The sequence below is a fragment of the Phalangium opilio genome, unplaced genomic scaffold, assembly GCF_054372755.1.
Source record: "Phalangium opilio isolate 3A_F unplaced genomic scaffold, DU_Popi_V2 ptg000225l_1, whole genome shotgun sequence".
NCBI lineage: Eukaryota > Metazoa > Arthropoda > Arachnida > Opiliones > Phalangiidae > Phalangium > Phalangium opilio.
The window spans coordinates 1,577,086-1,649,174 of record NW_028324219.1 but is presented as its reverse complement, the minus strand read 5'-3'; the positions used below and the strand labels follow the sequence as shown (position 1 = coordinate 1,649,174).

At 37.8% G+C, this 72,089-nt stretch overlaps 3 protein-coding genes and 1 long non-coding RNA gene across 5 annotated transcripts; 3 read left to right on the top strand and 1 right to left on the bottom strand.

The window, feature by feature from the left end:
- Positions 1-8,298: 8,298 nt before the first annotated feature.
- On the top strand, positions 8,299-11,292 carry LOC149615299 (uncharacterized). The gene is made up of 5 exons (XM_089857857.1): positions 8,299-8,440; positions 9,605-9,745; positions 9,845-10,351; positions 10,445-10,726; positions 10,814-11,292. Exons 1-5 carry the CDS (start codon positions 8,299-8,301, stop codon positions 11,290-11,292), a joined length of 1,551 nt encoding a protein of 516 aa, XP_089713983.1.
- Positions 11,293-12,842: 1,550 nt separating this feature from the next.
- On the bottom strand, positions 12,843-13,757 carry LOC149615298 (uncharacterized protein F54H12.2-like). The gene has a single exon (XM_089857856.1). The coding sequence runs from the start codon at positions 13,755-13,757 to the stop codon at positions 12,843-12,845; it is 915 nt and encodes a 304-aa protein (XP_089713982.1).
- Positions 13,758-52,206: 38,449 nt separating this feature from the next.
- LOC149615297 (uncharacterized) lies at positions 52,207-54,153 on the top strand. The gene is made up of 2 exons (XM_089857853.1): positions 52,207-52,608; positions 52,731-54,153. The coding sequence occupies exons 1-2, from the start codon at positions 52,207-52,209 to the stop codon at positions 53,643-53,645; spliced, it is 1,317 nt and encodes a 438-aa protein (XP_089713979.1). The 3' UTR covers positions 53,646-54,153.
- Positions 54,154-69,385: 15,232 nt separating this feature from the next.
- LOC149615296 (uncharacterized) lies at positions 69,386-70,114 on the top strand. Of its 2 annotated transcripts, none has more exons than XR_016376204.1 (3): positions 69,386-69,514; positions 69,745-69,806; positions 69,876-70,114. It is a non-coding gene; the product is annotated as an uncharacterized LOC149615296 (long non-coding RNA). The 2 variants fall into 2 exon arrangements; XR_016376203.1 differs by having other exon boundaries at positions 69,872-70,114.
- Positions 70,115-72,089: the final 1,975 nt, after the last annotated feature.

The window sequence follows — 72,089 nt, the reverse complement described above, 5'->3', positions numbered from 1 at the left end:
AGCCATCTCTTCATTTAGTCACTATGCCTTATGCCGTTCGGTCACAAAGAAATTTGCTCTCCGTTATTGCCAAATCCCCTCGAAAACAACGTAGAATCATTTTACGTAACGCCAAGAAGCCCTTAATTGACGCAATCGCAGAGTGTGTTGAAAATACTTTACACGGTAACGTTAAATTAAATAAAAGTCAAAAAGCTAGATTAGCTAGGCATTCCGCAAAACTTAGAAAAATTGCTAATAAGAGAATATCTTGGAAAACAAAACGTGATATACTAGTTCAGGAGGGCGGTAGTTTCTTTTCTTTCCTTTTCCCTCTCGTTTCCTCTATCATCGGCGCCATAACAGGAGGTAGTCAGTAACAGTACGCTCAGAAAATGGTCCTTGTCCCTAGCTCTACCTTTAAAAGCGACCCCTTTCCCCACCCCCAACAACAAGTAGTTTCGGAATTGGACAATGAAATGAATGTTATTTTAGCTCGTAAAGATTTAGACGAAGCTTCAAAATGGCGCTTATACGAACAGACTGTACAGAGATATAATAATTTACATAATATCGCTAGGCAACCTATACCCACGGTCCCCCAACCGACCTCCAACTATTATAACTTTTCTTGGTTAGACGATATCCCCCTTAAATATATAGGGCATGTACAAAGTATCGTTGATCAGTTGTCCACTACCCCTGAAAAGCTTAGGTGGACAGATAGTGGGGAAGTTATAGTTAATGATGCAATAATACCCGGCTCGAATATTAGAGATATAGCTTTAGAATTTGTCAAGCCTTCTTCTAACAAAGACCCAAAACCTAGAGGTTTTTACGCATTTACGAACCTACTTTCTAGTTTTTCCCCTCTAACCTCGTATACAATACCCCAACAAATTAAAATCAAAAGAACTAGAGCTCCTAAAGTTAGTGTCAAGTCAGCAGCTAAAAAACTTAAAACTGAGTCTCCGAAATGGGTAGCGTACGTAAAATCTCCAAAATTTTAGAAGGTATCTACTTTAACCCTTCCCACCCTGCCAGTTTCGGGGGTGCTGAAAAATTATATTTAGCAGTAAAATTAAAGGGTATTAGTAAGAAACAAGTACTAGATTGGTTAAAGGGAAAAGACGCGTACACTCTACATAAGAGAGTTTTTAGAAAGTTTAAAAGAAACAAGGTGGTTGTAACTAACATAGGAGATCAATATCAGGCGGATTTGAACGATATGCGTTCTTTGAGTCAGCACAACGACGGGTACAAATACATATTAACCGTAATAGATTGCTTTAGCAGAAGAGCTTGGGCCGTACCTTTAAAATCAAAAAGCGGTGTTGAAACGGTTGAGGCTTTTAAGTCTGTCTTTGGAGAGAGGGTTCCTAGGAAGCTACAGACGGATAAAGGTACCGAATTTAGAAATTCCCAATTACAAGGATACTTGAAGGAGAAAGGGGTTATATTTTTTACAACTGAGAATGACGATATAAAAGCGTGTATGGTAGAAAGATTAAATCAAACTTTAAAGTCACGCATGTACAGGTATTTTACAGAAAAGAATACCAATAGATATATAGATGTCTTAGATGATCTGGTAAATGCTTACAATAACTCGGTGCATTCCGCGATAAAAATGACTCCTTTGGAAGTTACTGGTACCAATGTCCTTCAGGTTTTTAAAAATGTATACGGAAAGTACTTTAGCGAAAGGAAAGTTTACGGGAAAAAATTAAAGGTGGGCGAATACGTCCGAGTAAGTAGAAATAAGAAGATTTTTGAAAAAGGGTACGAGCGAACTTTCACAATAGAAGTTTTTAAAATAGTGGGAAAAATTGACAGACGAACTCCGGTATTCAAACTAGAAGATTTAAACGGGGAACCAATAAAGGGGGTGTTTTACGGGATGGAACTTCAGTCGGTAGCTAGACCCGAGACGTACAAGATCGAGAAAGTAATTCGTAAGCGGACTAGGAGAGGACAAAAGGAGCTCTTTGTAAAGTGGCTAGGCTATCCCCCTTCTATGAATTCTTGGATTCCGGCTAAAGATGCAGTCTCCCTTTTACCTAACGCTACCGAGCAACGCTAGCATGAAAATTTATGACAACAACAAGACGTCTTCGTACACTTCCAAGTTGCCCCAGGCTATAGAGCTGATCGGGGATGACTGGGAGGTTGCTCTTGTAGAAGTTTTGTACCCAATGTCCTTTTTCAACATACCCAGTGAGGAAGGTCACGTGCAGGTGGTCTCGCATGAAAATAAAAAAGGTCGGGACGGAAAATCACAGCCTATTGTTAAAGCCGAGGCCTTTATAGTTCCTGGGGGTTATTACAAATCATTAGAAGCCCTCCTTAAACAAATGGCTTCCGGATTAAACGGCTTTCAATACGGTTCAAAGTTTAAATTTGATTCGGATCCCCTCTCTGATTACATTTCTTTAACTATTCAACCTAACGGTATCTTGGCTCTTTCTCCCACTTTGAAAAGGATATTAGGATTTAAAACCCCAAAAGGTCAAAGTAGGTCTTTCTCTTGCCCTTCGGATAAAACCAGCCAATCGTATAGAAGCTCTGTTCCCGCTAATTTAAATTATTATATTCCCGACCAATTGTTTATTTATTCCGATATAGTAGCTAATGAATTTATAGGCGATACGGTAGCCCCGCTACTTCGTATAGTAGGCGTAGACAGCGAAAAACCTCACGGTTCGACTATAACTAAATCATTTAACTCTCCCCATTACGTTAAAGTTGCTAAACGTTACTTTGATACTATAGACATTGATATAAGGAATAGTTTAGGCCAAGCCGCGTCATTCGAGTTTGGAACGTCGACCTGTAAACTACACTTTAGACCATGCCAAAACCCCAAACATTAGAGTCTCGTTGCGAGAATAGGAGGTATTATTTAGATCAGGTAGGGGGTGGAGGGGTGTCAAAAGTATTTGTCGGGACCCCCCACCAAAAAGGTCACGGAATTGGGAGCGCCCTGAAAGGGTTATTTAGATGGGCACGCCCCTTATTAATTAGAGGTGCAAAGTATCTGGCACCTAGAGCCATTATTACGGGACAAAAGATTCTTGGTGACGTAATGCAAGGTCAGAATGTGAAAAGTGCCGCGAAAAAGAGATTGCAGGAAACTTATGAGAACATGACTGCTGCACAGCAAGGTTCAGGATTAAAGATAAAGAGACGCAAAGTTAAACGCCTGTCAGTTTATCACCGTCATTCAAAGCAGACGCCACGCGATATATTTAGCTCCTGAAAAAATAATGTTTTCTCTCCAAGCTCTTAAGAGTGAATTGGACATTTTTGCCCCTGTGCCGATTCAAACTAGTGTCGAACATGCTCAAGGTGTATGGGCCAAACCCTTGGCGGCCATTGGTGATAGCTCTACCCTCGAATACCTCATCTCGGGCAATGGAGATAGCTACATCGATGTAGCCCACACCATGCATTACAACAAAGTCAAAATCACCAACGAAGATGGAAGTGATCTTCCTGATGCCGCCGTGGTAGCTTTCGTGAACAACGCTGGCCACGCATTGTGGAGAACTTGCGATGTTTTCTTGAACAATACCCGAGTTTCTTCAGCCGCTCAAAACTACGCCTTCACTTCTTTTATCGAAACTGTCTCAAATTACGGACCCGCGGCTAAAAAATCTCACCTCGTGATGGCCGGATGGGAAAAGGACGAAGCCGGAAAGTTCGACGACTTTTCAAATAAAGGTTTCGTCGCCCGAATGGCTAAAACTGCTAAATCGGCCGTGATTGAATTTTTTACACCCGTGTTTAGTGACGTGTTTAATATTCCCGAATATCTCTTAAACGGGGTGGACCTTAAAGTCGTGTTTACTCGCAACAAGGACGAGTTTGCCTTAATGTGCCAAGAAACAGCCACTCTCAAAAACTGTAAAGTCAAGATACTAGACGCTGCACTCGCGGTACGTAAAGTTAAACTCAGTCCTAAAATATTGTTAGCGCATGAAGCAGCGCTTAATAACGGTACTGCCAAATATAATTTTACGCGCACCGAACTTAAAACTAAAACTATCTCTACCGGAAGTAACACCGAGAGTTTTAACAATATATATCTAGGCCCTCAGCCTAATCGCGTCATTATTGGAATAGTTTCCAACGCGGCGTTCAAGGGCAGTTACGCTCTGAATCCCTTGAACTTTAAAACTTGGGATTTAAATTTTTTGTCTCTGTACCTCGATAACGAACAAATACCCTCGAAACCGTTGACTCCTGATTTCGGTAAAAACTTGTATATACAAGCTTATCAAACATTGTTCGCGGGCACGGGTATTCATTATAAAGACGACGGTAACGATATTACTCCCGACGAGTTTGCCAACGGGTTAACCCTCTACTCTTTTGATCTGACACCTGACCTATCTGCTAGTGAAACAAACCACTGGAACCCCGTTAAGCAAGGACAATTAATATTGGACATGGGATTCGCTAAACCTTTGTCGGAAGCCGCAGTCTGCATTGTATACGCCGAATTTCAAAGCATGATTCAAATCGATAAAAATAGAAACGTAATTGTAGATTATTAAAATGTCAGCAACCACCACCGTAGACTTGATTCTCGCTTTATCAGATACGCCCAACTTTTTGGGTGTTTTCGCATCAAATAGGTTACCAAAGGTTACCAGATATCCCGCATCGTTAATTATAAATTTAGATCAGCACTATGAAAAGGGGTCTCACTGGGTATCGGTCTTTATAGACGGAGCTCGTGTAGGGTATTATTTCGATAGCTACGGTTTGCCACCATTTCTGCCTAGTATAAGAAGATTTTTATCTTTAAACTGCAGAAAATGGACTTTTGGTAAACGACAACTTCAGAGGTTAGAAAGTAGCGTATGCGGGCAGTATAGCGCCCTCTATCTTATTCATAGAAGTAAGAAGAAAAGTACGAAAGCCTTCCTAAAAGCTTTTACCGCAAATCGAAAAATTAACGATATGAAAATTGCTAAACAATTTCAAAATCATATACGGCGACTAAAAAAAGTGTAAAAGGAGCTTATTAACAAACCGTGTGGTTGCCTGGTGGTAATGCGTCCAGCTCTGTGTTGTTTCAACAACATTTGAGTTTCCATTCCAGGGTTCGACTTCCTACCAACGGCGCTTTATTAGTCCGGTATAGGAAAAAAACATCTTCAGATATGGCTCGAATCAAGTTTAAGGAGGTTTTTTTAAATATTTAACCAATTTATTATTAATTCAACTTAATTATGTATGTTATTATCACGCTAATTAAATGTTTTTGATTTAAAATCCGATTGTAATAATAATAAGCCTAGCATAAGCATATCTTTCAGGATCAACCATAGGATAGCCTACCAGGATCTACAATAGCATAAGCCTACAATAGCATAAGCCTATCTGTACAGGTACCAGCCACTTGACGTCATCAAAAATTAGCTGTGACGTCATCAAGAAAACCACCACCAGGTGGCTCAACAATTCAAATTTCACGCTAAGAACATCACGTGACGTCATCAATTCCCCCCCAATTCCTCCTCCCTGCCAACACCATCACGTGACGTCATCAATTCCCCCCCAACCCCCCGGATGACGGTATAGAACAGGTTTTACCCCTCCCCCCTGAAGGGGGGAAGGAAGGGGGGTAAAACCTGTTCTATACCGTCATCCTTACTCTCTATAGTCTTTTCTTCAAGTTTGGATTTGTTTACCTTATCACTGATATCGATGGTAGAGTATGTCGTCATTTTCCAAGCTGGCGATTGGTTGTTCATATTGAGGATACTGTATGTCGTCATTTTCCATGATGTTGATTGGCTGTTCATATTGACGATATTGTATGTCGTCATTTTCCATGATGTTGATTGGTTGCTCATAATGCTGCTATTTTTATCTGTATGACCAGACTATAAATTGTGATCGCAATTCCTATTCTATCTTCATTCTTGATCTTTATGTTCCAAGAGCTTTACTCTAACTGCGGCAGTTAATCTATAGGTAAATGTTTTTATATTTTGAATATACTTAGTCAAAATGTTTCCTTGTGAAAAGTGTGATTGTATTTTCACCGCGAAAAACAATCTTTTAAGGCACGTGCGTTCGGTACATGAAAAAGTAACTTTTCCATGCTTCAAGTTTTACGCGAAAATGTAATCTTGTTAAGCACATGAAAAAGCATCACGTTGTTACCCCTAAAGTTCGTGTTGGTGTTAATCAGACGCGGGGTCTGAATAGTAACTCTTCAGATGAGTCTAGTCAGGAAATTTTATCTGCAAGTGCCGCGTCGAAGGTAGCTAACGGTTCAGAGAAACGTAAATTTACGGATTCGGATAGTGAATTTGTGTCAAAACCGGATTCCTTGAGCGTTAACCAGGAATGTGTAGTGAAAGATACTCAAAGTATACCTTCCACGTGTATTCCTGAGACACCGGAGGAATTAATGCCTAAAGCTAATGAAACGGGACCAGCTGATGCATCCATGGAAGTTTCTAGTGAAATTGATCGCGAAATCGAGGAGTACATGGATGAAATGGACTTTTATAACCAACCGGAGGATGGGATCAACACTTTTATGGAAGAATTTGAATCAATACAAGAAAACAACAACGACCAGCCTTTGGATCAGTGGGTGGAAATCACTGCTTTAAATGGAATCGTATCTGCTATCCGCTGTACGCCAGCCCGAGTGGAAACGGATCCCAAGGCATTCATCAACAAACATAGGCAAGTGTTGCATGACCATATTTCGAATAAACATCAATCAAAGAGAGGCATCAAATGGTATCTGACAATGCGTGTTCGATATATACGTCCAAATGCCATTGATGGTGATTCGGTAGCTGAATCTGAACCCCATTTTCGCGGTTTCACTCACACTACGCTCACCCCCGATGTAATACCTGAGCAAATTGAGTCTACTGTTGGTAAAATTGTTCAATCAGTTTCGGAATACGAAAGTACCGGAAGTGGTTGGGTAATAGACCGCATTCTCTACTTGCAACTAAATATTATCGCGTACGTTCCACTTCAAGGTGGATCGTATATAGAACTTCCAAAGTATTTAGCAGACAAAAAGGCTATTATTAACGTTAAAAACGATGATAATAAATGTTTTCTATACTCTATATTAGCTAAGTTACACCCTGTTGAAAATAACCCGCAACGAGTTAATAACTATATCGCGTATGTGAATGAACTAAAACTTTGCGGGATAACATTCCCTTATGAGCATAACTCTACCAAACTTTCTAAGTTTGAAACCGCTAACAAGATATCGGTGAATATTTATGGATACGATGGTGTCATTTTCCCTTTGTACGTGAGTGAAAACAAAGTGGAAGAAGGGCGTCAAATAGACCTTCTTTTAATAACTCAGGGTGATAAGAAACACTATTGCCTCATCAAAAATCTTAGTCGATTTCTCAGCGATTTTAGTAAAAACAAACATGAAATGTCGTATTGTCGCTACTGTTTACACCGATTTTCCGGTGATAATGCCAAAGAAAATCTCGAGAAACATGTGTCTAACTGTAGTGTGCATGGACCTCAACTCATCTCTATGCCAACCAAAGACCCTATATACAATTTAAAAAGTATGAATGGTGCCAGAGAGTACCGTACGTGATTTATGCAGACTTTGAGTCCATCATGCCCAAAGTCGCAACATGCCTTCCAGACTCCTCTCTGTCATCATCTACAACTTTGGCACTGCATAAATCTTGCGGATATAGTTTTGTCGTCGTGGGTCCAGATGGGACGCATGGCACGCGTGTCACGTACAGGGGAGAGGATGCGACAAAGCATTTCCTAAATAGCTTATTAGCTGAAGAAAGTGTTATCACGGAAAAAATCATAGAAAATAAATTTATCGAGAGAGGAGACGGAATCATTCCAACAGGCTAGCACGTGCTATCTTTGTGGAAAATCATTTTCAAGCAGTGATTATATAGTGCGCGACCATGATCACTACTCGGGATGTTATCGCGGTGCGGCGCATAACTCGTGCAATCTCATGTTAAAACCACCGAAACATATCCCAGTTTTTTACATAATTTATCACGGTATGACGCGCATCTCATTATGCAAAGTATAGGGGAAACCAAGGATAAAGATATAAAGTGTATTCCGTGTAATTCGGAAACGTACATATCCTTTTCTTTAGGACAGTTACGTTTTGTAGACTCTATACGGTTTTTACCCGCATCACTCGAAACCTTAGTGAGCAATTTAGCTAAAGAGGGACCAAACAAGTTTAAAATTTTGTCTTCGATATACACACCTGAGGAAGTAGAGTTATTATTGCGTAAAGGTGTTTACCCATATGACTATATGGATGATGACAAAAAGTTCCTAGAAGAGAAATTACCACCAAAGGACGCGTTCTTTAATATCCTCACCAATACGCATATCAGCGAATCCGACTACGAGCAAGCTGGAAAAGTTTGGGAAACTTTCTACATTAAAAATTTTGGTAAGTGATAAAAATTCTTATTTAAAAAAAACTCGGTATTTATAACTTTTATATTAGGCGAGTACCATGATCTGTATGTAACAGCCGACACACTCCAACTCGCAGATGTATTTGAATCATTTCGAGATATTAGTATGAGTTACTATAAATTAGATAGCGCACACGCGTACACCGGGCCGGGCTTTGCGTGGGAAAGCGCATTGTACATGACGAAAGTGGAGTTAGACCTATTATTAGGGACCGTCCATAAACTACGTCACACTCTTATGGGGGGAGGGGGTTTCTAAATTTGTGACGGTCCGTGACAAGGGGGAGGGAGGGGTTCTTCGATGCGTGACGTCACATTTAGCATTGATTTTGTTGTTAACTTGAATTGGAGCCTCCCCCGTCGAAGACCCATATCTACTAATAGGACAAGTTCTTACTGTATTATATTTTTCTTATTTTATTACTAACCCCTTACTTACTCTAATGCAAGACAACTTAATCAAAAAAATTTAATCGTTATGTAATACAAGAAGAAAGACAACATTCCATAGTCCACCGTTACAATAATTTACCAAAATTGTTATTCCATCATCACATAAATAGTAGAAAATTTAAGCAATTATCTACTATTTACACCTTAATATAGCCAATTTAAATAGCGCATTTAAAATAAACAGCGTAAACTCTCTTATGTCTCTGTTTATTCGCCCCTATTATTTGTGAGGATGAATCAAATCAACCTACCGATTGAAATGGTTTCGATTCTTTGGCAAATTTTCTAAATCTCAAGCTTGATTAGTCTGTTTTCGGTGACAGTGTCGAAACCTAATAAAAAGTGCCCCTTTAACTAAACTTCATGGAACTTTTTTGAATCTTATAAAAAGCACATCCAGACATTAAAATTCTAAAGGTCAATCAGAGGGAAAACCTTAAAACGGAAGAGAACTTGAACTTTCAGCCGAGCAAAATATTTCTGAAGGCGGCATATCACTCAAGAAATTAATCAAATTAAATTTGTAAATTAAGACAAATCATAGAGCGGAGGGGGGTTAAAGAAATGTGACGTGGTTTTTAGGGGAGGGGTCTGAGAAAAGCGTGACGAAGCGTGATCTGGGGGGACGGGGGGGTCAGAAAATGCTTTTTTTCGCGTGACGTAGTTTATGGACGGTCCCTTAGACCCCGATATCCATCTCATGATAGAACGCGGAATACGTGGAGGAGTTTCGGTTATTAACCACCGTTTAGCTACTGCCAATAACAGCTATATTCCCGAAACGTACAACAAAGAAAAACCGGATTCCTTCATCACATATCTTGGTAAATTTTTATGACCCCTTTTTTATATTTAGCTTTATTTTACTGTCTCTTTTAATAATATGGGTTGGTTGTTTTTTTTTCTTGTTTTATTCTCTTTAGACTGCAATAACTTATATGGTACAGTGATGAAAGAAGCAATGCCCATGAAAAAGTTTCAGTGGAACAACAGTGTCACAATCGAGGAAATCCTCCATCACCCCGTAAACGATAAAACAGGGTTTATTCTCGAGGTTGACCTCGTTTATCCCCCTGAACTTCACCACAGTCACAATGACTTACCATTAGCCCCCGAAAAGCGACCAATATTAAAATCCGAGTTGTCGGCATACTCCAAGGCGCAGATAGAACATCTCGGTATCACATTGAAAGACTCTTTGCCGAAACTCGTATCCGATTTCAATGAGAAGAAAAACTACGTCATACATTATCGCAACCTCCAATATTACATTGAATTGGGTCTTCAAATTAGTAAAGTGCATCGCGTTATGTCGTTCGAACAGGGAACGTGGCTTTCGGATTACATAAATTTTAACACAGAAAAACGGAAACTAGCTGTGAATGATTTCGAACGCGAATTCTTTAAATTAATGAATAATGCTGTCTATGGTGAGGAAATAGTTTTTACTTTTTTAAATAAATTCTATTAAATATAGGGTTTATTAATAATTTTTTGTATTTTTTTTTATTTTTTTTTTTAAGGTAAAACCATGGAAAATCTCAGGAACAGAATCGAGTTTCACCTCGTACAAACTCCAGAAAAGGCAGTGAAGAAGGCAAATTCACCAAGCTTTGAGAAATTTACGATATTCCAAAACGAATTAGTAGGAATTCACATGAAGGAGAAACGCTTAAATTTGGACCGCCCCATCTACACGGGATTCACAATTTTGGATCTTTCAAAGGAGTTAATGTATAAGTTCCACTATGGGGTTATCCGACATCAGTATGGTGACAAGGCTCGTCTATTGTTCACGGATACCGGTAAGAAAACCTAACCTAACCTAACCTAACCTATCTATTGATTAATATGTTCACATCAATTTTTTTGTTTTATTTTTCTCATTACAGACAGTCTTCCATACCAGATCGAGACCAAGGACCTTTACGCGGAATTTGCCCAGCAAAGCGACAAATACGACTTCTCGGGATATCCGTCCAATCATCCATTGTACAGCGTTACCAACAAGAAGGGATTAGGAAAATTTAAAGATGAACTGGATGGGGTACCGATCAAGGAATTCTGTGGACTGCGAGCCAAGATGTATTCGATCCTGTCTTTGAACGGTGAAAAAAAAACAGCTAAAGGTATCTGTCGACGTGTAGTCAAGAAAAGCGTATTCCACGAGCACTACCGGGACTGTCTCCTTAATAAACGAATCACCACAGCTACGATGAAAAGAATAGTCAGTGGGCGTCACGAACTTTCAACTATTCAACAAAACAAGATTTGTCTAAACCCGTGTGACGACAAGCGATTCATTTTGGAGGATGGAATTTCAACCCTGGCTTATGGACATATTGACATCTTAAAGGAGAATGAAGATTAACTTTCGCGAAACGCGTGTGAATCCGTAATTTTAAACCCGCGCGCGAATCCGTAATTTTAAACCCGCGCGCGAATCCGTAATTTTAAACCCGCGCGCGAATCCGTAATTTTAAACCCGCGCGCGAATCCGTAATTTTAAACCCGCGCGCGAATCCGTAATTTTAAACCCGCGCGCGAATCCGTAATTTTAAACCCGCGCGCGAATCCGTAATTTTAAACCCGCGCGCGAATCCGTAATTTTAAACCCGCGCGCGAATCCGTAATTTTAAACCCGCGCGCGAATCCGTAATTTTAAACCCGCGCGCGAATCCGTAATTTTAAACCCGCGCGCGAATCCGTAATTTTAAACCCGCGCGCGAATCCGTAATTTTAAACCCGCGCGCGAATCCGTAATTTTAAACCCGCGCGCGAATCCGTAATTTTAAAACCGCGCGCGAATCCGTAATTTTAAACCCGCGCTTGAATCCGTAATTTTAAACCCGCGCGCGAATTTATTATTTTTATTTCCCGCGAAACGCGCCTTGGGGCCCCGCGCCTATATGAATACTTAATAAAAAAAATTGAATCTGAATAATTTTATAAACAAAGAAACACAACTTATGATGAAAAACGTATTGAAAATTTCTTCCACATGATGAAAAATGTATTGAAAATTTCTTCCACATGATGAAAAATGTATTGAAAATTTCTTCCACATGATGAAAAATGTATTGAAAATTTCTTCCACATAAACTCTATAATCATACAATCATTTAAATTACTATCTTTAGAAAACTTACAAATAATATCAAATAGTTTAATACCTCTACATCTATTTAAGGCAAAATATACACAGAATCCCCCACAAGTTTTACTATTATTGCTTTGCAATTGCTTAGAATTAAATGTTACAGTCACACTATTTCTCTCCACAAAGTCGTTGAATGCAAAATAATCTGGAGGGTTTCCAAAACTATCAAAAAATTCACAGTTCTTCTTTCTTGAAAAATATATTACAGTCCAGTGCTCAACTTTATTGTTAGACATGGCGGTATTAACTATATAGAGTGATGGGAATAATTTTACGTATCGAGGTAACTTGTCAGGCGCAAAGACTCTCCGAAATAAATTTCGGGTAATCGGATCCTTTTCCATTAAAAGGGTTAACTGCGATGTATCCATTAACTCGAGTAGTCAAAGATAACGGCTCGGTTTTTATCAATTTCGATTAAGTTTTGAAATTCCGCGTAGTACAATACACTGATGGTTGTGGTCAAAGAGTTTTCAAACTTTAATTCCAAGCGCACACTACCATTCCTTATCAAGTGAAAATGTTCGGCTGAATTGAATAGGTCAGCGGTTAGGTCAAAAGCAAACAAACAATTCCCTTCAGCGTATTCTTCTCTTTTAATCGAGTTTCCCTCGTCAATATTTCATTGTCCCGTTTGAATAAATAAATTACTGTACGATCTCACATATACATTATTTTTAAAGCTTGGGGTTAAAGGTTTATGTGGTACGCATGCACCATCGATATACAACGCCACGTGATTGACTCCATAGTTTTGAAAGTTAAATGGTGATTTTTTTATATTCACCCAAGTAAGCATTCTGATCGAGAAGACCAATAACTACTTTTTTTGGAATTTGACCGTTAAATAAATTATCGCGAATCGAAATTTTTGATCCTTGAACGATGGAGAAAGAATTACATTCCGAACGGACAATCGGGTACTTCATGGTCCCAAGTTCTAATGCCTTGGCATGAGCGATTAAAATTTCCGGAACTAGTTTCACTTTCCGGATATACAAGGACGCCATCTCGTATTTAACTTTATATTTTACATCGCCATTTGTATGAATACAAAATTCATTGGGATTTTTTGTAAACTTAAACTTTAGATTAACCATATTTGGAAGATAACGCGATTGTTGGCAGATGTCTGTATTGACAACACCCAACATATCAATTAACCCTTTAGAAGCCAACTCCTTTCTAGCTTTAAACCCATTGTTGTCGGTGGGTTTATCAAAATTACCGGCAGTGTCTTTATAAAAGAGGGAGCTTGTTAAGAAACTTTCTTTGGCCGGTCCGCCAAAAGTTAGAAGTACTTGTAACATACTTCTATGAGCGTAATTCTGGGCTGATGGGGTAACGGATTTCTCATTCATAAAAACGTGTAATTTACTGAAAAGCGTGTGTAGAAATAGGTTTTCTGGTCCTACGGTTTCCTTGGTGAAATCCGGCGGTGTTCCATCGGGTTGAAGAATTTTCACTTGTACATGAAGCAATGTTTTATTGATATCTACGTACGATTCAGAGTTTCCGGGGACAACGAATGTTAATATAGAGCTCTCATCTACGTTGGACACTGTATTGTATTCGACCCATTCTCCCTCGAGAATTCCTGATTGGGTTAAAGGAACGTTGAAAAGGTCCAATTCCGGATTAGTACACATTCCTGACTTGGGGTGAATAAGTGACATTATAGTTTGGTAAATATATCGGAGTTCTTAGGATACGATGTTCTCTTCTTCTTGGTAACGACTGAACTGATGAGTTTACTCCTTTTACGTTTCCTTTTAATACCATTCCCTGTCATTCTTTTTCTAATTTGATTCGTTCAACTCTAAAATAGTTTCCCTTCCAGCCGTGGTGCCATGTGTTTTTACCGAGTTTCTCAAGGGAACACCGCTCGCGACATCGGTGGCGACTTTAGCACCAGTTTTTAAAAGTTTCTTCCCCAGGAAAACAGCTCCTTGTTTAAAAAGCGGGATGGCTCGTCTAAATGCTGATGCCAGAATATTTCCTAATCCATACCCGCGTTGAACTGGTACTCCATGATAAAAAGGAAGTGAACCGTCACCGACTTGTGATTTATAATAGTTTTCATAGTCGCGAATCTGTTTTGAACCGAACCCAACCTGGGCTAAGTAATATTTATCGTAATCCGACTCGTTCGAGGTTTTCACATACATGATACGTGATGATCAGTTTCTTACTACAAAACGACTGATACGAACCGGGTGTACTCTTACTTATAGTGACATCCAGGTTCTTCTAGGTCTGAAGTGTAACGTGACGTGTACTTTGCCACGTTCAAAATGAATTGGCACACCCAGTTCACTCATAATACACATTTAGATGGATTTAAATGTGTTACTGGCGACTGGAATATAATGTGGACGAATAAAATCTTTTTCCACTGTTTCACCGTCTTTTCCTTGAACGCTCACAATTCGCAAGAGTGGTGCGTCAACATCACCAACTGATCGATTTTCAGCTACGTCCGAATAAATGAATAAAGAATGTATTCCGACATCCAAATCGACAGAATAGTCTGATACATTAACATCTGTCAACGTAATATTTTCTCCCATATCTCGGGTAAAACCAAGTATAACGGCTAAGATGCCTGGAATTGTAACTGAATAGGAACTGCTTACAGTTACTGCCACCTTGCGTCTATGTCTAATATATTCAAACTCTACAGGTATCTCCATCGCTCTCGAGTAGTTTGATATACCCTTTCTCATCGTTTCAAATTCAAAACTGATCACATCCAGAAGTTCGGGTTTGGAATCGTAATATCCTTTTGGTAATAAAATGTGTGATGAAAGATTACGTTCCGAACGCGTCTCGTCATTACCACTTAGCGTTATATAACAGTCTTCCCTAATGTTATTCCAAGTTCTAGGATAACTTATCTCCGCTAACCCAACTTCGTATGGTCCACTTAAATTAAAACTTTCGGGTAAATAAGTTCGAAACCGGCTAACAGTGTTGTTAGGAAAATATCCCATCGAAGAATCCGACGGTAAGGTAATGTAGAAGCTCATTGTACGACTATTTCCTGAACCCAGCTATCGAACGACGATGGGTAACCTTTCCAACGAACTAATTTTTCTATAGTACCGTTTGAATTACGTCTTTTCCTTAGCACCTTTTCTATTTTAAAATGGCAATTGTTAATGTCTGTATTTCCTCTTTGTAGAATATTCCCGAAATGGGCTCTGAATTTAAGTCATTGAGTTTATATACCGGGGGGACCGTGGTAGTCTACCCACAACTTGAAATAACTCCTCTGTCCAATTGGGGAGATAGCCCTTTTCAAAGGTCTTCTTGGTTTTACTAATTCTAACAATATCTCCAATTTCAAATGGATACGAATACGGTGGAGAAAAGTCAATATCCCCGTATAGATTCTTCCAAACTTGTTTCGCGTTACCAAACCCAACCTCTCCTGGTTTACATTTAATTGATCTGTGGTAACTATTATTATAAGCTTGAATAAGTTTCTTTAGAATGTCAGTATATTTTAAGGTATTTTTTTCGGTGAAATAGCGGTACATACGTTCTTTTAAAGTACGATTAAAACGTTCGACCACTGCCGCCTTAGTTTCCGAATGTGTTGCGAAGAACTCTATACCTAAACGTTTTAGATATTTTTGTATCACAGAACATACGAATTCATTCCCGTGATCACTTTGCACTCTTTTTGGTTTCCGTCCAGATTTCAGAATACTATCAAAAGCTCTAACCATTGTTTGACCTTTTTTGTCTTTAACCGCAACAGCGAATGCATATTTACTAAATACATCGATGCAACATAAGATGTACCGATATCCTCGATTGAAACGACTAATGTTTTGTATATCCACCAGGTCTACTTGCCATTGTTCGTCTATTCCATAGACTATAGTACGATTTCGCTTAAATCGTCGTCTGACATCTTTGTGCAGGGTATAGGTATCTTGCTTTTTGAGAAAATCCAAAACATTCTTGAAATTCACTTTAAGACCTTACTCTAGTGCCGCTCTATAGAGGTTGCGAGCTCCACCGTACGATCCTGACTCGTTTATATTAAAGTATAGGTTTTTTAATCCATCCATAATGTGTACAGTTGTTTAACGTATAGAAATTCCGCGAGAGAAATATCGAAACTTCAAATACAATTATTAAGACAATTATAAGAACTGCAGTTAATAGTTTGTGAGATTTTAAAAACGATTGGGTTACACCAGCTATAGCTAACGATTCAACAGTACCTCCTTCCATAGTGAAGTTTGATGAAATAATGAACAAAACCACATATGTCAATGAAATATATTTATCTTTATTGTAAAGAAAAGTCAAAGTACAATCCAATTTTTAAAACCCTCACCAGTCATATTTTCACGTACAGATTCATACCCGGTAACATTCTTATAGTCATCAATTTCAATTTCACTGTCGTGCGTCTTATCATTTCTTTTATGAACATCGGATTTTATCCCACGACTTTCACTTTTATGTTTAACAGGGAGGAGTTTGGACTTATTTTTCTTTTTAGAAATCCTAGGTTGTCTGTCTTTATATAACGAACGTGGCACATTTTCATCACGTAAATATTCATAAAACTGAACCGAACCTATTACCTGTTTTAACTTCTTCGAACCCGGCACGGAATACGTTAGGAGATCTATAATATGCGATCCAGCTATTGGACGACTTTTATATATAAGTTCACCCTGATCCGTAAACTTTAAAACAGACGAGTGTTCGATCCACTTATATAAGGTAATAGCCTCATTTAAAATATACGATGGAACACCCGTTGTTATTTCATCATACCAAGTTTTACCTTGCAACTTAATACTATTTCTCTTTTCACCTAGACTAACACGTTGTTGTAGTTTATGATTATAAAGGCTTATTTTTTCTGAATCACTCAAATCGCGCTTCGTCATCACATCTCTTGGATCGCTCTGAAGTTCTAACGTAGTATCCACTTTGATTGGTGGCTCCGTTGACTTGTTGGGGTATGATTGTAACCTATTTAGAACCTCCTCGGGTACTAGAATCATCTTCCTGGCCATCACTTAATGGCTTTACTAATAGCGGCGCCGGCCACCGAACTTAAAATTGACAAAATTGGTCCAAGAAGAATCGGCAAAAACCGCCACTCTGATTTAGAATTTTTCTTCGTTTTGAGGTGGGTAGTTTACTCGAAACTTTTCGTAAAGCTGAGCTATGTTTCTTCAATCGTGTCTTCTCCTCCTCTGATACTTTAACATTACCACGTAATATATTTATACAACATTCCACTAAAGCTTTAATTTCGTCTTTACTAGCATATTTAATGACGGTTTTTTTGCCTTGGGTTACACGTGGACAGGAATTTTAAGAAATTTAAGTGTTCGCACAATCTCGATGGAGGAACCATACTGAAGCTTTATAGGCCTTTATAGATGCGCATCGACTTGGATACAAGTGAAATGAGCAATACTTTATATTTTTACAAACTATTGATGAAAGTTTTGGACAACCCAGATCCTCGATATTGATCACTTCCGTATTTAAATATTGGGTCAAAAACTGACTTTTTTCTAACCCTTTCGAGTATAACACTGATGATTTCTTCAATATTTCTTCTATAATCTGTTTTTGTTCATGAAATTCGTGATCACCCTCAGACCAACGCAGATCGCAAATGTTTCTAGTTAACCATGAACATTGCCTTTTGTCTGAATTGGAAAGACTGGAGTATGGGAAAGGTGGTTTGATGGTCCAAACTAGACTCTCATTCGTTTCGGTTATGTATAAAGCAAGCTCCTTTAGTATCCACTCTCCTCTTACACGAAAGAAATTAGCCTCAATAAATCCCGGCATTTTATATCGCTGCTAAAAATAGCTAATTTTAATACTAACTAAAGACAAAAGAAAAACCAAGTAATTGTTAACTTACTTTTCTTAAAGAATGGCGAAGACGTCTATGCTGATATAAATACTGAGACCAAATGATCTTATCAATTACTGGTACATATCTTATTATTTTATCTCTAATACTTTAAACCTTTCTAGATAATCTTATCAGCCTATCTACTCTAGCTTTGATTGTTTAAGGTTTTGTTATTTTCATATGATTTTATTTATTTATCACTTTGGTAAATAAATCGCTGCTTGTTCTCTGGGTAAAATTCCCGACCGCAATCTATAGTTATCGGAGGTATTTGGTTTAAGATCTACAAATAGATAACCATAAGGTTCGGCCACGGCCTGCCTGAACGCGTCCGTGACGTATTTACTATTCCCCGGTGATAATTGTTTTCCAAGATGTTGTATTGTAGATTGATCACGAGGTGATTTGAATATAACGAGGTAATGTGCATTTAAATTCATGGTTCTTATTTCCTTTCCGGGGTAGTAGAGATTTTGCATTAAAATTATGACGGAAGTATTTTTGTGGTGCGAACCTCTAATAAAAAGATTAGTAACATCTTTATTATTCGCTATCTCACATAAAAAGTCATCTAATATAACAAAGTTTTTTAAATTGGGGTCAAGGGTTGCTACATCTATAAGCCCTTGATGAAATTCTACGAATGATGTATGTTGTAGTACACGGTTAAATAAATCTGGTTGATATTCGGAATAACACCATATAATTATTTCGGGTGGTGGGAATAAACATATATTATTATTCTTAATTAGATTAGCCGTAAATACTGACTTCCCTGATTGAGTCGCCCCTGCTATAATTCCATTGAATGGATGATGTAAGCGTAAATCTATGGACATGATTAAATAATCAACTGCTATGTTCAGATCTAAAAGAACGAACGATGTTATTCGTCACTTTCTTTTATTTATAACAATTGTTTTGAGGTACAAATAATAATGGTTAGCATTTGCTTGCAAAATTCAGAACTCAGAAAAGTACTATTAATAAACACATTATGAACTTCAGTCATGTTTATGGTTTTCACTGCATTTGTGAAATTGTCCTCGACGCGTGAAGACCAGTCATGTAATAAACACTCATGTTGAAGTTGAGACGGATGATCAATCATACATCCGTTACACGATTTTCTAATTATTTCCCGTAGTTGGGTTACGACGTTTTCTTTTATATTTTCATAAACACGTTTAACCTCATTCAGGTACAAGAAAATTTGTTCGTACTGTTCCACCAGAGCTTTCCAAATATAACCATTAGCGTTAAATCCTTTCTTAGTTGGGATGTATGTTCCGTAGCTTTTTCCAGATCCTTGGGTCATTTCCCTGATGTCCAACACACGTTGTTCTTGGTATACCGTCATATCAACGCGAATATTCGATGATCCTTGTAAGAATGATGACTGGGCTGGGGTAGTATCACTTTCCATGATAGTGGTAATTTGCTCTCGTCTATCCCAAATTTTTTGAAATTCGAACTCCGTCAGGATAATACTTGATGTACCATCAGTAAACCCAAGTCTAATTTTACAGTCTGGGGTAACAGTAACTGATTTTCAGTGTGAGAGTTTGAACACGTTGGATCCCATCCTTCAATAGAATAATAACCAAAAGATAAATAAATTTCAAATATTCCCTAGCAAAACGTTTGATTTTCGAAAAGAACAAAAAAAGGTATTGGTACTTACATTTTTTCGCTTGATGTCAATCTGTGATGTCTTTTCTATGAATATTGAAGAGCAGAATGATATTGCTGTTGTTTGGAAGTTGGTTTTTATTTTAATCTTATCATCAGAAGAGATAATAAAGATAAAGTTCACTAATATCCAATTTCCCAACCTTTCTTGGGAAAGACAATGTTTACAAATGACTGTACTGATATGATAGTTCAAAAGTATTTCGATATTATTTGTACTAGATATAATTTTGATAATACTTTAATGTGTAATTAACCTTTGTTCGTTCTCGTTCTCGTTCTAGTTTACATATTTAGAGAATATTTCTTCATTTTATTTTAATCTTATCATCAGAAGAGATAATTAAGATAAAGTTCACTAACATCCAATTTCACAACGTTTCTTGGGAAAGACAATGTTTTCAAATGATTGTACTGATATGATAGTTCAAAAGTATTTCGATATTATTTGTACTAGATATAATTTTGATAAAACTTTAATGTGTAATTAACCCTTGTTTCGTTCTCGTTCTCGTTCTAGTTTACATATTTAGAAAATATTTCTTCATAGCCACGTGTCTAAAGTACTTGCTTGATTTTTAATTCCAGAATTGGTTTTAGGATTGGTTCATACTTGAATATTATAAGTGTTCTAAATCGACTTAATTGTATAAAACTGAGGTTTACTCTATCTTCATATGGTATCAGATGTATAGTAGTGCTACCAAATCTCACCCTTACATCTTTCGTATTTCCAGTCACCATTAAAAAGATTTCCCGCCAACAACGTGGTTTTGAAATCCTTGCTTGATTTTTAATTCCAGATTTTGGCGCGAGATTTGAAATTCTAGGTTAAATTTAAGATGAAATAAGGTATTCATTAGGCTTAGGTTAGGTTAGGTTATGTTCAATAGTCGTTTTCTACACTTGATTTAAATTTCCCGCCAAGCGGATAAGGTCAAAGATCGGACTGAGATAAATTTCAAATTCCCAAATAGTGTTATATTTTCCCAAATTATTAAATACATAAAATTAAAATAATTAAGGTTCTTCAACAATTATCTAGACTAATATACGTTCCATCGTTTAAAACTAATATGATTACGATATATTGTATACATTAATTAAGGTTTAGGTTTGAATCCAAACGTACCCCGTCCGCCACCATTTCTACAAAATAATAGTATATAAGACGACCATTTACCAATATATCATAACAATATCATATCTCCCTTAACACGCCTTATCAGTAAATGGTTTGAGCTCGGTATTATTGATAAGGCTAGATCTAATATTTTCAAAATACCCGCCAAACTTCCTGAGTAAAAATGACGTCGGAAAAAACAAGATGGCGGCGGTATGAGAAAAAATGACGTCGAGAAAACAAGATGGCGGCGGTAAGAGAAAAAAAGTGACGTCAAAAAACAAGATGGCGGCGGCAAGAGAAAAAAAATGACCAGAAATCCAGGTTGAATCGAAGATGGAGGGTGGATCCAAGATGGAGGATGGATCCAGGGGGTGGATCCAGGGTGGATCAGGGTGGATCTGAATTGTGCCAGAAACGGCTAAATACATCTACTAATGTAAGCCATATCAAGTTGAAAAGCCTGTTTTGGTTTTAATGCCTCGGTTTCGATTTATACAGCAATGCTTAAGGACTTGGGACTTGTTTAAGGTGGAGCTGCTGAAGACTTAAATTCTTCTTCAATGACATTCACGGTTCTCACTCGTTGTTTTGGCAAGGATTGGCGGTATTCGCATTGACGTTCTAGTAAAATTTAACTTTCAAAATCGTATGTTTTCGAAAATTCCTAAAAGAAATATTACCTTCAGCAATTGAAACTCGTTGTATCAAAATTCCACTTGTGTTGTGGGTAGTTCCTTTACCACTTAGAGTCTCCTCATTGAAATCATTATTATCCCACACGAGTGTACTAAACTCTCCCGTTTCAAATGAAACGGTACGGTCATATCGTGTTGGAGTCGAAGGTGGTCCAAGCTGGTGTCATATTCTAAACACTGAGCATGGCCTATGCAATGGCCGAAACTATTCAGCAACTTCAATAGATGTGCAGATGCGGTTAAATGGCGAACTGTCAAAAGTATAAAATTAATATGGTTGCATGAATATGGGGCATATTTTGTCTTTACATAAATTATTTTAAATTACCTGCTAAAGATAATGCCAAATTCTTGGGGTTGCCTTTCTTCCATTTGAAGCAGGATAAATTAAGTCCTGTGAAATTGATAGGAGCTTAGTACGTTTCTCTTCTGTTACTTTCGCATAGGATGAAAAACAAGGTTCGTCAGAACATCCAGTTGCCAAAGCCAAGAAATTGAAAACACCTTCCGGAACCATACTCTGAGCTACGTTAGTTAAATGTTCGGCTGTTGGAGGCCAAGGTGCTTGCAACGAAGGTGCACTTTTCAGTAGTTTCCGAAGTTCCATTGCTGCATAAAAGGCTTCTCTTCTTTTGGTAGGAGATTGCACATTCACAACTTGGCTTGCGTCTGATAAATCTTCAGAGGAATCATTTGAATCAGTGGAACTATCTCTAAGTTCAAAATACCGCATCCTTTCACTTTGTAATGTTACTAGTTCTGATTTTCGAAAACGTTTAGTGAAGACGAGGTTAGGATAAGATGACTGGATTTTTTCTTTTAGCTGGTACTTGTAAATGGAAGGTGATTCAATTCCCTCTGTTTCAATTACACTCTGAATAAACCTCTTGTGCAACCATTTCAGGGACACGATTTCTTTACCGTCCACTAGCTTGGGCTCGATAACAACTTTCTTGAAATGATCGAAACCTTTCTCGTACAAAACTTTATCACCAGGGACTAAATTTGAAGGAAGGTGCATGTATTTCTGTAACAAGATCGATGATAATGTGCTTCTCTTGCCACTAGATCATCCGTTCCAATCACTGAAAGCATTTTTTCATCCATTCGACGTTGAGCCATTTCAACAATTTTATAACTAGCTTGTAAGGTTTCGCATCTTGTCAAACATTCACTTTGTCTCTTTCCCTTTTGGTCTCTAATTTTTTTTCTCAGAGTGACAAAATAGGCAATCTTTCGGTAATATATTACTGGCCTTTCCACTTGTGAAGTGAGATGTCGATGGCATAGAAGCTGATCTAAGTAGTTTTTTTTGGGTACTTCTTCGCTTCCATTATTGCCATGAGTTTTACGTTTTCTCTTCCGAATAGACACTCTTTCAAACTTTCTTTTATCGACGAATAGTGCGTAGCAACGTCTATGGAAGCCTTTATCTGAAGGAACTTCCGTAAATCGGTGGGCGCAGAAGGCTTTTGCTATTTCGCCCTCTGTTTCCTTGTCGTACAATGACCATTTTTCTGCGTATGTTTGCACTTGTTGAAAGGTAACGTTCGAAAACCGACTTATGTATTTCTCTTCTATGTCGTCATAATGAATAGTACAAACGTCAATAGCTTCACCCATTATTATTACAATATCTAGCACTAGAATATTGACTGTGGCTTTCAAACGCAAAAGAACAATGTCACGCTGGGAAAAACTGGTACTGTTGATTCAAAGCAAATATGAGGGGACTATCACATCACAAACAAATGTATGATAAGAATTTCATTTCGTACATTATTTTTCATTAGTATTGCACCCCTTGGAAAATTCTCAATAAAATCGTGAGTCACAACCAATCGCAAATGTTGCAATATGCCCTTTAACACTATGGCTTAGAGAGAAGTCATAAATTTTAAAACCCCTAGCAAAAATATATAATAAAACAACGTATCGCTACAAAAATGTTTCCGGACGTTTGTCAAGGGGGTGAAAACAAAAATTAATATCTCGTTCTCTCTTCTAGCAATTTGATCATATTTTGGTTTCAGCTTTAGGTGAGAGCCTATGGTTTTATACAAAAAGGTCAAATCCTTTTTTAAATTAAATTACAATATTTATTTTCAAAGATATTTAAATTAATGTTTTCGAGATTTTCGTTAAAACAAGAAAATTCCTACTTTTAATTGGTTCATGGGTAATAAATATATGATAAAAAGAAAGCCCCATTTATTGTCTATCATTTGGCGCAAAGATGACTAAAATCGGTTGAGTAGATCAAGCGTAAAAAAAAGATAACTAAAGGCACAATTTCCCCCTACTTTGGCCCACCCACACTTTATGTCCACCCGTAGAAAGGCTGGAAAGGCGGAAAACGCGGTTTCCCAAGCAGAAATACCTATACTGCATGGCGAAACTGAAAAACAATTGTATGCGACACCTATAAGATTGTAACGGAAAAAAGCGTCCGTTGACAAGGCGTTCAGTCAATCCTTATAAAGGAGGACCGTTGTCACAACGCTAAGTGTTAAAAACATATTACCCAGGTTCTTCTTGGTTGTGCCGCTTTCGGAGATCCGTGGTTGGAGACTAACTTTTAACTTAATTTAAATTAGAAGACATATTGATGAATCAAAAACTCTTTGACTTTTATTAAACATAAATTAAACATAAATTAATTATAAATCATAAAGACGAGACTGAACCATGAGGCTCAGCAAAAATGGTGACGACTACATTGTACCCGGGTGTCAATGCGAATGCCTTTTTACAATAGAAAATTTCTCATTTTATTCTTTCCCAGTGGGATGCTAACTCCTTTCCGCAAAGGGGGGGAAGGGTGGCAACCGGAAAGAACTAGATGTGTGGGGTCGCGGTAGTTATTTGACGGCAGTGGACTGAGCATAAACCAGAGGTTTGAAATTTTTAAGCTTCCGTCCACTGTCGTCTGCAACGGTTTCTGGGCGAAACCTCTGCATTCTACCCCCCAATGAAAAATTTTATACATTGTTATAAAATTAAATTAAGGTTTATGTAAGTTAGTCTTCATGGGGCGTCTTCATTCGTGGATGGATGCTTCCGTGGAGATGGTGGTGCGTTTGTTCGGAGAGTACGTCGGTATCGGATGCGGATTTCGTCATAATCGTGAGGAGGGTTCGGGTGGATTTCCTTTCCGGGATCGTCTGATCTGCGGTGGCGATGTCCAGTTGGGGTCTCTATTGGGTGTGGAATTCCGTTCCGGGATCTATCTGATCAGCGGTGGTGATGTCCATTTGGGTTTTCTTGGTCAGTTGTTGCAATTCTTGGCCGGTGATTGATACATCCGCAGGCGTGAGATTTGGTATGGTGGGGAAATATAGTTTATTACGCGTAGCACTATTACGCCGGAAGTAAATGTTTGGGGGCCGTCTTGTTATGATACGTTAAGTCTGGGTAGGGAAGTGATCCGTAAATTACGCAAGACTATGGGTATTAACAAGCTATGTGAGGCACTGTCACTTAGTCCGACATCGTTTGGTTGCGAATGTTTGTAAAGTTCGTTAATTCCGAGTAAAATGTTATAAAGTCTCTTGATTGGGTTTAGTGAAAAGTCCGATAAGATTTATCAAGTTTAATTCGAATATGAATGTTCCAATCCGGAGACTAACAATCTCTTAGGGCCATATCGGCGTATCTCGCCTTGCACCACGAGGTTAGGCTTAGCTACCGGCTACGTGCATTTCGAAATGTCCGACTCACGGGATGAGACCGAAGAATTTTCCGAATCTTGGCTTCCGCGATATAATTTTAAACTCGGGCACGATTCGGGATGACTCATTAAAATTTCAAAAATAATTAAATTCAAAAATTTTATCTAGCCGAAAAATAATTTAGTTTATCACGAGATTTAATTCTAAAAATAAATAATTCTAATCTAGATCACTGGTAGAATAAATAAAATCCATGATTCAATTCGATTTAAAACTAAATTTGGGTAATGCGTCTTCGATTGTTCGAGAAGGGAGAGTTCCAAGATGGCGACGATCTTGCTCAAACTAGAACTTACATGTAACGAAGCTCGCGAATCGGGCCCGACCACCCCGCCGACGAAGAAAAGCGACGGGACGGGAAAAGCAAGAACCGAGGGTTAAAAACGACGGGCACGGCATTATGGGCAACGCGGAGGTTCGTTTCACTGGTTACACGGCACCAATTGTAACGGAAAAAATCGACGTCCGTTGACAAGGCGTTCAGTCAATCCTTATAAAGGAGGACCGTAGTCACAACGCTAAGTGTTAAAATCATATTACCCAGGTTCTTCTTGGTTGTGCCGCTATCGGAGATCCGTGGTTGGAGACTAACTTTTAACTTAATTTAAATTAGAAGACATATTGATGAATCAAAAACTCTTTGACTTTTATTAAACATAAATTAAACATAAATTAATTATAAATCATAAAGACGAGACTGAACCATGAGGCTCAGCAAAAATGGTGACGACTACATTGTACCCGGGTGTCAATGCGAATGCCTTTTTACAATAGAAAATTTCTCATTTTATTCTTTCCCAGTGGGATGCTAACTCCTTTCCGCAAAGGGGGGAAGGGTGGCAACCGGAAAGAACTAGATGTGTGGGGTCGCGGTAGTTATTTGACGGCAGTGGACTGAGCATAAACCAGAGGTTTGAAATTTTTAAGCTTCCGTCCACTGTCGTCTGCAACGGTTTCTGGGCGAAACCGCTGCAAGATAAACCTAAAAATAAACGCTTTTTTGAGGCTTGGCTCACGGTCTACTAGAAAAAGCCAGTCTAAGGGCCACATCGCAAATTTCGAGCGATCATACTAAATAAGCTTCGTGAAAGTCATTAAAGTACCGCGACCCTTTCACAACGCTACTTACTCTCTCTTTACTAATCAAAAACGGAAATAATATTGTCGGAGACTTTAAGGAGACCATATGCTCAAACTGGTACTAATTACTATTAATCCGTCAATTTTTACTTCGGTGGAAAAATCGAAGGCATGCTTTGGAAAATAATACGACATTTTCATCTCACTGATCCCTCGTCGACGAGCCAGATGCGAATGAGCAAGAATGTTTGAATATTTGTAGTCCAAGTGCAGCCTTTCTTAATTACCTGCCATCGGCATTCTAGTTAAATACCTGTCATCGGTATTCTAGTTAAATACCTGCCATCGATATTCTAGCTCAATTACCTGCCATCGGTATAGCTTAATTACCTGCCATCGGTATTCTAGCTCAATTACCTGCCATCGGGATTCTAGCTCAATTACCTGCCATCGGTATTCTAGCTTAATTACCTGCCATCGGTATTCTAGCTTAATTACCTGTCATCGGGATTCTAGCTTAATTACCTGTCATCGGGATTCTAGCTTAATTACCTGTCATCGGTAATCTAGCTTAATTACCTGTCATCGGTAATCTAGCTTAATTACCTGTCATCGGTAATCTAGCTTAATTACCTGCCATCGGTAATCTAGCTTAATTACCTGCCATCGTTTATCTAGCTTAATTACCTGTCATCGTTTATCTAGCTTACTTACCTGTCATCGTTTATCTAGCTTAATTACCTGTAATCGTTTATCTAGCTTAATTACCTGTAATCGTTACTATCCCTTCGAAATTATCATCTAAATCGATTAATTATCATAAAAGTTATTTGTTAATTCCTTCCTTAAAATTGTTTCATATATCAATATCATTCAGTTTTTGCAACGAAAGAGAGTAAAATCAGATGAACGTCCGCGGTAAAACAGCGAAATTAAGCACTTAAACTTAATTTTTCGTAAAAACCTTAAAAATGGTTCTAGAAAAAGGTTTATATTTTGATAAAAAACCGTTCCCAAACATAACAAACGAATATTTCATTTCGAAAGGGTGGCCTCAAAATGGCTAAATTGGAGAAAAACTCCATGGTATTTCTATGGGAAAATTCAACTTTTTCACCAAAAGGGCTGAATAATTTTATGGAAATGAAAACCACCCTTAGCAACTTTATTTTTTATAAAATAAACTAATGGGTGGATCTTTTTGAAATATTAACAACATATTGAGGGCCGGAATTGTAGTCCTGTGGAATTTTTTCGAAACAATTAATACAATACAAAAAAAGTTGCATCCAAACAAAAAACCCTTCTTATACATAAAGAGCAGTATGAAGTCTTATCTAAGAGAGCTATCGCTCTCCTAGAATATACCATCAGTATATACTTGCTTTTGAATTTAAAGTTGATCTCGATTTCCTTGAAAGTTTATATAGAGGAGCGGGATTGAATGCGTGAAATCCTTATTGTTGACGGGTGACAGAAATTTTAAAGGGAGAGTTTAACACATTCTATTATATTTATGATCGTTTCTTTCGCTTTAGATCTATCGAGAAAACGTAAAACACAATTCACAATCATTAACCTCACTTGAACAATTAAGTTCAATGCTTAAACTTACTGCTACAATCCCTATCCATGTAAAAAAGAACGAAAAATATCACCTCACCACAATTCACTTCCAGTCACTGTCTCTTCAATGACGAACCACAAATTTTACACTACTACTACTACTACGAGAATGACAACAGGGCAGGACAAACAAAAAGCCTAATCGTAGATGTACAGTCGCCACAATTAAAAACTTTCTCTCTCGCGACGTCTTGTTTCAATCATAAGCCGCAAATTATTGATCTGATACAATGGGTATAAAAAAACGTATCTTATATAGTTGTTTCAATAAATTTTTTACTAAGCGTTATTTTTTACACTCTCCACTTTCCATTTCCAACTGCTAAATAGGGGGTTTTGAATGATTGGTATGATTTTAAAGAGAAGGTGAACAGTTGAGCATAGCTCGTCCGAATTACCGGATGACATTCCAGTAAAGGGAGAGTGATATTAATTGCAATTTTCTGAATAAAAGTCCCCCACGGAATCAATGCCTTGAGCCATATTCTTATGGATAGAGATACCCTTTAATGTTGCACAAAGATATTATCAACAATTGTGGAATGAAACTTCAAATCTTCCTCCGGAGAAGATATGGCCACGGGTGCGACATTCTGTTCCACTATGGTTCGCAAATGCCAGGGGGTGGAGAAAGATTTCCATCTAGATTAGTGGGCGATTCTTGATGTCAGATTCAACGTAAGTCTGCACGAACGTTTGGTTGAAAACGGCGCATTTCGGAGAGAACCATGTAGAAATTCAATGGCCAACCAATTCCCTCAATGTGTCACCCATTGAAAACCGCCTGATGGAGGAAATAAAAGTTCACTGAAAAGGAGAATACCCACATTCAAAGTATAGCAAGGGTCACAAAGTGGTGCCTACATTTGAGAAAGTGGTTGTGTTCATTGCCTTCAACTAATTGGGATTCGCCATAATCAAGATGACGAACCTTTCTCAAGAAACCCTTTATTTACAATGCGAAATTAGTATTATACTAAAGTTCCACTAGTCTTAGCAGTGTATCCGATGGCAAATTATGGTCTTTTTGACAATCAATGGTATCTGCTGAGCTGCACGAAGAATTAAATCCTTGAAGGTTAAGTAAGAACGCAATTAATGCAGATTGTGTATTTATTTTATTGAGAACAACCCAACCAACATAACAAGTTAAATAAAGAATAAAGACACTCTGCTAATTACTATCCAACATTTATTCTTAATTATGAACATGGTTAGGAGAAATACATTTATACGTTTTCATTTTTAATTTCATTATGCGATTAATATTTGATCATCTTACCGTTGGCGTTTACAACCTGTTGCATTCTCTGCGGCATTGATGAAAACAGATTTCTTATATAATTGGGCCGCTCACCAACCTCTTCCCTTGCGGCCTGGATGATGGTGAATAGTTCGTCCTTATCGTTGGGAATTATATTGTTCTGGGATACAATCCTTTTCATAATCGCCCAGACGTTTCCCATTGGAGATAAGTCGGGTGAATTTCTTGGCCAGTTCATTAGATCTATTTCCTGATGATTCTCATTCAAATACGCCATGGTTGCACGTGACTTGTGTATACTCGAATTATCTTGTTGAAATATAAATTTACCGTCCGGAAAATGATTGTCTACGACATGAGGGAAAAACGTATGTGTCCAATACATCAATATATTTATCGGAATTAAGGTGCCCTTTTATTTTCGCTGAGGTGCCAGTTCCATGTTTTGAAATATAACCCCACACTGGCACAGAAAACCGTCCGCTCTTCTGGATTGAATGAATGTTAGCCGCATCATACCGGTCCCTTTCTCTCTCCACACTCTTACGTGATGGTCCGTAGATGAACAAAATGTTGATTCGTCGCTGATGACAACTTCATTCCATTCGTTCCTCCAGTGAAGGTGAGCGCGCGCAAATGCTAGGCGTTCTTCTTCGTGCTCTGGTTTGAGATATGGCTTCTCCGCGGCGATACGACTGTGTGCCCCAACGTCACGTAATCGGTTTCTAATCGTTGTTTCCGACGCTTCCAATTCCATGATGGATTTTACAGATCGATTAGTGGTGGTAGGATTATTCACAACAAGAGCAGCAATAACGTCGTCTTCTTCTGCAGTGGTAACGCGTGGAGTTCCAGGTCTTGGTTTGTCTGTCAATCGCCCATTTTCACCGTAAGCGGCTAGCCATGACCTCACGGTTGGCTTTGAACAGCCCAGTTGCTGCGAAATAAATGGAACACCCCTACCAGCCTCATGTAACGCAACGAGCCTATTGCGTTCTTCCTGTGATAATCTTGGCATACTGACTGGTGAATGAGTGAGACAAACTGATAGTCTTTATATAACAGTTTAAGGTAAAAATATATTCTAACACATATTTGTTCTATTTTAAAAATGCCACGAAAAAACCCAAATTTTTGGCATTTTTAAAATATATGTTGCCTGAATAAAATAGAACAAATAAGTGTTAGAATATATTTTTTTACCTTAAATTGTTATATAAAGACTATCAGTTTGTCTCACTCATTCACCAGTCAGTATGCCAAGATTATCACAGGAAGAACGCAATAGGCCCGTTGCGTTACAAGAGGCTGGTAGGGGTGTTCCTTTTATTGCGCAGCAACTGGGCTGTTCAAACTGTGAGGTCATAGCTAACCGCTTATGGTGAAAATGGGCGATTGACAGAAAAACCAAGACCTGGAACTCCACGCGTTACCACTGCAGAAGAAGACGACGTTATTGCTGCTCTTGTTGTGAATAATCCTACCACCACTATTCGATCTGTAAAATCCATCATGGAATTGGAAGCGTCGGAAACAACGATTAGAAACCGATTATGTGACGTTGGGCTACACAGTCGTATTGCCGCGGAGAAGCCATATCTCAAACCAGAGCACGAACAAGAACGCCTAGCATTTGCGCGCGCTCATCTTCACTGAAGGAACGAATGGAATGAAGTTGTCATCAGCGACGAATCAACATTTTGTTCATCTACGGACCATCACGTAAGAGTGTGGAGAGAGAAAGGGACCCGATATGATGCGGCTAACATTCATTCAATCCAGAAGAGCGGACGGTTTTCTGTGCCAGTGTGGGGTTATATTTTAAAACATGGAAGTGGCACCTTAGCGCGAATAGAAGGGCACCTTAATTCCGATAAATATATTGATGTATTGGAACATACGTTTTTCCCTCGTGTCGTAGATAATCATTTTCCGGACGGTAAATTTATATTTCAACAAGATAATTCGAGTATACACAAGTCACGTGCAACCATGGCGTATTTGAATGAGAATCATCCGGAAATAGATCTAATGAACTGGCCAAGAAATTCACCCGACTTATCTCCAATCGAAAACATCTGGGCGATTATGAAAAGGATTGTATCCCAGAACAATATAATTCCCAATGATAAGGACGAACTATTCACCATCATCCAGGCCGCAAGGGAAGAGGTTGGTGAGCGGCCCGATTATATAAGCAATCTGTTTTCATCAATGCCGCAGAGAATACAACAGGTTGTAAACGCCAACGGGAAAATGATCAAATATTAATCGCATAATGAAATTAATAATGAAAACGTATAAATGTATTTCTCCTAACCATGTTCATAATTAAGAATAAATGTTGGATAGTAACTAGCAAAGTGTCTTTATTCTTTATTTAACTTGTTATGTTGGTTGGGTTGTTCTCAATAAAATAAATACACAATCTGCATTAATTGCGTCCTTACTTAACCTTCAAGTATTTAATACTTCGTGCAGCTCAGCAGATACCATTGATTGTCAAAAAGACCATAATTTGCCATCGGATACACTGCTAAGACTAGTGGAACTTTAGTATAATACTAATTTCGCATTGTAAATAAAGGGTTTCTTGAGAAAGGTTCGTCATCTTGATTATGGCGAATCCCAATTAGTTGAAGACAATGAACACAACCACTTTCTCAAATGTAGGCACCACTTTGTGACCCATGCTTTACTTTGAATGTGGGTATTCTCCTTTTCAGTAAACCTTTATTTCCTCCATCAGGCGGTTTTCAATGGGTGACACATTGAGGGAATTGGTTGGCCATTGAATTTCTACATGATTCTCTCCGAAATGCGCCGTTTTCAACCAAACGTTCGTGCAGACTTATGTTGAATCTGGCATCAAGAATCGCCCACTAATCTAGATAGAAATCTTTCTCCACCCCCTGGCATTTGCGAACCATAGTGGAACAGAATGTCGCACCCGTGGCCATATCTTCACCGGAGGAAGATTTGAAGGTTCATTCCACAATTGTTGATTATATCGTTGTGCAACATTAAAGGGTATCTCTATCCATAAGAATATGGCTCAAGGCATTGATTCCGTGGGGGACGTGTATTCAGAAAATTGCAATTAACATCACTCTCCCTTTACTGGAATGTCATCCGCTAATTCGGACGAGCTATGCACAACTGTTCACCTTCTCTTTAAAATCATACCAATCATTCAAAACCCCCTATTTAGCAGTTGGAAATGGAAAGTGGAGAGTGTAAAAAAAAACGCTTAGTAAAAAATTTATTGAAACAACAATATAAGATACGTTTTTTATACCCATTGTAACAGATCAATAATTTGCGGCTTATGATTGAAACAAGACGTCGCGAGAGAGAAAGTTTTTAATTGCGGCGACTGTACATCATACGATGTTGCTAAAAATCAAAAAGCGAGATAACTTTTCTGGCAAGCCAAAAACTTTCAACACGAGTGTGTTAACTCATCTCCCATTTTGTAGAATATTGTAAAAATCAGATGCCAAAAGGTTCATCATCCTTATGAAACTTTGTCTAAAGTAAATTGCCTTGTAGGCCTAAATCAAAAATTTTAATAATGGTATTTTAATATTATGGAAACGTAATTTCGGGGCCCCTCTGAAATTTACGGGTAGGCTGTAGCCTACCCAGCCTACCCCCTGGCGGCGCCACTGCACATTGTAAACGTTACGTGACTCTCCACACTTCCACACCAACCTTAATAAGTAACCTAGTATTATAAAACATATTCGTTTTTATGAAGGAGGATGATTATGGCTATACACTTGCTAGCGCCTAGGGGTCGTACGGCGGTGCCTTTGAAAGTGATTCCGAGTTATCTTTAAAACCATACCCTTGACAGCGCTAAAATTATTAGGCGTAATCCGTAACAGGTGAAAAAGAAGCGCCTACAAAGTGGCAAGAGGTGGTTACGTTTCAATTGTAGGATTAGTTATGATTAAGGAATTCTAAAGTATGGAGGCGGAAATTCCTTGATAGTGGCGACAATGGATATGTAGTATTTCAATATCGCACGCTAAATGCATAAATTCGCGCATTACACTGATTTTCCATACGCTATTTAAAAATTTACATTTTCCTTTCGAATTATTTGAAAGATCGTTTACTCTTTTTTGAATTTCAGTAGAATATTTCAAATATTGTTTATTGATTCCTCTAAACGTACTCTCTTCAAAATAATTATTTTCATGATAAAATGTCTTCGGAAAATGGAATTGTTCTTGAAAAAGCGGAGATATGTAATTTTTTAAATAAAAGTAGAGAGAATATACCGATTAACAGTAAAATCAGTTGATTGAATTAAATAGTGATTAAGGATTAAACTAATAAAAAGAATTAAAGAAAAATTGCAATATCTAAACTTCAGTCAATTAATAAACATCACTCATATCGTTGTTTTTTCGGTCTTGGTCCAAACCAAGACGTTTTTGTATAATGTATCCTTGTTTTGTCGCGCTGGCTACCTTGGAAATGCTGATGGTGAAACAATACCAATATCAGAAGAAAAGGCTAAATTAACTTTTTTTAAAGAACTAGTCAATTAAAAGTCGTTTCTTAAGCGTTACTACAAACAAGCAATTACGGTAATTATCTAGTAATGCAAGGAAAGCCAAAAGCAATTAACGGCCCTTCCTTCAATTAAGACCAGACATTGGCGAACCCCCAGCCTCTCCCACTCCTCAATTTTTTTTAGCAGGGAACAAGCAGCTCACTCCAACTGGTTTTCCATAGTAGGCCTTTCAGTAAACCTCGCTCCTTTCCCAAACAAAACATCATAGTAACTTTTCACTCCTCTCACTGCTTATTTTATCTCGTAGTTTTAATAAACCTCCTCTCATCCCAATTAAGATAAAATCATAAGTAACATAATAAACATAAGTATGACTCTTCCTGTTGTAATAATGCAAATTTCAAAATGAAACCTATAATCAACACTGACACTCTCACTTACATCAGGCCAGGACTTGCAACCCGGTCGAGTACTTCATGCTGGTCTTTGGCGAATGACGTAGTTCTTCAATATTAGTCAATCACAATAAACCTTCTCCTTGAACGTATTTGTGTCGGAGATAGCTCGTCTGCTATTTATTGTACAAGCTCGCGGGGTCGCGGTGTTTGTATGTTTCACTTTGAAAGTCGGATATTTCAGCACCAAAAATGATAAGCCTTTTGAAGTCTAAATATTCGGTAACTAAACCTACCCAGTGCAATTTTCAACTTCGTAATGTGGTCGCGCTAAAATCGGTAAAAAGTCAAGACAAATCAACTATATAACCAAGGCTTAGGACCGTCGACTCAAATTTCAATGGCGTCTCTTTAAAACTCTGAACCGGATTTTCAATATGAGGCGGAAGTCGCTTCATTTTCCACCGCTAGGGGTCTCTGTGCTGGGCGCGAACTTATGATGACGTAAAAGGTCCGAAAATAGGTTTATAGTTAGTTTTGGCTAATTGTCATACTTATGGTTATTATGTTACTTATGATAAAATTAAAAATTTTTCACTCCTCTCACTACTCACTTTTTCTCGTAGTTTTATTGAACCTCCTCTCACCTCTTATTATGTAAAATGTTTTCCAAGACTTAATCCACTCATCTCTCTCAATCTAAAATATTTTTCAGACCTCATCCTCTCATCATTATTTAGTAATTCATATAAATAGTTCAAATTTTGACTTCTATAGTGAAAGGAGTGAAAAATATGAAAATTACTCCGGTACTTTCAGAGCCTCACCTACACGGTCCTAAATTCGCAACTTAACTCTCCCACTTCGTTTCATCTATCTAGTTTGCCTGGGTTTCATACACTACAAGCCTAGCAACGCTCCTCGAACATTCTCGAAGTTTTGTTTCAGCCAATAAGCATTCGTATTTCACTAGACCGATTCAGACCAGCGAAGGGAAGCCAGACAGTCACATGACAATTTCAATACAAAGCTGTCAGTTTTGTTTCTCTATTTACCTTCCTACCCCCTAGTCGCCCAAACCCCCATCGAGATACAGTGGAAAGTTCTTTATTTTCACCCCACTCCAAAGGCGAGAAGGAGAGAACCCCCTCTCCCAAAATATTTTTCCTCCCACTCACCTCTCACACTTACGAGCCATTGTGAAACGCATGGTTTTCAAACTCACCCCCTTTTACACCCCTCTTACACCACCCGTAAAAACTCGCGCTCTTTTAATATAGGTTTTTGGAGTAGGCAAAGAGGTTCACTCCAATGTTTCATGATATTATAACGTTGCGCTCATTTTCTTGCCTATTGTTTTGTTAAAGGCCTACCACTCCCACTCACCCTCCACTCACAATAGTATAATTTCTGAGTCTCTCCTCTCAAAACGCTCATTTCACTCCAAAAGGAGAGGAGAGCGCCCATGTCTGATTAAGACTAGGTGCCAAGAGCGAAAAGTATACAAGAGTTCGTAAATGTTAAGGTAAATTTGGCAAAACTGTTATATTGAAATCTTATTGTGAACTAGCCAAACCTGTAAATGTTGTTAGCGCATTATAGTGAAAAACGGTTAGTGTATTTCAATGAAAAACTGTTATGGTATGTTACTGTATTCAGTGAAAAACTGTTATTATATGTTAGAGTATTTCAGTGAATACTTATTGTATTTTAGCAGCCAATCAGGAAGAGCTCTTGGGAAAGGGCGAAAGTAGTGCTTAATTCAAATTTGTTCCCTCTTGTGACAAACTTTTACACTGTCAGCTCTTTCAAAGCGCACGGGGTAAAACGTGTTTGTTATGGTTTGGTTCCGTAAATTAGCCTGAAAATGGATAATTCTACCCAGTGTGATTTAACATAAAAAGAGGTGACAAGAAGATTCAGACTTCTTTTAATGGGAAAGAGAAAGCTGTACAAACCAAAATTGAACTTAAAAACCAATCAGTCGCTACTGAAAACCTAAGCCTTGGCAACTTATCAAATGATGATGTAGATCATTGTAAATCCCATGCCAGCCTTTCTAGCGTTAAAGAATTAAAATGTGAGACAACCGCATATCAAATCGGAATAATTGGTGCTAAACATTATTCTGAAGATGTTAAAAATAAATGAAAAAAATTCGGATTTGTCGTGTGAGAGTGAGACTGACATTCAGTCTAAATATTTAAGACCAACCAACCCTGCTGTGATTGACAATGAGCCAATTCGTCAAGTTTATGGACTTATTAAAGATCAGTCTGGTAAGTTGTAATATTTTGATTGTAATAAATGAATATAATGAATTAATATAAACAAAATTAATTTTTGGGCATTTTATCTGTTTAGGTCTGTGTTGCATTTATCAATACAAGGCCGATGGGTCGATATCGTGTCTGGAGATTTTCAGGAAGAATATGCTTACAGACATTGGTGATTTAGATGAAATCCTTGTCAAAATCAAGTTATCTTCGGGTGGAATTTCCTCAACTATCCTTGTATTTAAACCTCTTATTCAAGAGACTTTCAGGAATTCAGAGTCCTGCAAAATAAATGCAGAAACTGTTTTTCGTGGACTAAATTACCTTGATGAAAACAACGTGTTTTGTTCGGGAATTAAAACTGCGAGTGCAATCAGACACTCTCTTTTTTTTTCATTCAAATGAGTAATTTATTTCCTTTTCTAGGAATTTCCATTTGCAAAACCACGAGTCTTAGATACTATACACCATCCTTGTGAAAGAAGACTATCCAAAAATTGCCCTATTCTCTTTAGGATTCCTACGAAGAAAAACCTACATTCCACAGCAACAATTGCCAATAAAGAGACATTTATGTGTCTTAAATGTTCTGCCTTAGAAAAGAAAATATAGTATGCCAATCATGTTTAAAAGGTATCTGAAGAAACGAAAAAACGCAATTGAGGCTACCCAAAGGACCAAATTAAAGAGGCGGCAAGTTAACTCTATATTTCCCATACAAGATCTGACACCAACAAGCAGGAAAATTAGAGTTAAGAATTTACTTAACCAACGTTATCGGCTAAATAAAAGAATGGCGAAAATGGAAAAGGAACTGAAAGAAAACGCAGTGATTCTCAATGCCGAGCAGAGTTTGGAGTTATCTAAAGCAATGAATGAAATTAATGAGAATCATAAAGAAAAGTTGAAAAAGATTTTATCAGAGGTTAAAAGGCGGAATCCGATTCTAGGGAAGGAATTTTCGAAATCGTGGGTAATGACAGTGAAGAGAACAAACTCTCAGTATTTTTAAACGATCAACAAAGAAATTATGAAGACAGCACTGGAAATAGATGGAGCCCTCTGACGTACCGCTTAGCTTTAACACTGTATTCACGATCACCAGCTTCCTACAGAGCCTTAAAGTCACTTAGTATATTTAATTTGCCAAGCGTTAGAACAATAGAAAAAAAATTCGCAATACAAAATGTGATGCTGGCATTGACATTCAATTTCTAATGAGAGAAAGCAGTAAGTTTAAAAAATGCTTTTCAAGCTATCTGGAAAGTGAAAGACCACCTCAAGGTGGTGTATTAGTGTTAGATGAGGTCAAAGTCATTGGAAAAATGGTCTGGAACTCAAGTAACAACAAATTTATTGGATTAGCAATGGATCCGAATGAGTTGCCTTCTCTTCATAATTTTTACAATCCCAAATCTGTAAATAACTGTTTAGCTGCACAATACGTACTTCAGTATGACTGGCGGTTATCGGGCCTTATTTCCCTAACAATGTCCCATTCACCCATGATCAATTAACATCAATAACTCAGAAATGCATGTTTGCCTTCCAATCCAATTGATTTTTGATATCAGCCATAGTTTGTGATGGCGCCAGTTCTAATTCAGCTATTATAAAATCAACGCATGGCATAACAGGACAATACTCTTACATTACTGGTGAAGATGGAACGCAAAATTTTCAAGTTTTCCCAAGATTTCGCAACCCTTCCGTGCCAGATTGTTGGGTTTATTGGATTATTTGTCCCAGTCACCAACTAAAAAATTTCATAAATGGCCTCAGCCACTCCAAAGTAAATGGGACACGAGCGTTTGAAAGAGGTGGCGTATCCTTCGGTTGGAAGCAAATTGAGGAGGTTGAATTGACGGATGACGAGAGAAAATCAAATCTTGAGCTTTGTCAAGTGAAAGGGCTGCGTCACTCCTACATCGAGAGGGATAGTTGGACTAAATTGAATGTCACCCCAGCCAACATTTTACAGCAACTACCCTTTCTAAGCGAATTGTACAATTATGCCCACCCTAATAGTTTATCATTCTCTGCTCATGCAAGTGACGAAGTTGAGAACGTTCCCCAAAAGAATACAGGGATAGACATCCTCCCTAAGGATTACAAGGAAGTCATGGCATGTAATGACTATCTTTATGCATGTCATAATCTATTTGAAGGGGGCTTCCTTTCTCATAAGGTCTACTCAGTGGAAAGTGATCTTGTTCAAAATATTTTGAAAGGATTTTCGTACTTCGAAAATTGGGCAAATTAAACAATTGCTAGTGGGAAACCGTTACAAGGCGCCGAAGGGAAATCATTTCTAGCATGGCAAACGTGGGGCCTTCTGCGGGTTATGGTATTTGGTTTTAAGGGTTTCATAAATGAATACCACGAAAGGAATCCTACATTTTACGTGTACCAGGTAAAAATTAATGGCAGTGTTGTCGAAACATTTTTTAGTCAGATGCGTTTTGTTACCGCTGGCAAGCTTACGAGCTCCAATTTTAAGCCAGCTAGAAGATTACTACTTATAAGTTCTGATATGAGAAGCCCTAAAAAATATACAGATACCTCCAAAAGTTGGGAAAGTGCGTATCGAGGCGTAAAAATGAATGTTTCATCCATTTTATATTTCACCAATTAGCCATACTAAACAATTTTGGACTCAGTACATCGCTAAATTAACAATCATATGCTAACAAAGACGACTACTTGTTTTCTAGTTTGAGGTATATTTCCTTTAATCATGGGTCATGATCAAATTTCCATAAAAATTATTTTAACTACTGTCAAATATTTTTATTTTCAACATTAATTTTTATTTTTTCCCTACGAATTGGAAATTTATTACGTAATTAAATATTACATTAAGATCACTTTTTTGGCTTAAAATTATTTACAAATATCACAAAAATAGCACTTTTCCCTGACTTAATATATTACTATATAATCTCTTCGGTACCATAAATATAATCCTCATTGATCTGAGTAATATCAATGTCTTTGTACAACGGATTAATTTTTTTTTCAGCTCAGCGACGGCCTTTTTCAAAGCATCAAGGCGAACAATTTTTTGCCAGACCTTTTTGTCACTAGTGGGTAGACCATTAACCAAGACGTGCAATTCGTGGTCTTTAGGTAGTGCTGATGGTATCATATCCAAATTTTTTTGGACTGGAATTGGCAAGTATATGATTCTACCTTTCAAAGCTTTCACTGCGCCAAACTGCATGTTGGAATTAGTTTTAGTACCTTACTGGACCACAGTGTGAAATGCCTCCACAAGCTGAATTAAGGCCTTTTCAAACATGTTCAAACTCGTGACATCTGTCGGAGGGACGTCAACTCCCAAGCCGTTAAGGAAACATCTAATTGGAATTTTTCCCTTTCGCAACTCTTTAGAACAATAAGGGCATAAAAACATGTCCATTTCTCTAAATTCAGGATTTTTCAATAGCAAACCAGCTCTTAAAATAAGAAAAGCGTGGTTTTCAAAAACTGAAGTGCATGCCAGTTTTTCCACGGTCCTCAAATCAGAATTTTTTAAAAATCTAGTGCAACCATCGCAAGATGTGTCGTGAAATTCATTCGTATCACGCTCAGCCCTAGCAAATTGTTTATTGTAGAAAGCCAAGATTTCACTCTCATTGCCTTTTGTCGCCTCGTTTTCCGCATTGGACATTTTCAAGCCTCGCGCCTCAACAATTTTTCTCATTTTGGGTATAACATTTTGAAGAGATTCGAAATCACCATGATCGATCTCATCAGTCAATGTTGATAAAGCGTTAAGCAACGCTCGAACAGAGTAGATTTTATTTAAATAGTTCTAATCCCGGAGTAATGCGGAGCCAATTCTCTGAAGGCTCTCAAGTAACTTTGGCATTCCTCACTTTGAGAGCAATAGGAAAAATGACCAAGATACGGCAGAACTTTCACTTCAAAATCTGAATCGTCCAATGGCAATTTGACAATGGATTTTTGGCAAAACTTATTTTTGTAGGAGCAAACGTCAAAATTAGAACTAAAAAGTTCCTTTAAGACGCTATCACTGGCCTTTGCCGCCTGGTTAATGAAAGCTATGACTTTAAAAATAGTCCGCTCTCTAACGTTGCAAATGTCACTGCATTCCCAATACGAAGCTTTTTCTTTGGTTTCAATAAACCCAGATTCGTTAACTACGATATTCGCTTTGGGATTTTTGTCCTTTGAAACGTTTTCTACTGCATTGAATAGATTCGTGACAACACCGAAATCATTAACTTACAAGCAGCGTTCAATGCCTCTGTTCATTCTTTTCTGGTCAATAAAATTACCAGTTTCATCAACCCATAATTCATTAACATTTTCGCCGCTACGAGAGCTTTCTCGTAGCACCTTTATTAGAAGACCATTTTCGTCGAACTGCAAAATGTTTTCAAAACGTGTTTCGTGGTCCTCGTTTTTTAAAATTCTGCCATCATTCCCTAAAGTAAAATATGTTGTCTCGTGATAAAAAGCTTCTTCGAGACTATTGTGAAGTCTTTTTCCTCCAATGACTTTGATAAAATTGTCACTATCTACCAATCCAATTTCTTGCACTTTCTTGGCAAAACTTTTGAAATCTTCAATAAGTAACAAACGCCTTGCCTGGAAGGCCGAATATATTTGTAATTTTAAGTGAAATGTTTTTCCAGATAGCAACTGGCATTGGAGTTGTGGGATGTAAATTTGGAACTTTGCTTTTTACATGAATTAGCACAAGTTTTTGTTGACAGCAAACGTTCCGTAAGTCGCGTGATCAAAAACCGCTTGAAACTTTCGGCAATCATCTTTTTATTTTTTGTTTTAAAAATTCCTTTGTTGAAGGAGATTTTTTTAACATAATAGTTGGCAGGATTCGCAGCACCTTTTCTTTGTCGCGAAGTGCCGCCTATTTTAGGAGCCTGCAAAACCTTTTCAATTTTTGTTGAACTTGTCAATAAAGACGTACGATTACGTCCATCACTAGATTTTTTACTCTGAGAGAGCTTTTTTTTTATATAGTACCTTTTACACCTAACTCGGTTTGATACAGAGTTTTCAAAATCTTATTCACCCTAGCCTGAGCTTGGTCTTTCAACGCAATTCGCTTTCAATATTTTAAGCAATTTTTTTGTTTCTTAGCACGTTGCCAAACCATTTTAGTTCTCTTTCAGAGCCAGAAAGGCTTCTTTTAAAGCAAGAAAGGACTCCCTCTCTGTTGGGCCACGAAAAAAGGTCTCTCCGTTGAACCACGAAAAAAGGTCTCTCCGTTGAACCACGAAAAAAAATCTCTCTGTTGAACCACGAAAAAAGGTTTCGCTGTTGAACCACGAAAAAAGGTTTCTCTGTTGAACCACGAAAAAAGGTTTCTCTGTTGAACCACGAAAAAAGGTTTCTCTGTTGGACCACGAAAAAAGGTCTGTTGTACCACGAAAAAAGGTCTCTTTGTTGAACCACGAAAAAAGGTCTCTCTGTTGGACCACGAAAAAAGGTCTCTCACACATTAACACAAACACAAATACAAACAATGAAGCAAGAAATTTTTTTTTACCTTTAAAATACACTATGAAATTGCAATGTACGGCTTAGTCCGCTTTTAGAAAAGCGTCAAACCCAAGCCAACTGAAACAATGCTCAGCAAACTTCACAGCTAAAAATAAGAAAACCAAAAACTCGTAAAAATGTAATTAGGCTTACCTATAAGCTTTCACGAGTGAAGTGAATGTCTTTGTCTGAAATAGAAGCACGCGTGCCGTGAACGGACGAACTTCACATCCAGTTCAGTTCAGTTCAGCTCAAATGTAGACCAAAACATTGAGATTGAAAAAATATATTTGTGGCAGTCGCACTCGCTGGGGCGTACTTAGCCATAGCCAACTCGGTCACGCAACCACCTGTGCGCGTTTTCCCGTCCAGGAGTCCAGGCCCATCATCCTCCTTACTCAATGGAAAATTTCAGCTGGTCAAGTTGCTACCGAACTTCTCGAAGCTTGTGTTTATACTCTATGGCAGGTCACTCCATGGTGGGAGATTTAAAACGGCATTATTTTATTAACCATCTTCGGGCAATATTGTGCTCGGTATAGTATGTTTCATGTGACGCTCTCATTGTACAAACAAACAGTTGATAGCATATTCGTACTTAAACACTGTATTATCGGTTTATTCGCACTGAAGTTCTTTCAAGACCCATAGTTTGAAGTAAAAAATTTCATTACCACCCGTTTTGAGTCAAGGATAGTTAGTGGCGGTAACCAGTACCTTAAATAGGCTCTTATGCCTCTGTGGTTGGCAGTAAGTTTGGCAACGATCATTTTTACATTTGCGCAGAATTTACAATGTTAAACCGCTTTGTGAATTGTGATGCACAGTGTTACTTTTTTGCTATATTCACGTTGGCGTCTGCTTATCCACCTAAATTGAATATTGAAATTCTTGCCAAAGTGGGTGACAAGACCATTCGTTAACATATTTTCCAGATCATGTTAAGTTAACGCTGCACTTTTATATTATTTTTCAGTTTCAAAAGTCGATTGTCTAAGTCTAAGAATGGTCAAAATAAATTCCATAATATTTATTTACGGTTAAGTGCCCCGCAAAATTAGAATATCTCTAATTTTTGAGGAAAGACGACTGTATTTTCATAAAAATCTATTTTAGGCAATTAAAAATGCACGCTGTTTCTAAGCGAAGGCAAACTAAAAGCACCCCCTTTAAAAAACACAGTCAACCTTTCTCGAAAATTTGAGTTATGCTTAGAGAGCAAACTTTTCAAACTTTGAAAAATTATAAAAAATTAATTGGGATAAATTTTATCGATGATTTAGAAGTTATTTTTGGTTCTGTGACCATTTTATTCTCCCTTTTAAAGATATAAAATCATTATTTTGTCTACTAGCGGAAAGCTTTCGTCTTTTAAAATCAGATACAGCAGAAAAAGTATTGGTAAAATAAGCACGAAATTTTTTTTTTGGTAAAATTTCCATGTAGACCATTCCCTTAAATACTTGCCGAGAAAGCAACTCAGAGGGGACGGGCCGCCATATTAGGAGAGTTCCCTAGCGCCAAGAGGCAACGCTAGATGGTGGTCGTGTTCGCTTCGCGTGGGAGTGTAGAAGACTCACACTACCGTTTGCGTGGTAAGGTAATATGGCGGCCCCTCCACTGTGCTGTTTACTTTTCCTATTGCATTTTAGGAACGGTCTATTGGTCACCTATCTCCGACCTTATATTTTTGTAGTCAACACTTATTTTAACGACTTTTTACCTCTCCGTGTGACGTAGTCCAGGAGAGGTTCTGTAACGGCCGTGTCTGTGTGTGTGTCTGTCTGTCTGTGTGTGTGTCTGTGTGTCTGTCTGTCTGTCTGTCTGTCTGTCCGTTGTTACACCCACGTGACCGCGTTCGCAGTTTGCGTATCGGAGCAAACGTGTTCGCCATTTCCGAACTGCTTTTACAGTCACGGAAATGGCTCCTCTACTTGAGTTCTCACACCACCATCTTCTGGTCTTTGTCCATCCCACGCGGACACCAGTCTGTTCTTACTGGCTTCTAATCACCACCATTTTCTGTTCTTTGTCAATCCCACATTGACACCAGTCTGCACTTACACTGGCTTCTAACACCACCATCCACTGGTCTTCCGTCTATTCCACATAGACCCCAATCTGTATCATTGGCTTCTACTCCATTATCATCGTTTGGTTTTAGGATACACGCGGCGATCAGCTAGGGTTACGAGAAACGACTAGCCTCCCTAAGGTGGGATCGCCACCAAAGGTTTTCGCAATTGCGCTTTTTCCTTACTATTATAATGGAAACGAATCGTATATATACCCCAAAATTTGAAGAAAGCGGGCAAGAGGGGTACCCTTCACTTTAAACGTCAATATTAGCAAAGTTTGAGGTGATAATAGGTATAACTTTATTTTAAACGATTTAACTATTATTAATGTTAATTATTGAAGATTAAAATAATTAAAAATAATTATATTTATTTAAATATTAAAGATAAACCTCTCGTGCAAAGAGAGAGATTATCATTGCCTCCTATATCTACCAAGGCCCGTGCATGCGATATATTTCCTTCATTGCCTCCTATATCTATCAAGGCCCGTGCATTGTGATATATTTCATTCATTGCCTCCTATATCTATCAAGGCCCGTGCATTGTGATATATTTCATTCATTGCCTCCTATATCTATCAAGGCCCGTGCATTGCGATATATTTTTCAAAACAACAACAAAAATGGGAAACCCCAACTCAGAAACATAATAACGTTTTCATTGGATACTTAAGTTTATATAATCTTCTTGACACGGAGAGGTAATATTTTGGTTTTCCCAACTTGTTTAGTTTAATATAATAATTTTAAATGCCCCCAGGTAATACTAGTCATAAAAGTTTGTTAGAATCCCTCTGTAGAACTTACGAATCCATCTCCTCCTCCAAGTCCCGGATGAACTTTTCATCCACTACTGCGGACCCCGCCGCCCCCGCTGCCCCCACTGACTCCTCCGCCCCCTCGACCTCCATGCCCACCTGGGACTCCACCACCCCCACCTGGGACTCCGCCTCCATCTGCGCCTCGGTGGCTACGGGAATCTGGGAGCCCGTTGGCAACTCTGTGTCTTGCGGGCCGCCGGCCCCACCCCTCTTTGTCTTCGTGGGCCTGTTTATTAATAATAAAATTAAAGAGTACGTATAGCATTTTAAAATTTACATCGTTTAGCAATGAATAAAGTACTATACCTTGTCGACCCCAGCAATTGCGGGCCAGGTGGGCGTAGCGTTGGCAATGGTTGCATCGGCGTTTCTTGCCGATGCCGCCGCTACGGCCACGATTTTCGCCGCGCCCGACTGCCCTTAATCCACGGCCTCACGGCCCCTTGCGGCCTCGCGGCCCCTTCTGGCCCCACGGCCCCTTCCGGCCCCGTGGCCCCTTCCGGCCTCACGGCCCCTTCCGGCTCCGCGGCCCCTTCCGGGCCCACGCCCTCTTCTGGGCCCAAGCCCCCTTCCTCGCCCCGTTTCCAGGGCGGGGAGTTCCCCATTGAAATTTACATTCACAGTGGATTGTGCACCGGTGACGGTAAAATATCGCTCAATTGAAAACTAAATTTCGAAATAAATAAAGGCCTTTGAAATGAGATTTCGTGCCAACTCTGGTGTGGAAGGAACATTTTTTTGGCGAAAAATATATGTTATAATTAATTAATTCTGGATTAAACTAGGTTTTTACACCCCGTCAGAATATAGGTTTATTAAACGAGGTATATACACCTCTTGTGAAAAGGGTATTTATACCCTCTTCAGACGAGATGTAAAAACCTCGATTAATTAACCAAATATGAGATGTAAAAACTTTGATTAATTAACGAAAGTTGTTTTATTAACTGTTACACACGAAAAGGATTCAATGTAATTTGTCAGTACACCTCGTCTGAAGAGGGTATTAGACGAGTTTAAAAACCTGGTATAATTAACCAAATTCGGTTTTATGAACTATGGGTAGTGCCAAATGACTTAAAACCTTTTCCATGTGAAACACTAAATACAGTTTATAAAAAACTTAGGTTGGCGTTCCTCGTGAACTCCAGTTTTGTCTTGCAGGCATAAATCGCGCCCACTAGCCTTTAACAAGCCAAACCAGGAGTTTAGGAGGAAATTTCCCTTGTAGGGAATCCTCTGGAGCCGCGCTATGCTTTAAGCAAGGTTTTTATGTCCTATTCAGACAAGGATTAAAAAAAAGTATAATAAACCAAATTTTTTTCATAAACTGTGGTTAAATTACATTTAAATTTTTTTCCTGTGAAAGAAAAACCACAGTATATGAAAATATCTTTGATTTGTTACACAAGGTTTTAACACTTCATGCCACGAGGGCATGACGCGGCATGATTCATGCTCTCTTCAGAAAGTTCAGATAGCTGCAACGGACAAAGTAAGCAACGCGCACTAGCCAAGGCTTAATATCTATCTATATGGTCAAGAAACGTTTTCAAGGATTTGAAAGTAGATATATAAACTATGTATCGCGTGCAGAGTGTAAAATAAGACATTCTCTGCAGAAAATTATATAATTTGTTACTAAATTTTAAATTAGAAATAATAAGAAAATAAAATTAGAAGCTCCGCATTAAAACCACTTACTTGTTTTTTCGCGTCCAAAAAAGAAATGACTGCGTTCAGCAAGCATCAGCAATGCACCGGTTTACCACGGCATTACTATTCTCTCTAACCTGCCATTTAACCAGTTTTTTTTGATAGGTCTAGCTGAACGTTTTCCAAAAAAAAAAAACCGCGAGAAAGCGTTAGATGCTGCAGAGATTGTTTATTCGCGAATAAAAGTAGAATTTAATGTTTGAAACAACATATAATGGAAAAAATTGGGAACCGATATATTTTTATTGCTTTTTTTGAATTAGAATTTAGAAGAAACCACATAATGATTTTAAAACTGGCGGTTTAACAAGTTTGTCCGGTTTCAAGCGACTTCTCACGGTAAAAATTGATAAACATATCTTTCACAGAACAAACAAAACTAAACTAGATTTCTGCTGGATAGGGAATCGGCACCAAGGGGCGCGCGAAGCTGGTTACCATGGAAACCAAACTTGTTAGTTTCCGGTAAAATGACGGCGGCCATCTTGAATGGCAATGTAAATAATTTTAACGCAGAATCGCGGCCGTTTCTCGGATTTTTATTATTTCTGATCAATTTCAACTATGGAATATGACGGAAAATTATTGAATTACACCCTATCACTTGAAAAAACTGCTCATGAAAGGTACTTAAACAAAATAAACGTGATAAACTGTGATAATCCATATGCGCTTCCAAAATCAGCCTGGTTGCAAGGCTTAGAAAATCTCCAAATGTTCCCAGCAATTGAATGTCCAGATTTGATTCATTATTTGATTTTCACTAAAAGTGCCTATACATTGGACGACTTTAAAGCGTACAAAGGATTAGAAGCTTATAAATTAATGGGAAAAGGATGGGTTAGAGACGTTATGGTTAGAATCTATGATGTAAACCGAGACTCAGCGTCAAGCTGTAGTCAAAATCCGCAGACGAACGGAAACTACCACCTATTAACGGCTAAGGTATATTATAATTTCATTTGACCATTAATTATTAAGAAATTAAGAATTGTAATGTTTGGTAGGTTCTTCATTCTCAAAGACTGAATGAAAAGCCTTTAGAACCATGGATTATTGCCAAGCAAGATGGACAAATTATTTCCGCACATTGTAACTGCATGGCGGGACTTGGAGAGTGTTGTACCCACATTGCGGATTTACTTTTCTATGTAGAGTATGCTGTTCGTTTCCGTGAAAATAAGTCTTTAGTACAGGGAAATTAGCCGAAAATACGACCAAACCTAGAACAAATTAGTAACAAGCTAATTCCAACGGTATTTGGAAGTAATAGTGGTGCTTATTAAGAGAAAAAAATTCCCCGGATTTCCGGTTGGTGGAAGATCACCAAAAATGGCCGCCATCTTGGAAAAATTGGTTTTTTGCGATTTACGGCCGAACGGTAGGTCCAACATAAAAACGTTCATAAATGAAAGAAAGTTCTTCCAAATATCTATCTATTGGTGTTTGAATCAACTCTTTGCGACTTACCGTTCAAAAGTTACGATTATTTTCTTGAGATACAAATTCGATTTTAATCACTTTGAATATAAAATCTACCATATATTAATGTGACAGAAGCCATTTTCCTAATAACAGTTAGGCCTAAGTAATTTTGAAGGTTTATAATCTTTGTGCACGTGCATATATACAAATGTTTTGCATGGTGTAGGGGGCACGAAATTGCTTTAAAGCCATGTTCACACTTGCACAGGGTAAACCGGTTCGAAGTGATTCAAGCCGCTTTCGCTTTCAAATCGTATTGTGCCGTTCACATGTCACTTTGAAAGCGTTTTGAAGTGCTTCGAATCGGTTTCTTGTGTAAGTGTGAACATGGCTTTAGGAGAGTAGCTAGCTTTTAGAACCTGCGAAATCAGAGTCAGCCGTGGCCCGCGTTGGAAAAAAAGTCAAAGACATAAAGTTTAGAAGGTTGAATCGCGTTAAGACCCTTAACATAACCAACAACAAATCGGCTAAGATAAAAAATGACATGGTTTCAATAAACTCCGTACAACTATTCAACAGAATAATATGCACTAACAAATCGTCGGAGGTAAGGCTCTCGAAAAATATTTTCAATTTGAACTATCATCACATCCACCATCTCTGTTTGTAGATGGCTTGTTGCGGAAAAGCAATAAAGCTAATCTTTTAAAGGAATTGGACAAGATAGAACGGCCGAAAGATGCAATGTCAGATGGCGAGAAAGTATTCTTCATAGATGGTGGTCACTTACTACATAAAGTTGTATGGCAGCGACATTCTACTTTCGGTGAAATATACGAGCAAAATGTCAACTACGTCAAATTTCACTACGGCGTATACAGTAACGTTGTTTTTGACGGCTACGTTGAGAACCAGCTTACGACAAAATATCAAGAGCAAGCAAAAAGAAGCGCCAAGGTATCTAAATATGTCCCAAACATAATTCTTCAAGATGACACGATGAATTCTATCAGCCAAGCTGATTTCTTTACTAACGTTGCTAACAAAAAATTATTCATTTTGAAACTGTCCGATAAGCTAAAACTTGCCAAAATTAAAGTAGTTCAAGCTAAGTCGGATGCAGACACCGTGATTGTATCAACCGCCCTGGATTGCAAGACTGAGAGCAACTGTGTGGTCATAGTGGCAGATGATACTGATGTAATGGTACTTCTCATATGCCATGCTTCAGATAAAAACATCTTTATGTTGAGACCTGGAAAGACATCTAAGGCCGATAAAGTAACAGATATTTACAAAATGAAAATCCAACTAGGAAGACTAGCTGATATCTTGCCGTTCATTCATGCCTTTTCTGGTTGTGATACGACTTCTTCCATTTATAAAAAAGGAAAACTCGCGGTGCTAAATCTCTTCAGGGATCACCCCGATTTGTTGGAAAAATGCCGCGTGTTCAATGTTGAAAACGCTAGTAAGAGAAGTTTTCCTTATACTTTACAAACAGGAAGAAGTACCAAAACCTTGAACAAACATAGATATTTGCTGTATAGCAAAATGGTGGCAAAACAAATCTTGAAAAGCGGTTTTGAACTTGCATCTCTACCACCAACATTATAGCAGCTGCTCAACAGCATATATAAAGATCGTACTTGCAAAATCAAGATTGGTTGGGAAACAAGTTACACCCAGAGGAATGGGGTTTTGACATACAAAAATCCAAATTGGAACCAGTTTTTTGCAAGCTTCCACCAGCTCCCGAACATATTTTGAAACTAATCTATTGTGGATGTAAGGCAACGAACTGCGGCGCGGCATGCACATGTCGCAAATATGGAATGAAATGCTCTGCTATGTGCGGTGAATGTCATGGTATTTTTTGGTTGAATAATTACAAAGATTCATTATCAGAGGATGACATAAGCGATTTTTGATGATTCATAAACAAATAAAAAATTTAAATGCCCACTCTTATTTTATTTGAAATTAGGAAAACATTTCGTATTTTCAGCCGCAAAATACTAAATTCCCAACACATCGGATATTATCAATGGATAGAACTTTTGAACGGTACGTCGCAAAGAGTTGATTCAAACCCAAAAGGGCAACGGCTGACTCTGATTTCGTCAGGTTCTAAAGCCATGTTCACACTTACACAAGAAACCGATTCGGAGCACTTCAAAACGCTTTCAAAGTGACATGTGAACGGCACAATACGATTTGAAAGCGAAAGCGGGTTTAATCACTTCGAACCGGTTTACCCTGTGCAAGTGTGAACATGGCTTTAAAGCAATTTCGTGCCCCCTTCACCCTGCAAAACATTTGTATATATGCACGTGCATAAAGATTATAAACCTTCAAAATTACTTAGGCCTAACTGTTATTAGGAAAATGGCTTCTGTCACATAAATATATGGTAGATTTTATATTCAAAGTGATTAAAATCGAATTTGTATCTCAAGAAAATAATCGTAACTTTTGAACGGTAAGTCGCAAAGAGTTGATTCAAACACCAATAGATAGATATTTGGAAGAACTTTCTTTCATTTATGAACGTTTTTATGTTGGATCTACCGTTCGGCCGTAAATCGCAAAAAAACAAATTTTCCAAGATGGCGGCCATTTTTGGTGGTCTTCCACCAATCGGAAATCCGGGGAATTTTTTTCTCTTCATAAGCACCACTATTACTTCCAAATACCGTTGGAATTAGCTTGTTACTAATTTGTTCTACGTCAAATCCTAATTTCTCTCTACTACTTGTACAAGTATTCCTGCCGAATGGACTGTTCCAACTTTAAAAAAGGTGCCTTATTCTACAATAAATAAAATTGACTGGACTTCGTCTAGAGGAATAAAGAAATGTTTAGATAAGGCTCTTTAAACATCCTGTGAAGATTCAGCGGAATTGAAAAAACCAAGTTCCAGTATTTTAAAACAAAAACCAATTTCGAAACCAACATCTGATGAAAAAATGAATTATTTAGAAAGACTTCATCGAGTTTATCCTAAATCAGTTGTATTTTCTACCTTTTTGAAATACCACGAGGATTTCATTCCAGCATGTGTGGACAGTAAAAGGTATCCAGTGGTTTTAACAGAGTTATATGACGAAGGAAAAAAAGCCCTATCATTTGAAGAACTTTTAAAATTTTGTCAGAGTATAGATATAACAGAAGGGGATAATGGAAGAAGGATGACACTCTGTATCCTCTTAATGCTTTAGTTATGTAACGTCACTCTTCCCAGGCTCACCCTTTTGGTTTGCTTTCCCGCTCATCAAACTACAAATGGGCATCGCACTGTAAAGTGAATTCTATCGTTGTTTGGCACTAAATCCCCAGCAATCATCCCACAAACCTCGTCTTGACGTGGGACAAAATTCACAAGCGCGTCTTGCCAAATATTTAAACGCTAATAGAGTAATGATGAGGGAACTATTTATCGTGTATGTGATTCGGTTTAGTAACCTTGCTCCAAATGTTCCGATGTTGGGAAGAATGACGTTACACTTACCACGCTTTGTGGTACACTTCTCTCGAAGAGAAGTATTATATACTTCTGATATAACTATCACTAAAGAGCAAGTTCAACTGGTAGAGGGTGAAACCAAAATGCAGAGCGAATCTAAACTCTGGCATAGGTCTCGCTCGGGACGGATTACGGCGTCAAAATTAAAATCAGCTTGTCACACGAACCCCAAAAACCCGTTTCGGCCATCAATAGAAGAATAACACCCGTGTAACGTATGCTAACATTATCCTAGTGCGTCTTTTTTCCCAGCCGCAATGTAAGTTCTAGGTCCATTAGTCTATGCTTTTACCGCTTTTAAGTGTTTTTAGAATTTTATATGCCCTTACAGCATTGCATATTGTTTTAATTAGTTAAATTTAATTCTTCTAATTAACCGCGTTAATTTTAGCTTAGCTTCGGCTTTGCCCGCATGTCTGCCGTGTGCGGCGCCCTGTAGCCTTGGCGGTAGGAGTCCTGGGGGCGGTCAACTGCAACACTCCTCTTTGGTCCTTTAGCTGGGGGTAGACAGGCGGTCTAACGTGACCAAGTTAGATCAATCGGCTAGCCATCTTTCGGCTTTGGTCAACTGGGTGTCCTCCCTTGGTGGGTTGTGCCCGGGTATATTAGGGACATAGCCCTGATCTTTGGTTTAAGATCCCCTTGTTGGGCTCCGTGGTGGGTGGGGAGTGCCCCTAATGAATAATATGTCTATAATCATGGGTACAAATAATTTAAATAATTCAGTTAGTTTAGATGGAAAAGAAAAAGATAACGAGTTAGAAGACTCCTCAGTAATTGAAAACGAAACCCCGAGTTTAGTCGGTACTCCTAATAGGAACAATAAACTTGAGGAAGGTATTTCGGTAGAAATCTCAAACAAAAAACGCAAGGCGAGTGATAATCTCTCCCCTAACATTGATAGTCCAATTACCGATGCTAAGAGGTCCAAAATAATAGGTAGTACTAGATTAGAGTTGCATACAATACTCGCTAATCCCCGATTAACAAAACAACTTCAAGTAGATTTAGTAGCCTTATTTGATAAGTTACACGCGGTAGGTATGGAGCAAGAGTGCCGTATAGCATTTCTAGGAGGTAAACTGGAACAGCCCCAGTTAGTACGTCCGCGCTTTTCTTCTATTTTGTTGCGAGAAAAAGAAGTTACTAATTTAGATTGTGACGAACCCGCTGCATTCATTCCTACTCCCCTCCTGTTTTTGGGAACGAATGTATTGATTAGTCTGATAATAATACAGCCAGTAAGTCAAAGCCTAGAGCTAAACCTAGGAATAAGTCTAGTAGTAACTTCCCTTTAAGGGTGTCTTGTAACCAAAATAATACCCCTAAGAAAACTCCTGGTCGCGGGAAATCCAAGGCTATCCCTGTTAGGCCATTGAATAACTGCGTCCTTTTAGTTTATACTAAGACAGGTGAAGAGGCAACGTCTGAGGAAGTTATTAAGAACCTAAAGAAATATATAGAAACTAGTAAATTAGGGATAACTGTTAAAAGTTTAAGATCGGCAAGATTTAACGGGGTAGTTATTGAATTTGAGAACGATAAGGAGCGGGAAAAACTAATAATGGCTATTGAGAGTACAGATATTATAAAAAATTTAGTCAAAGTCCAGGTCCCTTCAAAACACAACCCGAAGTTTACTATACGTGAGGTGGGGGCGGAATTATCTGAGGGTGAAATAATTCAGGCTATAGTCGATCAATCAAATAACGCGATCTCTCCAGAGGATTTAACTAAAAAGTTTAATTATGCGGGTAAGTCCCTTAAAGTCCACTGGGTGTTTGAAGTTATTCCCTCTAAGTATAAAGTTATTAAGGATCTCGGAAAAGTTAAGCTAGGATGGGAGATTTGCCACATTCGGGATTCCAATAAGATAATACACTGTTTTCGTTGCTGCGCTATCGGCCACTTAGCAAAAAATTGTAAAGATACGGAACAGGTCTGTTCTCAATGTTCTGGAAATCATAAATATAGTGAGTGCCCCAAAAATTCGATAAAGTGCAAAAACTGTTGCTTGAGTAATTGGGATAACAATACTAATTTCGATACGGGTCATGGAGCTTTCGACCCCAAATGTCCCCTTCGTATACAGGTTGCTAGGTACAGGAAAGCGCGTACTGACTATGGATTCACATAAAATTCTTAAATGTATTCAGATAAATTTAAATGGTTCGAGAGCAGCTACTGCTCAGCTCCAGCAGGAGCTGCTCTCGAGTAGCATAGATTTAGCGTTCATTCAGGAACCTTATGTTAGATGGTAACTTAGTGGATTTCCCATTGTCAGTTAGGTCAGTCTACACAAAACGGTCGGGAAGGCGGCGTTGGTCTGCCTCAATAGAGAGGCTGATTTCGTGGGGATTGTCGTCACAGAGCGGTACGTAATAGCTAATCTAAGATTTTTTGGGCTAGATTATCTTGTTATTTCACTTTATGCCTCGCCCTCCCAGTCTCTAGACCCCATTTTAGATGAACTCAACACCCATATCACTAGATTAAGTCGCTCCAACTTTATTATAGCTGGGGACTTTAACGCGAAGCACTCTCTTTGGGGTTCCAATTACTGTAACGACCGCGGAGAGTCCGTCATAGAGTTCATAAATACCTTAGGTCTCGATGTTATAAACGACCCTAATTCGCTACCCACTTTTAGTAACGGCGAGAGTTGGATAGACTTAACTATTACTTCTAGTAACATCTCGAATCTTATTGGGGAATGGGAGGTTAGTGGAGACCCTTCTTGTAGTGACCATAGGTATATCTTCTTTCAAATCTCTAAACAGTGCCCCGAAATCATCGCTCACAAACGCTATGTCATTAAGTCTGAGGATTCAATTAGCTTCAGTAAAGCAATTGAAACAAAGTTCTCCAGATATATTCTCGATAAGTCCAACGCTGAAACATTAGAAAGGTCTATCAGTGAATTTATGCTAAACTTAGGCGAGGTATGTGAAGCAAACCTAAAACGAAAGAAACCATTAAAGCATAGGTCAGTTCCCTGGTGGAATAAGAATATAGCAATTCAAAGGGAGAAAGTATGGGCCCTTAGGAAATTAATGCAGAAAACTCGTGACCCAGGACTTAGAAATTAGGAAAATTAACTTCAATAAGGCTCATGCTCTTTATAAGATAACTATTAATGAAGCTAAAGTTAAATCTTGGCGGGAATTCTGTTCCACAGCTAGTAAAGATAGCTCCTTTAACCTCCCATATAAGATCGCATTGGATAAAGTTATAACACCAACCGCATTACGATGCGTCAGGAAATCCGATGGTGTGCTAACCTCTTCTTTTACTGAAACAGTAGAAACCCTATTAGACACCTTTTTTCCCAGTGATAGATTGGAGACGGACTTACCAATACACACCCAGATAAGGAATGATGTTATTAATCCCCCCAACACGGTTAACGATATTCCGTTTACTCTATACGAGGTCCAGGAAGTTATTAATAGTTTCTCTAAGAGGAAATCCCGGGCTTAGATGGGATAACAATAGAGGTCTTTCAGAGAGTGTATACTGCAACTCCCGATCTGGTACTGTCTATTTATAACTCGTGTCTTGAGCTATTGGTCTTTCCATCCGCGTGGAAGACTGCCCAACTAGTTCTTTTCTCTAAGAAGGGTAAAAACCCGGAGGATCCTAAGTCATATAGATCCATTTGTCTTCTTTCAATCGTGGGAAAGTTGTTTGATAAACTTTTAACAGGTAGAGTGTACTACCATTTACATAAGGCTAAACTTCTTGGACAGGAGCAATACGGTTTTCGTCATGGTAAATCAACCACGGAGGCCATTTCTCGTATTCTGGGTTTAGTGGAGGAGAAGCGTTCTCAGGGGAACCATGTTGCTCTTTTGTCCATAGATATCCAGGGGGCATTCGATAATGTCCGGTGGCCCTCAGTATTCTTGCGACTTAAGGAAGTTAATTGCCCCAAGAATATTTATCAAGTTCTTCAAAGCTACTTTACAAATCGCAGGATTATTTATTCAGCCCCTCTACCCGTATTGAAAGGGAAGTATTTAGGGGATGTCCCCAGGGCTCGTGTAGTGGGGCTCCGTCAACTTAGCCCCACCAAATTCCTAACCGAAAATTTACATCCCCCCTAAATTTGCCCCCCTTCTGCTCTTTAATGCTACACATTTCATCCATTTCGCTTCCCCACCGTTAAGTAGTTATTTTCATTTTAATTGGCGGGGCCGGGTTAAATATCGGCCCCCCAATAGCCCCCAAATCCCGGTTTATTGACTCATCTGGTGCGCCATGTTTTGCTCTCCTAAGCTCCACATTAACCCATTTTCCATACCCTTCGCTAACTGAAATAATTAAATTTTAATTCTGGGGGCCTAGTTAACGTTTGCCCCCCAGTCCACCAAACTCCACTAAATTTTAAATTGCCTTTCTAGCTTTAATGCTCTAGCTACTACGCTCAATAAACTTAATTGCTCCATCCCTGTTAGTGAGTTAATTGCTATTTAATTCGGGGGTCAAGTTTACAATTAGCCCCCCACTGGCCCCGATTAGCCCCAAAAACGATATACATTAAGCCCCTATAATGCTCCGTCGAATACACTCTTCAAACCATTTTGCTCCATAATTATTCCAAAGATAATTAACTTTTAATTGGCGGGGCCGAAATAACGTTTCGCCCCCCCCCCAAACTCCGACTGAGCGATAATGTGAAATACCCAATCAATGAGCCTCATTTTGCTCTACAAGAATTAAGAGGAATTTTAATTTGTTCCATACTTTATCAAGTGCAAATTAACTTTTAATTGGCGGGGCCGAAATTACGTTTCGCCCCCCCCCCCAAACTCCGACTGAGCGATAATGTGAAATACCCAATCAATGAGCCTCATTTTTCTCTACAAGAAATAAGAGCAATTTTAATTTGCTCCATATTTTATCAAGTGCAAATTAACTTTTAATTGGCGGGGCCGAAATTACGTTTCGCCCCCCCCCAAACTCCGACTGAGCGATAATGTGAAATACCCAATCAATGAGCCTCATAAAATATGTTTAGATAAAATCGGTTCAAAACTCACAGAGATATAATTTTTTTAAATAGGCCAAATTAAAAACATTGGTTCATCCATGAACCGATTTTGATTTCTTAACTTGGATCAATTACATTTTCCGCATCTACGCACTATGAAATAGCATAAGTGTGATACTTTGGAATTTAAGTATAAACTAAACTTACAATATAATTGTATGATCATTTCATTCTCTCATTAAGTAAAAACTATAGTTTTATAACAAAATAAAATAATAAAAACTACAGCTAGGAACAGACTGACAACAGAGCTACTTCTAAAGTAAAATCGTCCCCGAAGAAATACAGGTGTGAAAAACGGAAAATTTCCCGGGATTTCTTAAGAGCGCGCATGTAACAGTAAACACCTTTTCAAAAGCGCTTTTGCCCAAACGCGCTTTTACTCCGCCTTTCCTTAAACCGGCTTTCAAGCTTCCATATAACCAGGCTCAATTCTAGGCTATGGACGAAGGGGCGTGCTAAAATCTGACAACTCTTTACTCTTTGAAAGGTGATTGACGGGTCATGAAAAATTAAAGTGGGGTCCATTCTTGTGAACTTTTCATGGTTGTTATTAACTACAAGTTAAACCTAAAATCATTGTTACACATGACCGTGGAAAGAATGGATGAATATAAAACAGGTGACATCTAGGCCTAAGCTAACAGCGCGGACACCCAAACCGTCTTGTAACTAGTGAATGTGAATGAAAACCACAAATATTCTGGTATCTAATTCGGATATCCATGATTTTGGATATCTATTAAATTCTGGCGTTCCAACTCTTACACATAGAAGGTGCAACAATGGCTGAAAACCCTCTGAGACTTATTTTAGCAAAGGAGGACCATAGAAAAAGGGTTTTGTGGAATCCACTATTTCACTGAGCGCGGTTACATGGGAATTTGAAAGCCGGTTTAACTAAAGGCGCTTTCAACCCGCCCTCATGTACCACCCGCAAGCAGGGCCGGAAATAAGCACAGGACACTGGACATTGGCCAATAGAATTTTAAAATGTCCCATAATTTTTTCAAAAACTAAGGGGGTCACTGGACATTTTGACCAATAAATTTTCCCAAGTTTTGATACCTTGACTATGAAGATCCGACACTATTTTGCACACTCCAGTGGACAATGTCCTATAAATTTCCCAGTCAAACAGGGGGTCACTGGACACATGTTCTATAAGAAATTTTTCTTATTTCCGGCCCTGCCCGCAAGGGCGCTTTAAGAAAAACTTCCCCGAGATAAAGCGCGTTAACTAAAACTACCTCGGATAAGTGGTTTTAGCTCTAAAAGCGCCTTTACTGAGGGTTAAATCGCCTTTCCGTATTCATGTAACAACAAACGCACTTTCCCTAAAGAAACAACTTGTCCCTCTGGGATTTTACCATTTTCGTACTTTAGGCAGACTTTGTTCATTATTTTGTGGTTTTTCTGTTTTTTGTGGTTTTTCTGTTTTTTGTGGTTTTTTCAGTTTTTTCGAGGGTTTTCACTTTTGGGATGAGTTACGAGTAACGAGTTCAGCTCAATCCGCTGTGGAGCAGTGCATAAGTTCGGTTAGTGGTCATTTGTCGAAAATTATGAAGGGAAAAAAAATAATGAGTCAGAAATCATTAAAATAACAAGTTGGAACGATAAAGAATCTTTAACCTTGATTTCCCTAATTGGAGAGTTAAATATACTCGAAGCACTGGATGGGAAAAAACATAGGAATAAGGATGTTTTTAAAAGAATGCAGTTAGAAATGGAAGCTAGAGGATTTAATTTTTTTGATTTTCCTTCTCATTTGAGTTAACAAATGGAATTGGAATGCTAATACTAACACTTTTACGTAAATTTGAATTAATTCATCCATGTTTTACGATTAGGAAAAAAAACACAATTGTAAGCAACTACAGCTAGGAACAGACTGACAACAGAGCTACTTCTAAAGTAAAATCGTCCCCCGAAGAAATACAGGTGTGAAAAACGGAAAATTTCCCGGGATTTCTTAAGAGCGCGCATGTAACAGTAAACACCTTTTCAAAAGCGCTTTTGCCCAAACGCGCTTTTACTCCGCCTTTCCTTAAACCGGCTTTCAAGCTTCCATATGACCAGGCACTGTGGGCTTAACCCAATGGCTGTTTTGTACACTTTCTTCATGGGTGTTGACAAGCGGGATTTCTTGTTTTACATGACGGGAGGAATTTGATTCAGAAAGAGAGGGATGCTACTTGTATTCTCAGAAATGCGTGCTATTTGTTATTTAGGCCTAGTTGAAACTGTTTCCCATTATAGAGCCATTTTAAAACGGACGATGGTATACTAAGGTGTGAAAAAAATTTATCTTATGTGACAAACAAATTTTCTATAATATGGTTGGGAACAAGCGTGCGAGCGAGAAAGAAATTAATGTTGTAATTAAGGCGCTCTCCGAGCACAAGAATGAAATTTTTCATGTCGGTAGTGGAAAAGTGACTGGAAAATCATCACCAATCTGGCTAAAAATCTCTAATGAATTGCATCAACTAAAAACGGGTCTCACGCTATATTCAATTGTGTCTAAAAACTATTACGATTGTTGGAAAAGGCTTGGTTTTCAAGGAAAAGTCGCGGAAGATTTCGATGAGGTTTCGTCGGATCCATCTGACCAAGAAAGCTCAAGCGATGATGCTGATTTCATCCAAAATGAATCATTTCCCCAATCAAGTTGTCTGCAATTCACAATGACACTAACTAACCAAGAGTACGCAAGAATGGCTCCTCAAAAAACCATTTATAGATGTGGAGATGTGGAGCGAAGTAATTCTCAGCGAGAGTACCTGGTTTTCCCAAAAGGTAAGTTAATTGTCAACAAAACTACAAGTGCCACGAGTCATTTAGTATTAGCTCAAAGCGCCGAACCTTGTAAAATGGTCAGAACTCATAAATATTTGAGATATCCTCTATAAGTATAGAGGCAGTTAGTTAACGACAAGACCGCAAAGAACATTTTAAAAGAAATGAAGAACGCCTTGGCTAATGAGAGCCAAAATTTTGTTAAAAAACTTTCAATTATTGGCATTTTAGATAAAAAAACAGTTTAGGCTACAATTTAACATTTTTCTTTAACCGTCTACTGGGCCTAAGTATAAGAAATCAAAGAAAGGTTTATGAAATATACGAAGAAGTCCAGGAACGTATGGAGGAAGAAACATATTCTGGAATAAAGCGTACTTTTATTTTACCTCTACAACTTATTCATAATTTTGAAAATACGTTTTTCTCGTTAGAACTGGGGGAAAATGAAAATAGTGTCTATTCGTTCAGAAAAATTGCGGCGTAACGTACTTTTCTGTGAAATAACTATGGAAACAAAAATAGACTTTGACAGCACCGTTCACTTAAGAGCGACTATGAAACATTACTATTTGAAAAATAATAGGGGAAACGTTTTTCTTGCATCGCAAGTAAATGGCGGGTTTTTACGATTATATTCCCCTATCAAAGGAGAAATGGTGAGTTATGTCGTAGAAACGTAATCGTCGAAAAGTTATAATATTTTTTCGCACTTTCAGAATTTGATTAACTACTACGTAATGAACCTTCAGTTCCATAAAGTGGATGAAGAAGAGGGCAAAGCATTATGGACAAAAGAATATAACTTGTCATTCGGAACTAAAACGTTTTACTTAATTTCGGGAGATATTTTTGGAGTTTGGTCAATATTGGAAACAACACTAAAACAGAGAATCGAACTCGTTCGAGTTTTAATTGATGAAAAATATTTTTTTGGGCTACTAGTTCCAGAAATATTAAAATACAATGCTAAATTTGCAATTATCGGAAATTAAAATTAACGGCCGTATTTGTATAATATAAAAAATTATAAGTTCTAGGGCGAAAAGCCTTTAAATTTTACTGAAACAATAATAAAATTGCAATTTTCAGAAATTAAAAAAAAAAGCTTTATTAATTTATTTTATGTATTAAACAAAATCATCTGACATGTTAATAACCTTTATTTTTATAATTTCCATAGTTAATATGTACTAAAAGTCGCAAAAACTTTAAGTAAACAAATAAACTATACTAGTTTTGGCTTTATTTATCAATCAAAGTGCTTCATATTTGAACGTTTATATGCGAAAAAATTTAAAAAACAATTTGAAAGAGCACAATCCAAGTGTTTTTTCTAGAAACTCATACTATATCTAAGTTTCAAATTCGCGCCATATATTAGACTTCTCTCGCAAATATGTTATTTAATAGAAGTGTTAATCTTGCCTAGACATACCACATAGAACAACCACTAAGTCCCGCTAATTAGAACCACAAAGCATATACCACTATCTAGACCACTAGGAATAGAGATTTGGAACTTTATGTTACAATACTATTGCTTATAGTTCAAGCCATGTATTAGACTTTATTTCGAAACTATCTAATTGAAGTCTAATTGACAATGCCATTGCTTAGACCCACCGCCAAGAAACAATACATATAACAACTTAGGCTTGCCAATTAGAACCACAGTGCATTTGCCACAATCAAAACAAATAGTACAAAACAATTGGAAATCTGTGTTACCATACTATTCCTTATGGATCAATCCACCTTTATTTAGCAACTGTCTAATAAAAGTCTAAGTGACCATAATATTGCTTAGACCAACCCCCAATAACCACTAAATAGAAACACTTAGACCCGCCCCTAACTCTGTCTTTACTGACAGTTTAGCTCTTAACCAAAGAGGAGGGAAATAGGGAGAGAGAATCAGCACAGGCAGCCGTGATCCATGCGTAGTGAGAAGAGGGGAAATGTACGGTACGCCGCGGCTCTTAACGCGCAAGTTATTCGCGCACAGTTGACGTTAAAGGTAAAGATTTAATACTAGAGAGAAACTTCAGTTACGTAGGGCATGACAGAGACGGAGGCAGTTAGATCCCCCTTGCGCGATAGAAGTGCGTCCTAAATCTTTACGTACCAGAAATATTTGTTGCTACCCCCCCCCCTACTTTTCCAATTTTTCGGCGTATTTTATAGAACGCGTTTCTATCTCCCTATTTCCCTCCTATTTGTATTAACTACCTACTTCCACCTTTTCATAGTATTTCTCTGTGATATTACTGGTTGAAGTAAAGTTCCAGTTAACTTGCATGAGAAGATGCACAATGCCATTTTTCATCATAACGTAATGGTATTTGCGGGAAAAGGACGTTTGGTTATGAGTTCCAATAAAGTTCAACGTTAACATTATTTCATTTATTTAAAAAACTTGACTTGGAAAACCACTTTGAGTACCATACCCAAAGTATAAGATAGTTCTTTAAAAATGGTAAAGCTTAATTATAAGAAGTAAACATTTAAGAGTTATTTATTTATAATCCTCATTTTACAGAGTTCGAGCAATAACAATGTACAGGAAATGGTATTTCAAAATGTCACCAACACATTTCTGAACCAAATAAGGGAGCTAAATGTGTACGATAAAGACTTTCTACAAAAGGCTATTACAATATTCAATATCCGAAATCAATTGAAACACCTGTATACCCATGCAAGTGTTAAGAACATAGACGCTGAGTGCATGAGACCACTGCTCATAAAATTGATCCAATACTATTTGAATGAAAATGGTTTTTTCTAGAAATTTTCAAACATATTTTAAGAAATTGTTTAAAAGGATATAGATATTTAACGAAAGCGATTAAATAAAAACGACAAAAATTATTCAGAATGTATTTCAATTTCTTGAAACCTACCGAAAAGTATGTTTAATGAGAATCAGTTGAATAACTATTACGTTTGTTGTAAGGCAAACCATACAATGTGACAATGAGCTAACGAAGTTCATATTGTGATCGCCAAAAACATAAGGCGTTCAAAAATGTAGAAAACAAATACAACAAAAACGTCAGAAAAGTTACCAAAGCACGAATGGTGATAATTATTTCGTAAGTACTATCATATGGCAGACTAATCTTAGCAAGAAAAAATATATGAGATAAATTGAAAATATTTTAGCGTTTATTTTTACACATTTTACACAAACATTCCTAAAAGAAATGGAAACTAGTTACTGTAAAGGGAAGCAGTGTTAACTCGTGCTTGCTGTCCATGAAAAGGAGGTTCAAACGCATCAACGTACAAATTGTTTATTAACCTACAATTTTTCAACCATCTAAACATCAAGGACTAAAACACTTGAATATCTGAGTTACAATACTATTGCTTATTGTTCAAGCCATGTATTAGACTTTATTTCGCAACTATCTAATTGAAGTGTAATTGACAATGCCATTGCTTAGATCCATCGCCATGAAACACTTCATAGAAAAACTTAGAACTGCCACTTAGAACCACAGTGAATTTGCCACAATCTAAACAAATAGTACAAAACAATTGGAAATCAGAGATACAATACTATTCCTCATGGTTCAGGCCATGTATTACACTTTATTTCGCAACTATCTAATAGAAGTCTAAGTGACAATAATATTGCTTAGACCTACTGCCAAGAATCACTACATAGAATCACTTACACCAGCTAGTTTGAACAACAGTGCTTTTGCCACCACCTAAATCACTTGGACTAAACAATTGGAAATCTGAGTTACTATACTATTCCTTATAGATTAACCAATCTTTATTTACCAACTATCTAATAGAAGTCTAAGTGACCATAATATTGCTTAGACCACCCCAAGAACCACTAAATAGCAAAACTTTGACCCACCCCTTAAGGTGCATTTTCATGCTCGCTAGTAGCGGACAAATCCGGCGTAAGCTTTCAAATTTCGCGGGCATTATTGACAGCTAGATTATTTGGATTTCCGCTTCCGCTATACGCGTTTTTACCTCTCCGTGTGACGTAGTCCAGGAGAGGTTCTGTAACGGCCGTGTCTGTGTGTCTGTCTGTCTGTCCGTTGTTACACCCACGTGACCGCGTTCGCAGTTTGCGTATCGGAGCAAACGTGTTCCCAATTTCCGGACCGCATTGACAGTTCACAGAAATTTGGAAAATTGTTTTTCTCTCCGTTGGATACTCTTTACTTGAGTTCTCAGACCACCATGTTTGCTCTGCGTCCATCCCACATGAACGCCAGTCTGGTACTTTCCTGGCTTACTACACCATCATCTTCTGTTCTTTGTCAATCCCACATTGACACCAGTCTACACTTACACTGGCTTCTAACACCACCATGCACTGGTCTTCCGTCTATTCCACATAGACACCAATCTGTATCATTGGCTTCTACTCCATTATCATCGTTTGGTTTTACGATATACGCGGCGATCAGCTAGGGTTACGAGAAACGTCTAGCCTCCCTAAGGTGGGATCGCCACCAAAGGTTTTCGGAATTGCGCTTTTTCCTTACTATTATAATGGAAACGAATCGTATATATACCCCAAAATTTGAAGAAAGCGGGCAAGAGGGGTACCCTTCACTTTAAACGTCAATATTAGCAAAGTTTGAGATGATAATAGGTATAACTTTATTTTAAACGATTTATTTATTATTAATGTTAATTATTGAAGATTAAAATAATTAAGAATAATTTTATTTATTTAAATATTAAAGATAAACCTCTCGTGCAAAGAGAGAGATTATCATTGCCTCCTATATCTACCAAGGCCCGTGCATGCGATATATTTCCTTCATTGCCTCCTATATCTATCAAGGCCCGTGCATTGTGATATATTTCATTCATTGCCTCCTATATCTATCAAGGCCCGTGCATTGCGATATATTTTTCAAAACAACAACAAAAAGGGGAAGCTCCTCTCAGAAACATAATAATTTCTTTTCTCTGTATATGAAATGAAAATATGGATAATATTACGCTCCTTCTTTAATGGTATGAATCCTTGCCTGTCTATTAATATTTTACGTAGGAGTAATACGTTTTTAGCGAAGTCTAGAGAGGATAAACATAAGCGAGATTGTTTCGGAAAAAATACTGCTTCCGCTAATGGGTTTATACTCCATGTTACTGTTGTATAGAGTAATCATGATAAAAGCTTAAAAAATTACAAGAGGACAGACCTTTTTTATCCTCATGTTTTATTCTTAATAAGAATATAAAACATTTATTTTCTATCAAAAAATATTTTTCGGTGCTAAGATTGCATTAAAAAAATCCAAACGGTTAGGCATTGGTAAAAAAGACAAATGATATTTTTCAAATCTAATGAGATAACGCCCACCTAGTTGAAAATTGCCCTTTTTTATCCGCGGGAGCCATTCTTAATGAGAATTTCGATGCTAGTAGGTTGTCAATTAAACTACCGGTATATTATTGTTGTTGGAAATTGGATATTAAGTCAAATTAAGTGGTTGTAAAGAGCCAGCAGGTTTTTGACGCTTCTTTTTGTGAGTATTTGATTTTTGTATGTAAAATGGAGGAAGATAATGTTGAGAGTAAGGATGAAATGCGGAAGCTCAAAGCGCGGGAAAGGATGAGGGCAAAAAGATCAGACCCTGAATTTAAGAAGAGAGAAAATGAAAGGAGAAGAGTTTTAGCAGCTCAGAAAAAAGCTAAGGTTGAATGTACAGGTTCTAGAACGTCTAGTCCTAGTACTAGTTTGCCTTTTACTTCTATTGCGCCGTCAGTTGGCCACGATGGTAGTAAGTTTGAAGGTACGGTTTCTAGTATTTCTAGTCCTAATTTGTTTGTTGGTTCTATTGCGCCGCCAGTTGGCCACAGTAGAATGAAGGATAATGTATTAGACGGAAGTACAAGTGAAGTTGCTGAAAACGTAGCGTTAATTACTGCCCACGAAGCGATGAATTTAGTTAGTAATATTTCAGATAGTTCTGTAATGGTAGCGAACGATGAACAAGTACCTTCTACGTCTCATGGTAATGTTTATCCGTTAGAGAGAATGAGAATTTTGAGACAGAATGAAGAGTATAGAATGAAGGAGGCGCGATCAATGGCGAAAAAGCGGGAGAATGAGGCTTATCGTGAAAGGGAAAATCAGGTTGGCATACTAACCAAGAGAGTTAGAAGGTTTGATGAGTGGTATAGAGCAAGCGAACGAGTAAAGGACCAGTTGAGTAAGGCTAGTAAACGCCAAGATGCAGAGTACATTGAAGCTGAACGCTGAGTTGTTGGCAAAGTTGCGAATGAGTGAAGAGGAATATATTAACGCAGTTACGTATGACGTAAAAAAGAAAGTTGTTTTATTGAAAAGACAACCTAAAGATACTAGGGCAAATCCGTACAATCCGTGCACTTTGTGCCTTTGGCAAGCGAATATGGACATTCAGTTTGTACTTGATCCTTACGCTCTGGTTATGTATATTGTGTCTTATATAGGAAAATCTCAGCGTGGCATGTCAATGCTTTTGCGTGAAGCTGCTAAACGAGCACAGTCAGATAAATGTACGGTAAAGCAAAAGTTGAAAGTGATGGCAAATCAGTTTTTGAATGCGCACGAGGTAAGCGCGCAAGAAGCGGCATATAGTGTTTTACAAATTCCAGTCTCTAGATGTATATACGTGAATACAAATTTGCCCGAAAATCGAGTCCATATTCTCAAAAGCAAAAGTGAGCTTGAACAGTTGTCAGAAGATAGTATGGACGTTTTCGCTTCTGGAATGTTGGACCATTATGTTCAAAGGCCAGATGATTTAGAGGCAGTAACGTTAGCTCAATTTGCGACGTGGTACGAGTTTTCCAAAAGTCGTAGAGTTGCTAAAACCCAAAGTCATATTGATGACAGTGAAAACCTTGAAGTTGAATGTGGTAAATGGTTGAAACTGAAAAATGATTCAGGTTTTATTAGAAAACGTGGTCATTCTAAAATTATGCGGTATCGGAGATTCAATTTAGTGAAAGAACACAAACAGTATTATCGTGAGCAAATAATGTTGTTTTCGCCTTGGCGCGATGAGAGTAGGGACATTTTGACAAAGGATCTGAAATCAGAGTATGAACTTAAACTTGAGATTATAAAGGAATGTAGAAAAGAATTTAATAACGAAATTGACGAAGCGGCCATTGAACAGGCTGTCCGAGATTTCGAAAGTGAAGCTATTGAAGCTGATCTTACTAATATTCACCCTGAATTGGAACATCGAAATGAAATAGATAGATCTTTAATTGTCGAAGATTCTGAATTTCTAATTAATACGGTTCAGGAGTCTATAGGAAATATTACCCGTGATATTCTTGATGGTAATGCGGAAAGAACTATTGCTCCGTCAGTGACGTTAGTCAATGATTCTGAGTACAATATACTTGTTAGAATGCTGAATGTGAAACAGAAAGAAATATTTTATGAAGTTCTGCATCATTTAAAATGCAAGGAAACGCCTTTACAGCTATTTGTTACCGGTGGCGCTGGTGTTGGAAAAAGCGTTTTGATAAGTGCCATATTTGAAGCTGTTACTAGATTTTACAATAAGCAGCCAGGGTCTAATCCCTCGGAAGTTAAAGTTTTGCGATGCGCACCTACGGGCAAGGCTGCCTTTAATATAGGTGGCGCTACTTTGCATAGTACCTTTTGTCTACCGGTTAGTCAATTTGCCGGGAATATTTCCAGGCTAGAAAGTGAAACTCTTCACAATTGTTGATTGATGTATGGTCAATTTAAATTGGTAATTATTGACGAAATATCAATGGTTGGAGCCAAGGTTTTTAACCGAGTTAACGCGAGATTGCAAGAGATAATGGGTTGTCCAGATTATTTCGGTGGTGTATCTGTACTGTTAGTTGGAGATTTTAACCAAATTAGACCAGTGTGCGATCATTTCGCTTTTCAAGGTCAAAGTAATACTGACAATCCCTATGCGGCGTTAATTGGTAACCCAATATGGGAAGAATTCCAATTTGCAGAGCTTGAAGAAATTATGAGGCAAAAAGATGACAAAAGGTTTGCGGAAGCTTTGAACAGAATGGCTGTGGGAAGTATGAATCAGGATGGTATTGACTTTATTGTTAGTTTAGAAGTGAATAGAGAGCGTGTACCGCCAAAAGAAGCGATACACCTTTTCCCTACTAACGTTGAAGTGAACCAATTTAACGAAGAGATGCTTTTAAACATGAATACCGAAAAGTCTATTTCCGTTTCAGTAGATGTTGTAAATGGTGATCTTACCCGCGAAGTTAGAAATAATATTCTTTCTCAAGTTCAAACGTTGGCAACGTCTGATACGTATGGTCTGCCTAAAGAATTAACGTTCGCTTGTGGCGCCAGATACATGATGGCTAACAATGTTGATACGTCTGACGGACTTACAAATGGGGCAACAGATTGGTTAAGAAAAATAGAGTACTGCACAAATAGGCTCGGTGAACAAATTCCGTTTAGGGTTTGGATTGAGTTTGCTGATGCCAAAAGGAGATGATCTAAAAGGACATAGCTTTCCAGCCTACACTGAGAGAAATTTCTGTAGTTTGAACAGAAGTATTTTACAATATTGAAATGTAAAAAATATTAACGGAGTTTTTCTGCAGAAATACAAACACAGTAAAATCGTTTTTACTATTTTACGGAAAACATCTGTATATTTCACTGATTGAACTGGTATTTCTAATTCTAACTGTAAAAATTACACATTCGTTTCTGTAATTTTGGATCCTCAGTTTTGATCGGTGAATTCCACAGAAATGTTTTACAGGGCGACTGCTCGATACGCATTGCAGGCATTTGCTGTATATTTTATAAGAAATATTTTATAGAAGTATCTGTTAATTTTAGCACGAAACTGTGAAAAATACAGCTTCACTTATTTGATTGGTAAAACAGATGCATTCTGTAAATTTTGCAAACAAATTACAGATAAAGACTGTTTTGTAGGTATTGCAGATATTTTCTGTACCTTCATGGTATTATCTGTTAGTTTTAGTCCGAAATTGTGAATATGACAGATTTGCGTATTTGATTGGTAAAACAGATGCCGTTTGTAAATTTTACAGATATTGTGCTACCATGACTTTGTTAACGTTACTAGCAAACTGTGAAAACTACAGTTTATTGGCGATTAAACAAGCAAAGTATGTTCTATGTATAATTTTCAGATACGAGTGTTACCGGAAACCTTTAATAATGCTTCAAAACTGCAAAAACTAAAAGATTTGATTCTTTAATGTTTCATTCACTTTCCCCTCAAATTTTACGGTATCTATTTTGGGAAAATTACAGGTAAACCCATATAATTGCTACATTAATTTTGACAGAGTATTTTCTGTAATTTTTAATTGCTCCCACTTCTTTAACCAATGGTGAACTCAAAAATAATCGACCTCTGTTTGACAGTAAAAATACAAGACCTAATTTTAAAATAGCTCCTATCATTTATGGTTTAACTTATATATAATTTTCGAGTTGCAAATCTTCAAATTCCACCTTGTCGGTTTATGTGTAATAAATATAGCTTTGTGAACGGGTATAGCTTTTAAATATATAGTCTAAACCCAAAGTTTCGACGAGATGCAAATCAATGCATATAATTGAAGTAACAGGTGAAAAATGCATCATTTTTTAGTCAATTTAATTTTTTAACTCATCGTGTAGGGGACTATACATTTTTGGTTCATGAGATGTTTATATTTAGAGTGCATTTTCTATAAGATTTAGTAAATATTCTACAAATTAGTAAATTTTTATATTAGCCCATTTGGTCCCGAGAGATAAAGTGTAAGAACTTAATAATGCTAAAAAACGAGTGCACGTGGATTCGAGAGAGAGTTCACCGGCCCCCACCTTTAGAATGGAAAATAACCGCAACCCCAGGAGGGGGAAATTCTTTGGAAAAAACTAGGAGGCTCCGCTCGGTCAAGAGAGAGACTTTAACCCTTTTTTGTCACTTCCCTCTGGGCTAGAAAGTTTCCATTGTGCGCGGTCGAGTTCGGGTTTTTTTGGACAGGTTCGGTATCTACGGTCTCCACGCGGGTAATGCAGGTGTGGTTCATAGAGCCAGAAATGAAACGCGACTTACTGAGTATTATATTACCTCGTTTACCAGCGCCCATTAAGTGAGATTCCACAATTTGAACAAGTAAGTTAAATACATTTCAGCATTCTGTATGATAAATGATCTAGTTATAAAAGGTGAATTTTGCTGTTTATTTTTAATAGAAGACAATTGAAAATCCATAAATCGGTTACTTATCTTTGGAGTTAAATAAACAGTTTTTCTTTAAAAATAAGGAGATAAAGCCTAGATCATTTATATATTGAATTTATTATAGAACCAAATCGCAAATTTATGTTTATGTTTGTTTACAGACTATGATTAATATAGAAATACCACCTTGATTATTGCGTCATAACGAGTGCCAACTAAACAAGTAAGTTATACATATTTTCATTGTTTATATTAAAATAGACCCTAATATTGCAACCCCTTGGCCAGATAGGTTTTTCTTTACTTTTTACGGAAATTCAAATGCCGCTTAAAAAATATCAGCCATTATTGCTTTACATTGGCCCTTAAAGGGAGAATGAAATAGTCAGAACAGGTCAAGTGAAAGTCTAGGAAGCTGAAACCAAAATTTTTTGTCCGTCTTCAAAATGTCGTGAATGATTACACCTAACAACGAGAATTTTACCGTTCTTTGGATTGTATTTCGTTTTAAATATCGAGTATCCAGAAAAAGCGAGCAGAGATAAGGAATTAATCCAAAGGTATAAAATCGTCTTTCTCATATTTTCCCATTATTGTGTATGAAAATTCATGTTATTATAGTTTTTAAAAAGGTAGAAAACCAAAAATTCACATTGAAATCCTGTGTTTCTGCAAGAGTTTTCTTTTTGGGCACTCAAAGTTTGTAGTTAAAAGCTATTGTTAATTTTATATTAATCATTTAATTATTTTTCCTTTAGATGCACCGCGAAGATTAACCCAGAAAATCTCAAGGGGTGTAAGTCAAAAAATTATGTTTTTGATTAAAAATATGTTCGAGTTTGGCTGACTCAATGAATAAGTTTCCACATTATAGGATATAATCAGGCTACAATCGGTATGTCTTTAATTCTTTGGGTGTAATGGGCTTACATAAAATTTATGGATTTTATAGCCCTACAAGTTACAAAAACAAAGTATCTGTAAATATTGGAGACATTAATCTTGCATCGATAGAGTTCCCGTGCAAAACGGTGATTTTGATAAGAAATTTCTGTGAAATTTACAGGTTCAACACTGAATAATTCTGTTAAATATATCATATCATCTGTTTAAAATACTGATATTGAGCGCACCCCAAAAAGTAATATATACAAATGTTTCTGTAAAATCAACATATTTTTAACACCAATAAAAACGATGGACTTTACTCGGGTTTCTGTAATTATTACACATTTTAAAAGCTGACATATACAGTTACTTCTGAAAAAACCACAGACATTAGTTTTAGATCAGAACAGTTATTTCTGAGAATTTTACAGATTTTGAAAGCAGATCTATACAGTTATTTCTGTAAAAACCACAGCACTTAATTCTACATCAAAACAGTTATATCTGTATATATTGCAGATTTTTAAAGCCTATCTACGCAGTTATCTCTGTAAAAACCACAGACCATTATTTCAGATCAAAACAGTTTTTCTGTAAAAATTACAGATTTTCAATACAGATCAAAACTGTTGCATTCACAGTTGTTTCTGTAAAAACCACAGAATATGGTTACAGTTTTAACTTGTAAAATTGACATAAAAACTTCTGTTTTGGAGAAAAACGAATAACCTATAATTATTACAGAACCGTTCAGAAAATCGAAAAAACCATAGTTGCTGTAATTTTTACTGATATTTTCTGGCATCACGTGCTGCCAGAAGTTTTCTGTTTTTTTCACTGAACATATTTTTCTCAGTGTAAGAATGAAGGTATTGTGTGTCAGGTTCTCTCTAACGAACGTCTCATCTCGAGTGTTCCTAAAACTTGATATCCCAAGGCTAGACCGAATGTATTTACTGTAGAGTAAATGGTAGTTGAACATCCAAAGTTTTTCTCTCCTAACATTTTTTTTCGGCGCCAACTAACATCAGCCGCGGAAAGCTGGGTCTCACTAAAAAAATTCCACCCCCCTTAAAAAATTAACGAAACTTTTGGATTGGAGGTTGGGTCCGCTTGTGGTGAGTTACTCAGCCAATAGAGAGAGACGGATATCTTATAAGACGATCGGAGTTTACGTTATGGCGGAGCAAGTTACGAATAACGAATCGGGTGTAAATGTATTAATTTAGAAATGGATAAGAGGCTCTCAAAACAAACTCAGAGTATTTCCGTGCCAGAAAAATATAATTCCGTCGGCTTTCTTTAAAAACGTTTGCACTCCACACGATACACCGTTGCCATAAAAAACGCAAACACCGTGCACTTGGATGAACCCTCCATGTTTGAACTTACTCGGATAAAAAAATTAACCCCGCCTGTTTTACTTCACTCTCCACCGCTGTGGAGCGCTGATTCAAAAGCTCGTTCTCGGTCGTGGCCGATATTTTAGAAATTTTATCTCTCCATTCACGCGAGCTCCATTGGGAACTTTAAAAAGCTTAACGTCAGAACTTTCAGACACAGAGGCTACGGCAAAAAATCTTACATAGGAACTTGATGTAACATTATTCTACTTGTG

Coding starts and splice junctions, on each gene's coding strand:
- LOC149615299 (XM_089857857.1), top strand. CDS start 8,299: ATGGATGATGACAAAAAGTTCCTAGAAGAGAAATTACCACCAAAGGAC. Junction 8,441..9,604: donor TTTCTACATTAAAAATTTTG/GTAAGTGATAAA, acceptor ACGGTCCCTTAG/ACCCCGATATCCATCTCATG. Junction 10,727..10,813: donor TCTATTGTTCACGGATACCG/GTAAGAAAACCT, acceptor TTCTCATTACAG/ACAGTCTTCCATACCAGATC.
- LOC149615298 (XM_089857856.1), bottom strand. CDS start 13,757: ATGTCACTTATTCACCCCAAGTCAGGAATGTGTACTAATCCGGAATTG.
- LOC149615297 (XM_089857853.1), top strand. CDS start 52,207: ATGGGTACAAATAATTTAAATAATTCAGTTAGTTTAGATGGAAAAGAA. Junction 52,609..52,730: donor AACTGGAACAGCCCCAGTTA/GTACGTCCGCGC, acceptor TGTATTGATTAG/TCTGATAATAATACAGCCAG.